The sequence below is a fragment of the Helianthus annuus genome, chromosome 1 (genome assembly GCF_002127325.2).
Source record: "Helianthus annuus cultivar XRQ/B chromosome 1, HanXRQr2.0-SUNRISE, whole genome shotgun sequence".
NCBI classification, from domain to species: Eukaryota; Viridiplantae; Streptophyta; class Magnoliopsida; order Asterales; family Asteraceae; genus Helianthus; species Helianthus annuus.
Window position 1 is genome coordinate 121,336,248 of NC_035433.2, and position 72,089 is coordinate 121,408,336.

General features: G+C 36.8%; 1 protein-coding gene and 2 long non-coding RNA genes across 3 annotated transcripts; 2 read left to right on the forward strand and 1 right to left on the reverse strand.

The window, feature by feature from the left end:
• The first annotated feature begins 1,271 nt into the window (after nt 1–1,271).
• On the forward strand, nt 1,272–6,759 carry LOC118479656. Its single transcript, XR_004859818.1, has 3 exons — nt 1,272–2,290; nt 3,220–3,307; nt 6,667–6,759. It is a non-coding gene; the product is annotated as an uncharacterized LOC118479656 (long non-coding RNA).
• A 20,844-nt stretch (nt 6,760–27,603) lies between these two features.
• Nucleotides 27,604–29,211, forward strand: LOC110938989 (alpha carbonic anhydrase 7). Its single transcript, XM_022180923.2, has 7 exons — nt 27,604–27,716; nt 27,810–28,027; nt 28,146–28,252; nt 28,359–28,461; nt 28,558–28,725; nt 28,829–28,882; nt 28,965–29,211. Exons 1-7 carry the CDS (start codon nt 27,629–27,631, stop codon nt 29,049–29,051), a joined length of 825 nt encoding a protein of 274 aa, XP_022036615.1. The 5' UTR covers nt 27,604–27,628; the 3' UTR covers nt 29,052–29,211.
• Nucleotides 29,212–35,610: 6,399 nt separating this feature from the next.
• Nucleotides 35,611–36,081, reverse strand: LOC110939004. The gene is made up of 3 exons (XR_002591886.2): nt 36,064–36,081; nt 35,907–35,928; nt 35,611–35,806 (listed from the first exon to the last, which is right to left on the reverse strand). It is a non-coding gene; the product is annotated as an uncharacterized LOC110939004 (long non-coding RNA).
• Between the last annotated feature and the right edge of the window lie 36,008 nt (nt 36,082–72,089).

Here is a 72,089-nt window from a genome sequence, read left to right on the forward strand (position 1 = left end):
ATCATTTCATTCACTACGACACCTTATGGCGTCAGTATAAACTTGTAGCTTGTGCTAATCACGATCAGTCGTTCATGCGAAACTATATGTGCTTTTCGTTTGACTCGTCGTTTAAATGGTCTTAATGCAACTATTTATTGAGATGATGATACACCAGGTTCGGTTATATTTCATTTCGGTGTATCCTTGCAACACGTTGATTTTATCTTGTTCATTAAATGGTTCGGTAGTTGACAAATCATTTTGTGATTCTATTCATTTGAGCTTGTTGAATCCGAGTTTCAATGGTACAATAACCAACGCAAGTTTCCGTTGGTAGTGAATTCTACTGTCTCACAAAAAAAAATCGATTTGCACATTGTGAACGTTCATTTGGAATTCTATTGCTCAAAATTCCTCTTTTGTTGGACCCCCGTAAACTTGGTTGCATTGGTGATGGTATCACTACGCCTCGTTCACTTGACTTTGATTCTGGAACAAACTCAGCTGAGCCATTAGATTCTTATTGATACAAAATGTCCTTTCACTCACGTAATCTGGATAAGTCTTGACTTGATTACGCGGTCATTCACTTTGGTATTATTCGGACTTACCTGAGAATAACACAACTCTGAGGAGATAACATAGACTAAATTTCGAGGACGAAATTTCTGCAACAGGGGGAGAATGTGACAACCGGGGATTAACGCCTCTTAATTACGTGATTAACGAACATTTAAGGCGATAATAAGTAGTGTTTAAGGCACGAATTAACTTAATTAGGCGTTTGGTATGCCTAGGAACGCTGATCGGACGTTACAGTGCGCTTATGGGGATTTTCGTGAAATCTACTGAACGATACACGGTAACGAACTGACACCGTACAAAATACTGACAACGCCGTCGACTACGAAGTTTATACATACAACATATACTTACGGAATTCATTTTGCTAAAATATTATGATTTCAAACAACACAAACCGCAAACGCGAACGAAAAACGCGCAAACAACGACAACCGACCGCATCTTATGTGATTTAATACCAAAATTATAATTTATGACGTTTTTTTTAGCTCGGGTTTTATAACGGGTCTCGTAGGCATTACGGGCCACGTAAACACGAGGATTGGGCTTGTGGGCCTTGGGCCCAAGCCTAAAGCCCACTATAAAACCTAAGTATATATGGGTAGTGATACCCTAATTTTATTCATTTTAAACCTCAGCTCACCAAACACGCCTACCATCAGATTTCCTCTGCTTCTTCTCTTTCACTTCTAATTAGAAACCCTAACACACATTACTCTCACCCTCTTAATCTATACATAAACAGACACACAGACAACACCCTAGCCGACACCCCCTTTCTCTTCTCTTGCTCAATCGCCGGCGACCAGGAGCCGGTCACCGGTGCCGGCCGTCGCACACCCCCCCCCGATTGACAACGCGGAGCACCACCACCACTATCCGGTGGTGGTGCGGTGACGAAAACAAGCAGACAGACACAGAGAGATGGAAACGAGAGATAGAGAGGGAGATCAGAGAAGATCGGAGGACGAGAAGAGGGGCCGGCGGAGCCGGTGTCGAGCTCCGGCGGCGGCAGCAGCGGTCACGAGACAGAAACTCCGGTGAGCGATGTCCAGTTATTCATTTTTTTCCCCTCTTCTTTCTCTCTTTATCTGGTCCGACCCATTGTTTCAACAGGTTTCGGTTGTGCTTTTCGGTGAATAATGATGAGGTACATGTTCGGGTGATGGTTTTACTCCCGGGTCAGATTTGGGCTGCGGGTCAGTCATGGTTCGGGTCACGGTTCGGGATTTTGTTCAATTTTGGTTCGGCTTTGTAGTAAATCGGGTCAGATTTGAGGTTCACAGACTTGATTCAAGTCTCGGGTCAACCACGGGTCAACCAGGGGTCACGCAGTTCAGATTTCGGGCTCGGGTTTTGGCTCGGGCGTGGTGCAACTCGGGTCGGTTCGTGTCAAGAAGTCAGCAGCAGTTCGGTTCGTGACTCGGGTTTTGGGACAAATTTGCACCTCGGTCAGTCGGTTCAACTCAGATCTGGGGTTCGAGTAGTCACATCAGCAGGATCGGGTCACGGTTCACGTCAGTTATGTTTCGGGTTCACATCGGGTCCGATTCGGTTTGAGTTTCGGTTCAACAGTCAAACGGGTTTTGGTTCGAGATCGATCAAGCTCAGATCGGGTTCAACACGTTCAGCAACTCAGTCAACACCCGAGTCAACTCGGTCAACAGCGAGTCAACCCAGTCAAAATGGTCAAACTTGGTCAACGGTAGTCAGTCAAGACCCGGTAAAGTTTTAACGATGCGTTAGACTTTATATATGGATTCGTTAGATTTTTTTTAGTCTACGCGAACCGAGCTTGAACCGTCGTACTCTAGTTTACTTATTTTAGTGGTCGTTATATTTTGCGAAAGATATATATAATTGTGATTTGTTTAATGTTGAGTTTTGACAAAATATGACGACTTTTATTGTCGGGTTATTCGAAAAACAGAGGAAACTCTGCCCGATTGTCGTAAAAATCCGACACTTATCGAAGATTAGAGTATTTCTTTTAAGGATAAAAATAAAGCATATTTATTTTGGCGACATTTCACGAGTTATAAAAACGAGATACTAATTAACGAAATTCGATCCTATGACAAAACAAATATAATTGTTTATATTTATTTCAACCGTCGCACATTCGTATACTCATACAAAACAAATATAACCGTTTATATTTATTACAAATGACGTTAGTCCGTAAGCTTTTATAAAGGTAGATATAATTTTCTATATTCATTTTTTTTTAAAACGTCGATAATTCGAAACTTTGAATACTTATATAAAATAAATATGATGTTTATATTTATTTCAAATGTCGGGACTTCGAATATTGTCATAAAAATTATTCGTTACAAACGTCTAAACCGAACACGGCACATATCGCTGTCTCTCTACGTATTTCTATGTACAATGACTAATACGACTTCATTAATATAGCTATGTCTATACATGTATATATAAACATATACATACTACACCCTTCGGGAACTAATTTATTTCGCGACTTAGTTTTATCCTGATCATGAACGGGATCAAATAACCATAGATTGGTTATTCTAAGTCCGAAATAATAACACCCTAGAATCGTTTAGTTAACGATTCGGTAGAGCTCGGACACGTAGTTTAACTATGTCGTTTATTTAGAAACTTATAAATATTCCTTCGTAGGAATGTCGTAATTGCACGCTAGCGAGTTCATGTTCTTGGAACGACATCACGCAATCATACTAAGCTAGCTTTGCACAGGAATGTCAAGGTGAGTTCATAACCCCCACTTTTTACTGTTTTTTTTTTTACATTTTTATAAATGTTTTCGGGGGTGGAAAGACATGCAAGTTTTTGCAAAAGAAAACACTATTTCGATGAACGAAAACACATCTTTATAAACCATGTTGCAAATGAATTTCAACGAACTCGAAAGGTTTACGAAAGGTTTATACTAAACATACCGGTTTTACAAAACAAACGCGTATTTTCGCAAACATGCATGATTTTCATGACTAGTGACGAGAATGTCCTAGTTACAACAACGGAACTGGGTTGGCCTGCGTACGAAAAACGAGACAACTCAGTGAGATCATGTCCCCCTTTTCTTTCAACGTTACGGTTTACAACTTTCAGGGGGAAATACATGTCAAACTTAGGTATGATTAAGTTATGGAATGAACTCTTAGATCATGTGAGCATAGGCTGTAACTGAGGTGCCATTAATCCTTTTGAGGACCAAGGAACAAAGGTTAGATCTAATGGGTACGGGCGAGCCCCACTCACGGTCCATGGGTGACCACTTAGAGTGCTGTTGTGTCCCAGTCGAGGTTATTCGACACTAAAAATTGCCTACGCGGGTTGAGTACCTCCTATGTCGTCGCATATATTAATGTCCTCGCGAAACATTAATGATCAACATGTTCATAGACGCTTTACATACCAACTTACAACACTATAACTTTCAAATGTTTTAATATTCATTTGACGCAAACTCATAATACATGTATTTACAAACTTTGATAATGTTTTCAACTTATGTACAAGTAAGAGGACGAGTTGGTCCTGCTTACAAAGACTCTCGTGGGCTAGACTCACAACTTTCATATATCATGCCGAGAAAATGATTTTTCTATATTTTCTCAACAACTTTTAAACCGGTTATCAAAAAGATTTATTTTAAATCTTTTCAAAACAAACTATGAACTCGCTCAACTTTATGTTGACTTTTTCGCATGTTCTTTCTCAGGTTTTATTTTCAAAGCCATGGAACGGTTGGAATAGGAGAACCCACGCGATTTCGAGTACTTAGCGGGCGTTCATTGTTTAGAAGTCTTAGCTTTTTGCTTCCGCTGTGCAATGAAGATACCAGTCCAGTCACGCCAGTCTCTGATATTTCGGGGTGTGACAGATTGGTATCAGAGCTATAGGTTTCAGCGAATTAGGTTTCTGTAGAGATACCTAGGCTTTAACCTCACTTTTCCTGGGAACTTAGATTGTTAAGTCTTTGAGCACATACAGAACGCCTAGGACTCGAATATGGGTTCCAACCGTTGCCAAAAACAATGAGTCCACAATTTTGGTTTTAAACAAACACAAGAGTTGTGTTGATACACAGTTCACGAAACAGATTCATTCCTTAAGGAAAACTTTGAGAGTTTGGGATAACATGCAATTAGAACCTTTGTAAAGCTTATGTCAAAACTCATTAAAGGTCCTCACTTAGAAACCGTGACTAACAACTCGAGCAAACACCATTATATTATGCCTTCTATGCTATTTCACTTACCCGAGCAGGTAACCTACGTGGAACGAAACGCTAGTGCGCGAATATACGTGAAACTTAAACTATACGTCAGCGGACGTCGAAGTACATCACACATGACTTTCGAGGCAAGGCCTTGGGAAAACATAAACGGACACGACAACAATGATGCTAATCCTGTGAGCGAGAGAAACAACAACCGGAATGCGGTACTTTGCCACGTGATCCTGCAAGTGACACGAATCATGCTGAGGTACGTTAAAACAAGATTTCACAATGATCCATACTTAGTCTGAAGAGACTCATAGTTGTTGGCGCTGCAAAAGAAGTCACACGTCTTCGCATTCCCCCTATTTCATTTATGGCGATTACACTATGTTCGACATTGCATGGTAAGGTCAACTAACAGAGGGTTATCACGCGAAATTCCAGGTAAACGTCCGTAAATTTCTTTTTGTTGAAATTCCGACTTTTGCATAAATTGAGTAGATTTTTGCATTTCTCCTCCCCCTAATGATCATTGCATCACGAAAATTTTCTTTAATAATAGCGAATACTCATTTGCTTCATTCTTGACGAATTCATATGTTACACATGCGTTTGTTACGCATGTGGCTTCACTTGAAATGGTTGCATTATCAAGTTCAAATATTATTTCGTTATACTCGCTCCTTGCATTGTGATCTTGATGAACCGCATTATTGCATGATGTTGACTCTTTGATATCGAGTCAACGAAACTTGTTGAAACTCCTTTCTTTTCAAGCCATATACATGGTTTTCGTTGTAACCATTTCGAAATTTTCTGGTTGATACATGCATCCATTGTTGGACTTTGTTTAAACCAAGTTCAATTGTTTGAACTTGCTCGTATTATACATTCAATTCAGGGTTCCATATGATGGATTGAGGCTATCATATTTGAAATACTCCCAACAAGCACTTCAGTTGCTTTGAACCATAACATGCTTGTTTGGTCTTCGACTTCGTTGAATTGTTTCCTTGATCACGATCACCTTGTGGTGACGTACTCACAAATTTGAAGCTTGCGCTAATCTCGTTTGCACACATCATGCACGGATTTAGTTATTTATTATTTGTTTATTTGTATTAAATCCGTTTCGCTGAATTATCATATTAAAGCAGTCTTAATACAATTGTGTATTAAGATAATGGTACACAAGTTCATGTCATATCTCGGTGTACCTCTTAACGATTCTTTCAACATTGATCGAACATTTTGTGATATTCATTGATTTTCATCTTCGATCGAAAACACTATTTAGTTGTTGTTTCCTTATCAATTGAAAATCTCATGATGTTTGCTTGGAACAAACATTCACATTTACTTCGTTGAACCTTCCATCTGATTTCAAACACGGTGAACTTGCTTGATCACCATTATTATTGAATTGTTTCAATCACAACGACACCTTGTGGTGTCGGAACGAACTTGTAGCTTGGGCTAATCATGATTGAGCGTTTTATGCAAAACACTGTGATGCCTGTTCAGTCACCGCTATTGTTGAATCATTTCATTCACTACGACACCTTATGGCGTCAGTATAAACTTGTAGCTTGTGCTAATCACGATCAGTCGTTCATGCGAAACTATATGTGCTTTTCGTTTGACTCGTCGTTTAAATGGTCTTAATGCAACTATTTATTGAGATGATGATACACCAGGTTCGTTTGACTCGTCGTTTAAATGGTCTTAATGCAACTATTTATCAAATAACCATAGATTGGTTATTCTAAGTCCGAAATAATAACACCCTAGAATCGTTTAGTTAACGATTCGGTAGAGCTCGGACACGTAGTTTAACTATGTCGTTTATTTAGAAACTTATAAATATTCCTTCGTAGGAATGTCGTAATTGCACGCTAGCGAGTTCATGTTCTTGGAACGACATCACGCAATCATACTAAGCTAGCTTTGCACAGGAATGTCAAGGTGAGTTCATAACCCCCACTTTTTACTGTTTTTTTTTTACATTTTTATAAATGTTTTCGGGGGTGGAAAGACATGCAAGTTTTTGCAAAAGAAAACACTATTTCGATGAACGAAAACACATCTTTATAAACCATGTTGCAAATGAATTTCAACGAACTCGAAAGGTTTACGAAAGGTTTATACTAAACATACCGGTTTTACAAAACAAACGCGTATTTTCGCAAACATGCATGATTTTCATGACTAGTGACGAGAATGTCCTAGTTACAACAACGGAACTGGGTTGGCCTGCGTACGAAAAACGAGACAACTCAGTGAGATCATGTCCCCCTTTTCTTTCAACGTTACGGTTTACAACTTTCAGGGGGAAATACATGTCAAACTTAGGTATGATTAAGTTATGGAATGAACTCTTAGATCATGTGAGCATAGGCTGTAACTGAGGTGCCATTAATCCTTTTGAGGACCAAGGAACAAAGGTTAGATCTAATGGGTACGGGCGAGCCCCACTCACGGTCCATGGGTGACCACTTAGAGTGCTGTTGTGTCCCAGTCGAGGTTATTCGACACTAAAAATTGCCTACGCGGGTTGAGTACCTCCTATGTCGTCGCATATATTAATGTCCTCGCGAAACATTAATGATCAACATGTTCATAGACGCTTTACATACCAACTTACAACACTATAACTTTCAAATGTTTTAATATTCATTTGACGCAAACTCATAATACATGTATTTACAAACTTTGATAATGTTTTCAACTTATGTACAAGTAAGAGGACGAGTTGGTCCTGCTTACAAAGACTCTCGTGGGCTAGACTCACAACTTTCATATATCATGCCGAGAAAATGATTTTTCTATATTTTCTCAACAACTTTTAAACCGGTTATCAAAAAGATTTATTTTAAATCTTTTCAAAACAAACTATGAACTCGCTCAACTTTATGTTGACTTTTTCGCATGTTCTTTCTCAGGTTTTATTTTCAAAGCCATGGAACGGTTGGAATAGGAGAACCCACGCGATTTCGAGTACTTAGCGGGCGTTCATTGTTTAGAAGTCTTAGCTTTTTGCTTCCGCTGTGCAATGAAGATACCAGTCCAGTCACGCCAGTCTCTGATATTTCGGGGTGTGACAGAACTGGAGCTCATACACTACGTAGAAGGCTCAGCTGTGGCGCCTGGGTTCCAAGTCCTGCAATAAAAACAATAGGAGCGTTAGTCAGAAGTTTCACCACGGCCCCGTGCTCAGATGAACACGGCCCGTGGTCGGAGTTACAGTGATTGTTTACCGGATCCCTGTTACTGGAGAGCTCGACACGACCCCATGCTGCACCAACACGGCCCCGTGCTAAACTCTCTGTAACTCGGAAAATAAAAACTGCCAGTAACAATGCTGGGCACGGCCTGTGTCCGACCAGGCACGACCCTGTGCTGCAGTCTGCAGAAGCTGAAAATTTAAGAAAAATCCTAAAAAAACAGAAAAATAATTAAAACGATTAGGCCGTTGATTCCTAACTTTCTTAAAATCCTTGTGTCCCCGGCGACGGCGCCAAAAACTTGATGCGTGTCAAGTGTGATATATTTTCTTATGTATATTTTTAGCCCTTTTTAACACTTTAGTCAAGTTTTAAATTTATAAAACTCGATATTCTACTAACACTAAACACACATATGGGCAAGTGCACCCATCGTGAGCGTAGTATAGCGTTGGTAAGATACCGAGTTCGTCCAAGGACACAAGAGTTTTTAGTACCGGTTTATCCTCAACGTCTAATTAAATCAAAAGTTTGGAAAAATGTTTTAAACATGAAAATAAAAACTAAAAATGCTGAAAATAAAAAAATAAAATAAAAATAGATAGACAAGATGAATCACTTGGATCCGACTCGCCTTTAGTGTAACCTTTGATGTTTTCCGCACTTTTGCACTTTTTAAGAGATTATCTTAGTTATAGTAGTAGACCCCTTTTTGAAGGTAACGTTACCCTCAACCCGGTAGTTTGAGTCAGCAAGGATACAATCCTAAAGGATTGGATTATTGAAAGATAATTAATTAAGTTATTAATGCGTAATGTGGTAGGCCCCTCTTTTGAAGGTGGCGTTACCCTCAGCTAAGTGGTTTGAGTCAGCAGGGATACAATCCTAAGTAGCCGGGTTAATGTATTAATAGTAGTTTACATATGACGCATATGACGTGTCAAGTGTGATATATTTTCTTATGTATATTTTTAGCCCTTTTTAACACTTTAGTCAAGTTTTAAATTTATAAAACTCGATATTCTACTAACACTAAACACACATATGGGCAAGTGCACCCATCGTGAGCGTAGTATAGCGTTGGTAAGATACCGAGTTCGTCCAAGGACACAAGAGTTTTTAGTACCGGTTTATCCTCAACGTCTAATTAAATCAAAAGTTTGGAAAAATGTTTTAAACATGAAAATAAAAACTAAAAATGCTGAAAATAAAAAAATAAAATAAAAATAGATAGACAAGATGAATCACTTGGATCCGACTCGCCTTTAGTGTAACCTTTGATGTTTTCCGCACTTTTGCACTTTTTAAGAGATTATCTTAGTTATAGTAGTAGACCCCTTTTTGAAGGTAACGTTACCCTCAACCCGGTAGTTTGAGTCAGCAAGGATACAATCCTAAAGGATTGGATTATTGAAAGATAATTAATTAAGTTATTAATGCGTAATGTGGTAGGCCCCTCTTTTGAAGGTGGCGTTACCCTCAGCTAAGTGGTTTGAGTCAGCAGGGATACAATCCTAAGTAGCCGGGTTAATGTATTAATAGTAGTTTACATATGACGCATATGACGGGATCAAGCCATTCGCACCCCCGCCATCCAATACCAGTGGGTATTGAAGGAGGTCCTAGTAAGCTTGACCCAGGTCCCTGGAGGATCTATACACTGAACAAGGCAAGAACCTTACCGAACCATTCCCTTAACCCCCGACCAGGTAGCCAACATATCTGTATATAGACCGTAGAGATATGAATGGTGTAAATCTTTTATTTTATATAGACAGTAAAATAACGCCAAGACACAACGGACAAATGATAAGGAAATTTCACCTTCAACATAAGAAACTAGTTATTAAAGTCATTAATACAAAACCAAATAAAAAGTGCGAAAAGATTAACAAAACAAAAGTATTACACTAAATGTTTGTCTTCACCAAGTGATGTAAGAGACTTAGGCAAACATGGCCTTTGATTGTCAAGAACTCTTACTATCAATCTTGGATCCCAAGACTACTACACACACTCTATGATGGATGATGGATGATGGTGGTGGATGTGGGTGTTGTGATGGTGGTGGAGTGTGGGTGAAGTGGGAGAGAGGTGGTTTGCCAAGGGATGCATTTGAAGTGAACCAAGCACCTCTATTTATAGCCTGCACAGAAGCCCGGACACGGCCCCGTGTCCATCCACTTTCTCTTTCTTCATTAATTGCAGTTTGTCAGCATTAGTTGACCACGCCCATGTGTCCGCTAGGCACGGCCCCGTGTGCAGAAGCGTATCCGTACTATCAAAATTTGCTTGGATTCTGCGAGTCTTAGCGTTGACCACGGCCGTGTGAAGCTGGGCACGCCCCCGTGTTGGGAAATAGAAGCTTCTACAACTTTGTCTTTTCTGCAGACACTTGGGCATGCCCCCGTGTCCGCTGGGCACGAGGCGTGTTCAACCTTCTGATGTCTTGTTTTCGCTTGGGAAGATGCTGTCGAGGGGTTGGGCATGCCACGTTTATTCCTTTTCTTGTATTTATGTTAGATTTAGCTGTATTTTTGCTTCTTTTGTCCATTTGAGATCATTTAATCCTGAAAATACAAAAGGAAGACAAAAGCACACTTTTTCCAACATTAGTACTAAAAAGGGTTAGTTTTATGGCTCATTTGATGTAATTTATATGTTGCATTTTACACACATCAGTATGATACCTACGATGACTCGAGCTTTGGTCACACTTGACATAAAAAAATGTGTGGCAAAAGACATATTGTCACACTTTTTGTGTGGCTGTATCCTTATTTTGGCGTAGTGCCTTGGAAAACAATTCAAAATGTATAAATATTTTAATAGAATACATTTTTTTATAAAAATTCTAAAAATGTATATTTTAAATAATTTCTTATTTAATTCACATAATAGTCTAGTTTATTTGAAAAAAAAATAACTTTTTATAGATAGAATATTTGTACAATTACTTGAAAATTTTTAGAGTTAGATAGAATATATATATATATATATATATATATATATATATATATATATATGTAAATATAAAATGCTTAAATGGTAAATGATAAAATACTCTCAAACGCTCTTTATTGACTAAAATGGTGTACAAATACAATGAAAAATAAATTAGATGACAAATGCAATGGTAGAATTTCATGGTTGTTACACTTCTCAACTTAGGTGTTCCTAGAAGCTTTGCTTCTCTAATTGGCCCATCAACCCCAATGGTGTAATGTTATTTTTTTTGTTAACCTTAGCAACTTACATTTACTACAAAGATATGATGAACTTAATGAGGCATTCAGATGAGGCATTCAGAATCTCTTGTCTTTCACCATTCAGAACAACATGAATAATTAGTCTAAAATCCCACCAAAAACAATTATCTTACATCCGAATCGGATATCAGAATTGATAGAAGTATCCATATTGAAAATGCCATTCATAGTTCTATCCAAAACTTCAATTGCATGTTTATGGAGCATTGGTGCTTCGTCCCATATAATCAACTTGGTCTCGTGAAATAAATTAGCTACATCACTATCTGATTTTTTATGACAAACTTAATCTTGAATAAAATTCAAAGGAATATGAAACCTGGAGTGTGCCATCCTGCCACAGGTCAATAAAAACGATGCAATTCCACTGGAGGCAACAATTAATAAGATTTGAACTTTTGATCTTATTGTTGCCAACAATGTTTTCCATAAAAGGTTTACCGGTTCCACCATAGACGACGTAAATGAAAAAAACACCTCCTTCGTTACCGTCCACTACTACTTTCATTATTTCCTCGAATACTGACCGATATTCATTTGTTAACAAATTCAAATGATTATCATATTTGTTTCCCATATTTGTTATGTCGTAAGCACGCTCCTTGTGAATCAAACTATTGTCTAAATAGTTAAAGAGTCATCATTTGGGTACGACATAATTGTAAATCTTCGTAGTATTGACTTATTACGAGCTAAAAGATTTTCAAATTTGCACAAAACATAGTTTTTAATTTGCTCGTCTCGAAGTGATAAACCTATACAATGTGCAAAAAAATTATGAAAATAATTTAATGAAAGAAAAGATAAAACAAAGGGTTAACTTTGTACAATAGTAACCAAGTTTCAAGAGTGTTCTAATTAGGTCACTCATAATTTTTTTTGTTCCAATTAGGTCATTCAAGTTTCATTTGATGTTTCAACCCTAGATATTTTACCTAAATAGAAAGTCATCCATCCTACATGGCATTTATTTAGGTTTTTTATTTAAAAAATTTGTTGACATGGCACATAAATGCCAAATGGGTTAGAAAAAAATGCAAAATAGATTTAAAAAATTTAAAAAATTGTAGAAAAGTTAAAAAAAATGGGAAAAAAAATTAAAAAATGTGATTTTTTTTTTCAAAATCTCTAAAAAGTTATCAAAATTTTTATAAAATCGTGACAAATAGTTAGATGTCAATAAATTTTTAATGAAAGAAAGTAATAATTACTCCTACACCAAAAGCATTTAAATTATAGTCATAAAAGAAACATAAACAACTGACCATAAATAAATGCCATGTAAGACTATAACTTGCTATTCAGGTAAAATATCTAGCATTAGAACACCAAAATAAAGTAGAATGATCTAATTGGAACAATAAATTTTATCAGTGACCTAATTGGAACACTCCTAAAACTTCACCAAAAAAAATTACTAAAATTTAATAATAAATTTAATTTCATTTATATTTACATGAATACAAATGTAACAATTTTATTTTTTTCACATAATAAAAAATATACATTGAGCATCACGTATTTTTCGGTATCTGTAGATAACGTAATCTGACATGCATTTTTTTCATTCTCTATTGTATGATTTTATATACAAGTTGTTACTTATTGTATATGATAAATAAATAAATATAGAAATCAAATGATGATGTTTATTCTTAAATAAGTTTTTATTTTTTTTCAACACAATTTAATTGTGTAAGGCTCAACACCATCCTTCTAAACCGAAAAAAAAAAACATGTCTGATTTATAACCTTGTTTAAGAAAAAGAGGCCTAATTCAGCCGATTAATTTACTTCATCTTAATTTATCGTTTCTTTAATTGTAACTAGTAGTTCGTTTGAATTTTTTATCAAAACCAGCCGCTGGAAGAGTGACTTGTATAAACAAGTGATCAAATATAACAAATATATCACAATTTTGAAAGAAAAAAAACGAAGCAAAAATATGTTGAAAAACTAGCCTAGTAGCAAAACAATACGAGAAGAGAAAAGGACTCATATATCACTAATAGGTATTTTACAATATAATTATAACAGTTCGGTAACAAGTAAAGAAAAACACTCTAATCTACTATAATTTATACCTTATTTAACATAATATATTAAAGAGTAAATTGCCAAAATCCTCCCTGAGGTTTGGCCATCTTTGTGTGTTCATCCAAAACGACTTTTTGTGCAATGCAGTACTTCAGTTTTGAGAATTTTTGCCAATTCATCCAAACGTCTGACGAGGTCAAAAAGCACCGTTAACGAGGTTAAAAACTAGCCTCGTTGGCAAAGTCTTTAAAGACCTGAGTTGAGAAGGGGGAGGTCTTGGTTTTAAGTCTCATAGATAATGGGGATTAAAAGAAATTAGTCGTTCAAAAAAAATCAAACCTCGAACCATTTATTACCCACGTAATTCTCCAACTCATCATCTTCTACATCTAATCTTAACGTCTCAAACAATATTTAAACAACATTTCAACTATGAACCCTCGAGATCCAAACAACTTGCTTTTCCAAACCCTTCAATCCAACGAAAACAACTTGTTCTACCGAAACCAAACGCCGAAAAAAGATCCACAACACAAACCCAAACAACCTCTTTATTAACAACTTCTTCAACAAAAATGATGTTTATCGTCCTACGCTTGAAATAGACATATTCAACAAAAACCAATACATGCAAGAAATAATTCTGGAAACCCAACCGACAGCCGAAATGGTTCGACAAACACAACCAACCACCTCAAAAAGAAAACACAAAGAAACTGGATGCCAAACCCGTCAAAAAACAACTGAAAGGTGCTCGGTAGAAGAGCTTGCATTGCAAGGTGATTGGCTTGATGTGTCCGAGCATCCGAAGATGAGTAAAATTATTTTTAGTAATGTTTATATTTTACTTATATTCATTTTTTGTAATGTTTATATTTTTTAGATTTTATTTCATACTTATATTTTTTTTACCAATTTTTATTATTTTTTTGTATTAGGAGATAGTTAAAAGGGAAAAAATTGGAAGCCCGTTTGTGATAGATTTATACCGCAACGGGACGAGAAAACTGTAATACTGACAACATATTGGACAAATTGAGAGACATACGTGGAAAGGTTGGACACTTTAACCCTTTTTTTAATCGCCTTTCTAATAGAAGTGCAAGAGGAAGTTGTACAAGTATTGTAAACAGTTGGATAAAATGTTAATATTTTAATGAAAACAATACATTTAAATAAAAAGATTTATAATTAGCTAATAGTTAAAAATAAATATGGTTACATACTTTAGAGGAAAAAGTAAATGGGTCTTTCTACTTATGTGGCAATGAAGTATCAGTCATTTTTTTCACTTTTTGGTGAACCTATAACACATGCTCTCATGTATGAATCAGCCCTATGGTGAGACTAGTCGGGAACACTTCATTGAATGACGAGTTCTTGCGTGTTAACTTTTATGCAGGTAGTGTGATGCTCCCTCTCCTTACAAGACGTTTTGGGGCGGTGTGCATAGTCTATATAGTTTTGATGCATGTGATAGTTCATACTATCGTGACAAAGTTATGGTAAAGAGTTGTGTTGTATGTATAGCGTACAACAATGTGAGTCTTTATTTGTTACCTAGTTGCTATTTATGATTTAAACTATAACTCACTTAGCATAACTGGCTTTTAATATGTACATCAGGTTAGGTTAGTTGGACAAAGCAGAAACTAGCGCATCGCGAAGATTCGTGAAACACAATTGGCATCCACGTCTCTATTTGGTTTTTATGCTAAAGACAATGTTTTAGTCCAAATTTAGATTGTAAAGACATTATTGTTACTTTCCACTATGTATGGACTGAAATTGTTATTATCTTGAACTAACTGTTAAAGAGTAAATCTAACAGCCGAAACCCTAAGGATTGGGGCGTTTCAAACTGATTTAAAGATACTTTAACTATAGTCTAAATTATGTAGTTATATTTGAAGTAGAAGTTAAATAGGATTACATTTCGTAGTTCAATGTTTTCTTGTTTTCCAAGTTGTTTACCTATATAAAAGGGTTGTTAGGGTTACTGATTATTGCATTATAATTTCTTCTATTACAATAACAAATAGAGTCAAACAGGTTTGCTCAAGTTGTGTGTTTGACAATCGCTTGGTAATTCAACACAAACTAGTACGTGTTTATTCGGTTCACTTACATGCCAAGTTTAAATTCTAGTAGAAACAAATTGTGTCTATGTTGTAAAAAGTGTTTCAAATATTTTGAAGAAAACTAGTTTTTCAACAACATCTGATACAATTTAAGAAGTTAACTAAAATTTATATAACTAACTACACATTTTATGTTTGATATGGTCGTGATTTGAAAAGTTTCTTGGTGTTTCCACACTTCAAACATTGGCTACGAAGGCAATAAGAATTTTCTCGTCACTCGTAAACAAAGAAGTTTTTAGCCTTTATATGTTAAATAAAACATAGTTTATGGGCAGAATGGAACTTCGATTTCTCCCATTCAAAAAGCTTTTTTTGAACCAAAAACCCATTCCACCCCGACCACCTCCTCTGTATTTATTTGTGTTAAGAAATATGATATGAAGATCGAACAAACAAACACAAGAAATAGCGACAAAACCAGGTGACAAAATCTTATTAAACTAACCCAAAATAGTTACCCCCCAAGAACCTTTGTAAGATCTGTAAAAATACAAAAATACAGAAATCTCTTGATGATCGTGAATACAACCACAAGATCAGTCTCTCTGAAATACAGATGAGAGATGATCACAATCTTCAACAGAACAACAAACCCTAACGACTAATACAGAGAGAGAGAGAGTGAAAGTGATAATGAAAAGGGGAGAATGACTGAAATCTCAGTCAACAACCCTTTTATACAAGCATCTTCATAAGTTACATCCAGGTCCAAAAGTATGAAGCAAGATGATCGTGAACCTTGAGAAGTATAACATTCCCCCTTCATTCATATGGTTTAAAAAAATCAACCAATCCAAACTTTTCACAAAAATGTTCATGCTGAGTGACACTAAAACCTTTTGTAAATACATCAGGTAGTTGACTTTCAGAGTCAACTTTTTCTGTACTTATAAAACCAATAGACACTTTTGGGGCGGTGTGCATAGTCTATATAGTTTTGATGCATGTGATAGTTCATACTATCGTGATAAAGTTATGGTAAAGAGTTGTGTTGTATGTATAGCGTACAACAACGTGAGTCTTTATTTGTGACCTAGTTGGTATTTATGATTTAAACTATAACTCACTTAGCATAACTGGCTTTTAATATGTACATCAGGTTAGGTTAGTTGGACAAAGGAGAAACTAGCGCATGGCGAAGATTCCGAAAGCACAATTGGCGTCCACGTCTCTTTTTGGTTTTTATGCTAAAGACAATGTTTTAGTCTAAATTTGGATTGCAAAGACATTATTGTTACTTTCCACTATGTAAGGACTAAAATTGTTATTATCTTGAACTAACTGTCAAACAGTAAATCTAACAGCCGAAACCCTAAGGATTGGGGCGTTTCAAACTGATCTAAAGATACTTTAACTATAGTCTTAATTATGGAGTTATATTTGATGTAGAAGTTGAATAGGATTATATTGCGTAGTTCAATGTTTTCTTGTTTTCCAAGTTGTTTACCTATATAAAAGGGTTGTTAGAGTTACTGATTATTGCATTATAATTTCTTCTATTACAATAACAAATAGAGTCAAACAAGTTTGCTCAAGTTTTGTGTTTGACAATCGCTTGGTAATTCAACACAAACTTGTACGTGTTTATTCGGTTCACTTACATGCCAAGTTTAAATTCTAGTAGAAACAAATTGTATCTATGTTGTAAAAAGTGTATCAAATATTTTGAAGAAAACTAGTTTTCAACAACATCTGATACAATTTAAGAAGTTAACTAAAATTTATATAACTAATTACACATTTTATGTTTGATATGGTCGTGATTTGAAAAGTTTCTTGGTGTTTCCACACTTCAAACATTGGCTACGAAGGCAATAAGAATTTTCTCGTCACTCGTAAACAAACAAGTTTTTAACCTTTATATGTTAAATAAAACATAGTTTATGGGCAGAATGGAACTTCTTTGTCTTCCATTCAAAAAAACTTTTTTGAACCAAAAAACCATTCCATCCCGACCACCTCCTCTGTATTTATTTGTGTTAAGAAACATGATATGAAGATCGAACAAACAAACACAAGAAATAGCGACAAAACCAGGAGACAAAATCTTATTAAACTAACCCAAAATAGTTACCCCCCAAGAACCTTTGTAAGATCTGTAAAAATACAGAAATCTCTTGATGTTCGTGAATACAACCACAAGATCAGTCTATCTGAAATACAGATGAGAGATGATCACAATCTTCAACAAAACAACAAACCCTAACGACTAATACAAAGAGAGAGTGAAAGTGATAATGAAAAGGGGAGAATGACTGAAATCTCAGTCAACAACCCTTTTATACAAGTATCTTCATAAGTTACATCCAGGTCCAAAAGTATGAAGCAAGATGATCACGAACCTTGAGAAGTTTAACATTCCCCCTTCATTCATATGGTTTAAACAAATCAACCAATCCAAACTTTTCACAAAAGATGTTCATGCTGAGTGACACTAAAACCTTTTGTAAATACAACAGCTAGTTGACTTTCAGAGTCAACTTTTTCTATACTTATAAAACCAATAGACACTTTTGGGGCGGTGTGCATAGTCTATATAGTTTTGATGCATGTGATAGTTCATACCATCGTGATAAAGTTATGGTAAAGAGTTGTGTTGTATGTATAGCGTACAACAATGTGAGTCTTTATTTGTGACCTAGTTTCTATTTGTGATTTGAACTATAACTCACTTAGCATAACTGGCTTTTAATATGTACATCAGGTTAGGTTAGTTGGACAAAGTAGAAACTAGCGCATGGCGATGATTCCGAAAGCACAATTGGCATCCACGTCTCTATTTGGTTTTTATGCTAAAGACAATGTTTTAGTCTAAATTTGGATTGTAAAGACATTATTGTTACTTTCCACTATATATGGACTGAAATTGTTATTATCTTGAACTAACTGTCAAAGAGTAAATCTTACAGCCGAAACCCTAAGGATTGGGGAGTTTCAAACTGATCTAAAGATACATTAACTATAGTCTTAATTATGTAGTTATATTTGATGTAGAAGTTGAATAGGATTATATTGCGTAGTTCAATGTTTTCTTGTGTTCCAAGTTGTTTACCTATATAAAAGGTTGTTAGAGTTACTGATTATTGCATTATAATTTCTTCTATTACAATAACAAATAGAGTCAAACAAGTTTGCTCAAGTTGTGTGTTTGATAATCGCTTGGTAATTCAACACAAACTAGTACGTGTTTATTCGGTTCACTTACATGCCAAGTTTAAATTCTAGTAGAAACAAATTGTATCTATGTTGTAAAAAGTGTTTCAAATATTTTGAAGAAAACTAGTTTTTCAACAACATCTGATATAATTCAAGAAGTTAACTAAAATTATATATAACTAATTACGCATTTTATGTTTGATATGGTCGTGATTTGAAAAGTTTCTTGGTGTTTCCACACTTCAAACATTGGCTACAAAGGCAATAAGAATTTTCTCGTCACTCGTAAACAAAGAAGTTTTTAACCTTTATATGTTAAATAAAACATAATTTATGGGCATAATGGAACTTCAATTTCTCCCATTCAAAAAACTTTTTTGAACCAAAAAGCCATTCCATCCCGACCACCTCCTCTGTATTTATTTGTGTAAGAAACATGATATGAAGATCGAACAAACAAACACAAGAAATAGCGACAAAGCCAGGTGACAAAATCTTATTAAACCAACCCAAAATAGTTACCCCCCAAGAACCTTTGTAAGATCTGTAAAAATACAAAAAATACAGAAATCTCTTGATGATCGTGAATACAACCACAAGATCAATCTCTCTGAAATACAGATGAGAGATTATCACAATCTTCATCAGAACAACAAACCCTAACGACTAATACAGAGAGAGAATGAAAGTGATAATGAAAAGGGGAGAATGACTGAAATATCAGTCAACAACCCTTTTATACAAGCATCTTCATAAGTTACATCCAGGTCCAAAAGTATGAAGCAAGATGATCGCGAACCTTGAGAAGTTTAACATTCCCCCTTCACTCATATGGTTTAAACAAATCAACCAATCCTAACTTTTCACAAAAATGTTCATGCTGAGTGACACTAAAACCTTTTATAAATACATCAGCTAGTTAACTTTCAGAGTCAACTTTTTCTGTACTTATAAAACCAATAGACACTTTTTCCCTCAAAAAATACAAATCAATTTCAAAGTGTTTAATCCTTTCGTGAAAACAGGATTGGCTGCTATGGAAATAGCAGCATTATTATCACAAAAAAGTTTTATTGGCAACTTATAATCGACTTTTAACTCTTTTGGAACATTTACAATCCACATAAAAGTTCACAAGCAGCTGAACACGTAGCACGGTATTCAGCCTCCCCAGTTGACCTAGAAACAGTACTCTGTTTCTTACATTTCCATGACACTAAATTTTCACCAAACAAGACACAGAAGCCAGTAACTGATTTTCTGGTTATTAAATACTTTGCCCAATTTGAATCAACATAAGACAATTCATAATTAACACTCTTTTTGAACAAAAGACCTCTACATGGGCTTGATTTTAAATATCTTAACAACCTTAAAGCAACTATAAGATAAACCTCTAAGGGACTATGCATGAACTGACTCATATACTGAACAACATAATATCAGGCCGTATTAAGGACAAATATATCAATTTGCCTATCAGTTTCTGATAACTAGTAACATTATTCAACTTTTCTATACAAACCTCAGTTTTTGAGTTACTAACATGACTCAGTTCGATAGGAGTATTGACAGGTTTACACCCTAGGTATCCAAACTCATTCAATACTTCCAAACAGTATTTTATCTGACTCAAACACACCCCAGTTGTATTATACAACACTTCCAGACCCAGAAAATATTTAAGTGTTCCTATATCTTTAATTTGAAATGTATCACTTAGCAAAGCTTTTACCTTAGCAATTTCTTTGTTATCATTGCCAGTAATCACAATATCATCTACATAAACTAACAGAATAATAAACACAGATTCCTTAAAAAATGTAAACCGGGAGTGATCACAAACACTTTGCACAAAACCAACACTTTGTAATACATTTGTAAGTTTCTCATTCCTCTTCCTAGGAGCCTGTTTTAATCCATATAAAGATTTAACAAGTTTACACACTTTATTCTCATGTTTAGAATAATATCCACCAGGAAGTGTCATGTACACATCTTCATAAATAGATCATACAAGAAAGCATTATTGACATCAAGTGAAATAAAGGCTAACCATTTTGAACAACAATACGCAACACACATCTAACAGTAACCCTCACAACTGGAGAAAAGGTTTCTCCAAAATCTATCCCTTCACGTTAATTATACCCTTTTGCTACTAAACGAGCTTTATATCTCTCAACCTCATCATTAGCTTTATATTTTATTTTATATATCCACTTACATCCTATGGGTTTTCTATCTTTAGGTAAATCAACAACCTCCCAAGTTCTATTCCTATGTAAAGCTTTCATTTCAAGATTCATGGCCTCAACCAACTTGGAGTCTTTGGAAGCTTCACTATAAGAACTTGGTTCAATAGACTTATTTAAACTACCGGTAAAACAAAAATTTTCAGCCAATAAACATGCATAACTAACAACTTTCTCTATACCATATTTAACACTACTGTTTAACACAAAAACCAACAAACTGTTTTGGCAATGAAGTATTCCTAGAAGATCTCCTAAGACTAGCTTGGGTCCCCTCAGATGGGTTGATCTCATCAGCTAATAGTTCAGTGTCCTCTGCCCTGCCAGACTCCACTCTATCACTAATTTCTACACTAGAACCTCTGTTATGACTGGACTCAGTTGGTCTAGGAGTGGCAGATGTAGAGGGAACTTGTTGCTGATGAGATACAACAGTACCCTCTTCATCATTGGGAATGTGAAAAACTTCAGGTGTAAACATTTCATACAAGTCAAAAAAAAAAAATTAATATGATTTAAATCTTTATCAACAAACACTTAATCATTAATGAGTTTAGGCTTGAAAGTGTAAACATATTCATAAAATTTCATATCTCTAGAAAAAAAAGAGTTTTTTCTCATCCAAAATCTACAATTTATAACCCTTTTTAACATTGGAATAACCAATCAAAACATACTTATCTACATGATAACATATCAGATTCATTTAACACTGTACTAAAGTATAAACACCCAAAGTTTCTCAAATGCGACAAGGAGGGTTTAAAACCAAACATAAGTTCATACAGACTCTTTCCTACTAACACAGAAGATAGAAGCCTGTTAATTAAATAAACTGCAGTTAGCACACAATCACTCCAAAATCTCAAAAGTAGAACACCCTGAAACATCAAAGCTCTGGCTATATTTAAAATAAGCCTATGTTTGAGTTCAACAACACCATTTTGTTGTGGTGTATATGAACAGGAAGTCTAATGTATTATACCTCTGTTATTAAAAAAAACACTCATTTGATTATTTATGAATTCAGTTCTATTATCACTACGAAACACTTTAATCTTCTTCTTAAACTAAGTTAATATAAGTTCATAAAAAAGCTTTTAGATTTTCAAAAACTTCCATCGTATTCTTAAGAAGATAACACCAAACAGATCTAGAGTAATCATTAACTACAGTTAAAAAATACTTATACCCTTCATAACTAGTTACTCTATAAGGACCCCATAAGTCTAAGTGAATCAGATCTCCAACACTTATAGACTTATCATCACTTAATGGAAAAGGTACCCTAACTTGTTTAGACTTATGACATATTTCACAAAGACCACGTTCAAACAGAATTATACTCAAACTACCTTTTAAAACAACCAAAACTTGATCAGATGGGTGACCTAACCTATTGTGCCACATATTAGACTTCAAAATACTATTAAAACACATGTTCATAGCATTACCATTTTTACCAACAAAGTATAGACCATTATCCTGACTACCAATCACCAGCATTTTCTTTGATCTCAAATCCTGTAGCATACAATTATTTTCATTAAACAACACTGTAATACCATTATCCTTAGCAAGTTTATGAACATACAACAAATTAACACTATAGTCAGGAACATAAAACACATCTTTCAATATCACATCATTTATTAATTTTAATTCTCCAATTTTTAGCACTCTTACACTAGGTTCATTAGGGTGACTAACAGTTAAACCACATTCGATAAACATCTACACAATTAATCATATCTTTGTCAGGCTTAATCATATGTTGATTAGGACCAGAATCAACTATCCTATTATACTCATGTTCAAAACTCACACTACTAGAGCAGCAAACAAAATTATTAACATAGTTAGACATACAGGACAACTCACCTCTCATATTAGACTTTAACTGCTTTCCCCCAGCTTTTTCACCAACTAAACTTAACAACTTAGTTATTTACTCAGAAGTAAATGTTAAAGCAGATACCACAGAACTCGAAGAAGCAGCAAATAAACAAGATTTACTATTATTATTATTATTATTATTATTATTATTATTATTATTATTATTATTATTATTATTATTATTATTATTATTATTATTATACAGGCCTTTTCTTCATTCCAGGAGGATACGAGATTATTTCAAAACAACGATCAACTGTATGTCATAACATATTGCGATGAGTTTGGATTAGGACTTTAAAGTTTCTTCTTCTAGGATCAAAAGTTTTAATAGTCTTAGACACAAATGACACATTTTGCCCTTTAGACCCACCACTAGCAATCATATGAGACTCTTTTCTAAAAACAATAGAGAAAGCAACTTTGACAGATGGAAATAGCTCTCTTGTTAACAAGTTTGTTCTTACAGTTTAATAAACATCATCAAGACCCATAAGAAAATGCATTAATTTGATTAAGGTTGAAAGATCATTATAGTCTTTAGCTGCCTGACAAGAACATGAATGCAGATGAATCATAGCATCAAACTGCTTCTACATTTTTGTAAGTTTATTATAATACTCTGCAACACTACTGCCATTTTGAGAAATACAGTTTATTTTTTTTATAAAAGTCATGTACAACTGAGCCATCCACCTTATCAAAAGATTCTTTCAAAACTGTCCAAACCTCAGAGGCAAGTTTTTACTCCTCAGATATAGAATTTAACAACCAAGTAATAACCACAGAATTGCACCTATCACACTGACTAGCTAACACATCATCATCTTTAGATTTCTCACATTTACCATCAATGAAACCATATTTATTTTTAGCCTCTAAAGCAAGCCTCATAGCATTAGACCAAACATAATAGTTTTCAGTACCTTTTAACTTGATATTCACTATAGTTAATGCACTAGAATCACTAGGGTGCAAGTATAAAGGATAACCTATGTCTAGTTTACTAATAAGAGTTGTAGAATTACTAGGACCACCCATAATAACACAAACAATCAACACATAAACACCAATAAAGAAACAACACCAGATCAAACAACACAAAAGAACAAGTACCCTAAGGCGAAACTGTGTTAAGAGCCAGATCCAGGGTCGTCACTCAATGGTGTCTGGACAAGTCATAAAACAAGAGCAAAAAAATCTAAACAACAACCAACATGACAGACATAATGCAACAAGTAACAAACAAGACTCGATTGCGGTCGGTCTGACTAGCCCGGTAACAAGAATGCCTAGACTCAATGCAGATGTAATAGAACAAAAAAGAAAAGGTTAGAAAGATCTCACAAAGAGCATATAACTCCAAGCTAATCAGACTAGTTAGTTTGCCCTTTAATCTTCTAGGATTACAGAGACTAATGCAGATCTGACCAGAAGATCCTCAAGAAATATCCAACCCTAAGTTAGGGTTTCGTCTCCAACTATGACCAACACACCTTCAAGACAACAGATCTATGTAGATCTGACACACATCACCAACAACAGTTTCCAAGATCATAAACCCTAAATACACACAACAAACAACAATCAGAAATAATATCACAGCGGAAACAAGAGATTAATCAACAACAAGAGCCACATGGCTCTAATACCATGTTAAGAAACATGATATGAAGATCGAACAAACAAACAAACACAAGAAATAGCGACAAAACAAGGTGACAGAATCTTTTTAAACCAACCCAAAATAGTTACCCCATAAGAACCCTAGGAGCTTACAAATTGTAAGATCTGTAACAATACAAAAATACAGAAATCTCTAGATGATCATCAATACAACCACAAGATCAATCTCTCAGAAATACAGATGAGAGATGATCACAATCTTCAACAGAACAACAAACCCTAACGACTAATACAGAGAGAGAGAGAGAGAGAGAGAGAGAGAGAGAGAATGAAAGTGATAATGAAAAGGCGAGAATGACTAAAATTTCAGTCAACAACCATTTTATACAAGCATCTTCATAAGTTACATCCAGGTCCAAAAGTATGAAGCAAGATGATCATGACCCTTGAGAAGATTCACATAAGCCCCTCAACAATACAACCTGAATACAATAAACCCAACAGTTCCAACAATACATCACATATTATCACCACTAAGCCCACAAGATATAAGCCCATAAGCCCATATCATAATTACTTACTAGTAGCCCATACAACAACCATAATTAGCCCATGACCATATGAATCACAACATATTTTAACAATTTGTATGTCCCATATATAAATAGACAAAATCAGTAACTTGTGCCTAAAAACATTTAGTATATGCACAAAGTAATGGATAACAAAAGCTTAGTGTTCCTTACTCTTTTCATAATCTTTTGTGTACCTTTAGCTATAACTCAAGAAGTTGGAAAGTTCCTAAACAATTTAACTTCCACATTGTAATTGTATATTCTATTATTTGATATGTGTGTATATTCTATTGTTTGATATGTGTTTGTGTATGTCTCTCTCTGTGTGTTGGTGTATAAAGAGGCAACTCAACAAGGAGTGGAATAAAATAAGGGATTTATGACCCCATTTCCATCTCAAAATTCTAAAAAAAAAAACAAAAGCAATACGTTGGCAACTTGGGGTTTGAGATTGTTGATAGTAGGGTTGTACTCTATGGTTAGTTGTAAATACATAGATGATATAGGAATAATAGTACTAGAGCAAGTTTTTCTTTTTACATAAAAAGCCTCATTTGTATTATCTCATATCACATGAACATTAAAGGCCCTAACCATCAGGGATAAATTCATCTTGATCGGAGTATGTGTAATCATAGTGACATGTAGTCACTAATTGATCTCACAGTTATTAATTGGGGCTATTATGGTAGGCAAGCATGGACCATATAAACTTTCATCGTCTTAAGATAATATTTTTGATCTTTAAAATCGAATTAACTGATAGAACTGATCCACATCCCTAGCAAATCGTTCCCACAAGAAATGACCAGATCTAGACTTACCCAAGTTGGTGTCAACCGGTGAGAAGTTTTCCCCAGGTTATGATATCTGTAGGTAATTTTGTCGGTGTCCGGCGATGGATATAGACGTTTTCTTAATATTCCTTTTTGTTTTTTTATTTTTTGGGGGAGGGGGGAGGTTATTGTATTTTGTGACCGATTGGTCGGTGATAACCACCGGAATAGGTCCATTGATTACATCATTTAGGTTTTGATACTTATTTGTGTAGCATTGTTGTTTCACTCTAATAGGCCACTGTGATGAATTTCATTGAATAAAGCCTTTTCTTTTGTTCTCAAATAATGAAATTAAATTTCACACAAAGTTGGGTCCTCCCAGTGGCGAAGCTTGACGTTTTCGACGGGGGGTCGAAAACGTATATACCCAAAAATTTCTATAGGTCGAAAACGTATATACCCAAAAATTTCTATAGAACCGGGGGTCGAAAACGTATATACCCACAAATTTATATACGAAAACTACATATATAACACTACTGGGCGAAAAGTTCGGAGGGTCACCGTTCGATCAGTCGCCCTTCGATCACATCTTGTCAAGAAAAGGTGAATCCGACTAGGTTATGTTTATAGAGCATGTGCGTTGAAAGTTTCTATTTGGATTCTTAAATGTTACCCAAATACTAAATTTGCTTACAGAACAACGAAAGTTCAAAAGAAAATTTTCAATCAGTAAATAGTTCCAAAAGAATAAAATAATGGATTTGTACGGTAGCACATTCAATCAATTCAAAAGGTTGGTAAATGCTTTGAATTTTATCCACGATTTTACCATTCCACTTTCACATTAATTTCTGTTGTGTTATGATGTGGTATTGAAAACTACGAACTTTTTGAGTAGTAATAGTAATAATAATAATAATAATAATAATAATAATAATAATAATAATAATAATAATAATAATAATAATAATAATAATAATAATAATAATAATAATAATAATAATAATAATAATAATAATAATAATAATAATAATAATAATAATAAAGTTAGTAATTCTAAAGCTTGAAAGATTAGAATGATATTAGTTTCTTTTTGGGTATATACGTTTTTGACCCCCCCGGTTTTATAGAAATTTTTGGTGTATACGTTCTCGACCCCTCGGTCGGAAATCTCAAACTTCGCAACTGCTCAATGTATGTGGATGCGGGGATGGAAGTTGATTTGGAGGTAGTGGAAAACACCATGTCACCGCTGAAACATGATGCGAGAAGCGGGAAACCCCATGAGTATAACGCTAGGCCTTAAAATGACCGGTTAATAAAGTTTATAAGTTATTAATCATCCTACTACAACAGATATCTTATTCCAAATAAGCCGTTTCACAAACAAAATGTTTCCTTCCTTTTTTAATATAAAGCTCGAGAAGAAGAAACATGTAAAATATGTTTCAATATTCTCGTATTCCTTCATCACAAACGTAGAACATGAGTGTTATGTTTGAAAACCCGAATACTTATATGTTCCAAGTTCTTTTCAGTTGACTAAATAATATATAATTTATAATTTATAAATAGTTACAAGTATTATAATTAAGGTGGTCGAATCCAAAAGTCATTTGTTTTATCCAGACTTCAAACCTTGGCTACCAAAACAAGAAGAAGTTTCTCGCCACTCGTTGGAAACGAAGAATTTATTTACCTTTATATGTTATTTAAAACATAGTCTATGGTCAAAATGAAACTTCCATTTTTCCATTCACATAACCAGCTTTTTTAACATGACCCCCAACCCCATGCCCCTCTCTCTCTATATATATGCATGCCCCCTATACAAAACATCAATAACTTATACAAAATCCTATAAAGATTTGATATATGCACAGAATAATGGATAACAAAAGCCTTTTGTTCTTTGCTCTTTTCATCGTCTTTTGTCTACCTTTCGCTCTATCTCAAGAAGTTGGTTAGTCGCTAAAACTATTTAATTCAATATTACAATTGTCTTTTCGTATGTTTGGTTGTTTATGTTTTATTGTTCTTGAAAAATGTTGTGCAGATGATGAACATGAATTCTCATATGACATTAACAGTCCAAATGGCCCGAACCATTGGGGAGAGATCCATCCAGAGTGGAGTATGTGTAATAACGGAGACATGCAGTCGCCAATTGATCTAACTCATAAAAGAGTTCACACGACATCCAAACTCGGAAGACTTGATAGAGATTATAACCCTGCTAATGCAACACTTATTAATCGGGGCCATGATATGATGGTAGGAAAGCATGCACCACAACTAATTGAACTTATATAATCTTTTAATATAATTGTTATGATTTGGCTGGTATAAATATTTACTCTAGTAATTACTAACTTATTATGATAATACACAGTTGAGATGGATTGGAGGAGCCGGACATATTCATATAAATGGAACTGAGTTTCAGCTAAATCAAGCCCATTGGCACACCCCTACCGAACACACCATAAACGGCCGAAGGTGTCAAATTTTCTTTTGATTCTTACCATGGCAAAACTGAATACTCGTTTTTATTACCAATAAATTAGTCTTTCATCTAATATCTTTATCTGTTTTATATGCATAGATTTAATCTCGAGCTACACTTGGTTCATCAAAGTATAGACGAAAAGGTTGCAGTGATTGGAATTCTATACAAAATTGGTCGCCCTGATTCTTTTTTAGAGAAGGTATGTTCATAAACAATATCTTTAACAAATACTACAATTTAACTTACAGTTTTCTCTGGATATAAATTTATAAATTTCCATGTAATATGTGATCAGATGGAGCCATATTTAAAAGCAGTGTCGTCTACAAGAGAAGTTGAAAAAAGCGTGGGGATAATAGACCCACGACAAATAAAAATAGGGAGTAGAAAATATTATCGATATATTGGCTCACTTACTACTCCACCATGCGACCAAAATGTTACTTGGACTATTGTTCGAAAGGTAAAAAACATATTTATGTATTTTTATAATATTTCATACTACTTTTACTAGGTTTAAGGTATGTGATCACTAAAAGACATTTTTCCGCTACCTCATTTATCAGGTGAGAACGGTTTCGCGAGAACAGTTGCGTATAATCCGTGAAGCAGTCCATGATGTGAGCTTTATACATATGTTCTATCATAATTTGTTTGCACTTTTATAAAGTTGTTTCTTAATCTTAGCTTGTGTTGTAACAGGAAGCTGATGCTAACGCAAGACCGCTTCAAGCCTTGAATAATCGTTGGTTGAAGCTTTACCGACCAGACGACAAGGAAACGAATTAGGGTCCCGACCGGATTGATTTGCGACTCATCATCGACACATAGTTTATATTTTTAATATTGATCATGAATTTTTTACTTTTATATTTTTCCATTCTTGATTGTATGGTATACCAGTTGTCACTTGTTATTATTTTGTATAAAAAATACATAAAATATAATGATGCTTATTCTTAAATAAGGTTTAATTTTTTGCAACACGTTATAATTTATTACAATGTTAGAGTCAACACCATCCTTCAAAAAAAAAAAAAAACATGTCCATTTCACAACCTTTACAATGTAAGAGTCAACACCATCCTTCAAAAGCAATAAAAAAAACATGTCCGTTTCACAACCATGTTTAAAACATAGTGGCATAACTCCGTCGGTTTGGTTCGATTCAGTTTATATCTTATCGTTCCTTCAAACTGTAGCTAGTAGTTCGTTTTAGACCTTTTATCAAGACCGGCTAAACAAGGCGATAAAAACCTCTAGGAAGAGTGTTTTGTATGAACAAGTGATCTATATATTTCTTTTAAAGAAAAAGTGTATCGTACAATTGGCCTTAACATACATTACATACGCGATTAGAAATCGCATGTTATACACAAACTTGGACATGTCATAATCGCATGGTATACAAACCCGGACATGTATAAATTCGCATGGCTGATAAACTCGGACTCCCCATAATCGCATGTTATACAAACCCGGACATGTATAAATTTGCATGGCTGATAAACTCGGACTCCCCAAAATTACAAAACCGCATGTTATACACAAATCGCGTACGTAAAGGGATATTGTACAATAACCGGGCTGTTCTTTTAAATAGCGATTTACGGAGTAAAGTCAAAGTCCTAAGGATATTGGAAACATCCAACTTGGAAATGCATTCAAGAATCATCCATCCTATTTATAAGAGAAAATTGCACTTTTCGTCCTTTATGTTTCAACGTTTCATCAGGCGGTTTCCTTTAACTTAAAAAATTACTTTGGTTATCCTTTACGTTTGCACATGATAACAGGCGGTGTCCTTTTGCAATAACCCAATTAGTTATCTTTGTTAAGTTCAGACAGACATATGGCGATTTGGGCAGGAGGACAGTTTGTCTCCAACCCCATATGACGGAGTTAGGTGGTGGATCAACGACATAAATCTTCAATCACATTTTGGACCAACACGCATGTTCTTTCTAGAGCTTTGGTCTCCATAACTAATTAGAGTAGAGGGGGATGGGGTTCTTGGTCGACGGATGTGAGAGTTGGTGATGGTGGCCGGAGATTAGAGTTTTAAGAGAGAGTGTGTGAGAGTTTGTTTTGTAATATATGTGTATATATATTTTATGTTATTTTTAAATGGGATGTTAAAAGACCATCATGCCCTCACGTGAGTGGCACATGGGTGGACTTGACTTCAACAACTAAATGGGTTTCCTCTAAAGGACACCGCCTGTCATTATGTGCAAATGTAAAGGAGAGCTAGTGTAATTTTTGAAGTTAAAGGACAGTGCCTGATAAACATTGAAACATATAGGATAAAAAGTGCAATTTCCTAAATTTATTAGTTTGGAGGGGTTATGGTCTAGGTTGGTTACCAGAGAAATCCTGATTTCCACTTATGCAATGTCTGGACATAACTTAAGCTTTCATAAAATTTCATCCAACTTTATGATACATTCTATACAAATTTAAGTCACTTTTAGGTTCCATTTCAAACAAAAAACTTGCAAGTCTAAATGTTTCATTCACTTTAGCTTATTTTGGACATAACTTAATTCGTCAGGTTGCTCTCATGCACCAAGAAGAACGCAAAACACTAAATTACTAATTATATATCTCACATATAAAATAGATATTTGTGTTCAATGTTAGTGAGCGTTAGCTTATTTCTAAATCTATGTACGACACTATAAAACATATGACTTTCATTGGTGAATGAGTCCCTCGTTATTCTGACAGTGTAGGCGGCTTCTGTTGATAATTCTTCGGTGATACTCCATCGGCAAACATGGTGTGCGTAATACATTTTTTTGACGGATTACCAATAAAATCTACAAAAGGATTATTGAGGGAGGGTCTAATGTTTGGGTTTACCTCTGTCAGTAGTCGTCAATGATTCGTCGATAATAATCCCAATACTGTGAGTTAATTATGGTATACGTCGTTGCTTACTAACGTTGGTTTAAATTTTAATATTTCTTTTTTTGTGATTTCTGGCAGGACCAATCGGTAATCATTCCATCCATCGGTGAATCATCATTCGCGATACTCATTCTTCTATAAGGAACGATGCAAATCATAATGTATGTATGGTGATAAAAAGGAAACCAAAAAATCAATGAAGCGAATTCAGAACATCTTCTTCTTCTATCATCACTCGTCTTTCTTTCGAAGGCAATCTCGGATGTTTTTATAGAGTATATGCGTTGAAATTTTGTTTTTTAGTTTTTAAAATGTTGGCCAAATAACTTTGCTTACGATATAGAAAACTAATATAAGTGTAATTTATCATCTGTAAATAGTTCCACAGCTATTAAGTAATTGATTTGTGTAATAAATTCAACAAGTTGGTGGATGCTTTGAATTTTATCTATCATTTTACCATTTCAATTTCAAATGTTCCCATTGTCGTAGTAATATCTGGAATGTTAATGATCTGATATTGAAACAAAGAACTTCTCAACTTATAATAATTAAAAAAACTAACCATAATTGTTTACCAACTAATTGTATGGTCCGGTCTAGTTCTCTCAAATCCGACTCTTTTTTAGAATTTTTTATATAATTCGAAAAACAAATATGGCAATTGTTTAGTTAAAAAGAGTAAAATGATATCAGTTGAATACTTTTGTATTACTTAAATATTAGTTAAAGTTTATAACATGTATATTTATCATCACACTACAACAAATGTGCAAGTTATACGGCTCCTGCAAACATGCATAGAGTATACATAAAATGTTACAGTTAAATATATACAAAGTGTATAGAGTTAACAAGAAGATTATTTACATTTATTTTAAGTATCATGATTTTTATTTATTTTTGTATTTTTTTATAAAAGAGGTGTTATGTAGTTTAGCTTCTTGTTGTGGTTCCAACATGTGATCAACGGGCCAAAGAAAATAAATAGAAGCTTGATAGAATACTAGAGAGAATTTAGAAACTTAACATTTCATTCATATATCCTAAAAGATCAAATGGCTTGCCTTATGAATAGAGTGAATTGCAAATTTTATCCTTAATCTTCATACACATCTTCAGATGATGTCATTCGTCTTTAAAATTGACGAATTTTGTACTCATTGTTTTAAAATCTTGTGTGATGTGTCCTTTAAGACTAACCCAATTAATTTTAACTATTAAGTAAAGGGTAAAGTAGTCTTTTTACTTATTTAGTTAAAAAACCATTTTAATAATTTTATATTATATATATAATATATAATACTATCAATCCAAAACACACTCTCTCTTTCATCGCGGGCGCTCCCCACCCCCCTCTAAAACCATCCATCAATTACCCTTCACACAATGTCACAATCTCATCTTCACATTATACAAATAGTGTGTCACAACCCAAATATTTTCACGAAATCATAAAGCAACACGCGTCCAGGAACTCTCCAGATAATCCAGATATGTTGGAGGAGAGGGACAAAATTTATAAAATGGGGATTGAAAACAAGTTGAGGGATTAAATATGCAAAAAATGCCAAAATTCATATTATGGAGATCCCTTACGGTACCAAGGGGTTTGAATTTCCAGCGCGCCTGGAGTCCTTATGGACCGTAAGGCTATACCCATGCAGTCCACAAGAGTGTCATTGGCAGCCTGTTTGCAGCTGGCAACTGCAGCTGTAGTTTTTGCCCCCTCTCCTGCGATTTTTGCCACACTGCTTCTTAAAACACCTGGGATGCCACTAATCCCTTCCTTAACACCTCTGAGGACAATTGGCTTGATTATAGAGCTCCAAGATCACTATAAATAAAGCTATAATTGCACTCAATTCCCAGTTGAAAGTCAAACAGTTTGACTTCTCCTTTGACTTTTGATTCTGACCCATTTACTCAACCTTAAAACCCAATCAAACCCGACTACATGATCATTATAATGTAGGGAATAATCTCCTATGAATATACCTTCTGATCATCATGTTTGATCGAGTCAAATGATGAGTCAGAGATATATTTATTAAAAAGTCTAAAATGCCATTTTGGGGTAAAATCAAATAAAATGGCTTTAAGCCTATGTGTTAAACATTCTAACTTCAAGACTGATGTCATAACATCATAATATATATATATATATATATATATATATATATATATATATATATATATATATATATAGGATAATGTTACACAAGAAACCTTTTATTTTTAGAAAACTTTGAAAACTCATTGCATGGTCCATATTACGCCACGTGTCAGCCATTAACATACTCCTACTTTTTCTTTAAGGGTATATGTGTAATTTTGCATATATTCCCAAAGATATTTTCCTCCATTTGTCCTGTCATGTCCCATCATGTTTTCAACCCATCATATACCTTTACTTTTTACATTTAAATAAAGATTTTATTTTTCATAAAGTCATTCTTCTTCATTGAGATCTAGTTCCACCATTGTTGAACCATGGAGCATCCTCCAACATCTGATCTGAAATAACATTAGTGAGATTGAGATTGAGATCGAAGATGAAGGAAATGTTCCAGGTTTGTACAAGCATGTGTTCTTTTTGTACCAGAAAGAGTCTTGTTGTGTTGTTTCTCTTCGTTTTGTACAAGCATGGAGATACATTTAGAGTCAGTAATGGTCATGTAGGCGATTTATTAAAGTGATTCAAGTAAATGTTCCAGATTGTATCACCAGATAAATGTTCTAGATTGTATGATTAATGGATTCTTTCGACGAAGTAATGTTCCTGAGGTTGCTTTATTAATGTTCATGAAGTATCTTCGACCCAGATTTTGTCATGATATTGTGCGCGTTTATGTCTTTCTCTTCACTTTGTCGCTAGTTCATGTTGTTTTCGATGTAGTTCAGCGATACACATGTTGCTTCCCTAAACGTCGGGTATTCTAAAATGCCTCGTTATGGTTCTGGATTTAATCAACTGCCCTTTGATTCTTCTGGGTTTAGGGAAATTCCTGATGGTTGTCTTTTTGTCTTTTTTCTATTTTCTTTTTAAAGCTTGTACCAAAATACATGTTACACTTTATACTGCTAGACATAGCAATTCCGAAGAAAATATTTCCACTTATCATGTGTCTTAACACATGATCGGTTTTTTTTTTTTTTTTGAAGTCTAATCATTGGCACATCGTTTTTTAGAAACCAACTAGTTGTACACCCTCTACGTTTTAAACGATACCATCCTCTACGTTTAGAAACCCTCTACGTTTTAAACGATACCATCGTTTTTTAGAAACCAACAAATTACGGGAGTAACATGCATGTGATTAAATGTGACATGTTAGTACATATACAGCCTAACACATGTTGTACACCCTCTACGTTTTAAACGATACCATCCACTTGATATAAAAGTGCACAACTTGATGGTTTCAATTTATTTATTCCCAATATGGTTCGCAATATTTGACACTTGCTGACATGTTAAAAAACGTTATATATCATATGTTCCGGATGTTAACGACAACAAATGTGAAAACAAACGCTGACAAAAACGTAACACATGTTAATGAAAACAAATGTGACTGACCTTACATGTACACTAACACATGTTAGTATCTGACCAAGGGCAGTCATTTTTCGGTCTTAGAGAAACAAACCTGATATTTTTTGGATTCAACAACACACTTGTAAAACATGTAACAAAAAACAAGTGATTAGGAAACCCCAACAATAATAACGAATCCAAAAAACCGTTTAACAATTATACACACCCGTTTACAACATAGTGTCACCATCGAATTATACACGCAAGGGTTTTAAAAATTTATTCCCAACCTACCTATAAATGTGTTACCATGCGTGATCCGCTAATCATAATGCACGTTTACATGCCATCATCTTGCTGGATGCACATGTTAACACACGTTATATTTCGTGTTATAGTCTGAACATCTGGCTATGAATGTGTTAATATTTATGAGTTAACGACTTAACGGTTATCTTATCTTTTTGTTTATTAGGACGGTGATGGATTCAAGGGAAATAAGATCCAATTGCCGAGACCGTTGGTTTTAACACATGTTATATATTCCAAAATCTGCACAACAAATGACCCGTTTCATATTATGTTAAGGTCCTAAAGTTAAAGTTATACAAAGATTATAACAGAGTCTTAACACATGTTATATATTCCAAAATCTGTATATTCCAAAAATTACCGGTACATGTGATACCATAAATGGCTCGTTTAATATTACACGATACTAACTTGTACATGTAATACTTGTACAAGTATTACGCTCGGTATCCACATTATCAGATATTTTAAACATCAATAAAAATAAAATAGTTATTACTTGTTTTTTTTAATTAACAAGGATAACACACGTTATATATTATTCTATCAGGGGCTTAACACATGTTATATATGACACACGTCTGGTTACATCATGCTGTTCTGTTACAGCATGAACGAAAACTTGTTACAGCATGAAAACTTCTTTATGGATCTGTTACAGCATGAACCACTAACACATGTTATAAACGAATGAAAACTTCTTTCCCAAAAGATTTGACTTGTTCAATATCCCCGCATCCATCCAGCTTGTCAATTGAATATCTTTATGGATATGTTTCTGTAAATCAACACGCGTTATATATTATTCTAACAGGTGCTTAACACATGTTATGGGTCTGTTTCTGTAAATCAAACAACCCAACAAAAAAAACACTTACTGTTCAGATCAAAAGGCTAAACCTGCAACCAAACCAACAAAAAAAACAATTATTGTTAAGATCAAAATCCCCAAACAAGCAACCAAACCAACAAAAAATCCCGTTCAAAAATCTCATCCTAAAGTTTTCGATTTATTTAAAATACATGAACATTAACCATTACTAGATCTTGATTGAAAAAGTCTAGATTTAGTTATGTTAGTGCACTTTGTCTGTCGATTTCGTCTTGTATCGAGTCGTGTAACAAGATAGGATAAACCAGTGCTCGGGATGCTAGAAACTGAGTTTGTGTGTGTGATAGCTATTTCGCACGAATAGCCAAAGGCTATTTCGCATGAAATAACCAGTGGGTATTTCGCACGAAAAGATCTTTGGCTATTCCGTGCGAAATCAGATGTCTATATATAGTAGGTGCTGGTTTGTCATTTGTAACTTTCGGATTTGAGTAGCGAAGCTCTGCCGAATTGTCTCCAGGTGCTGTAAGACGATTATATCAATACAAGAGACATTATAATTGAATCAAACTGTAAACAAGCCCGTTTCTCTGAATTCCGCCTTTGAATCGAATTCAAACTCTTCTAAACGACTCATTCAGTTCGTACAACGATCCTACAAGTGGTGTCAGAGCTCAGGAGGAAGAGTTCATACAGATTCAGCTTGATTTCATCATAAAATCTGGCTTCTACACCTTCTTTTCAAATTTAATAACTTTTCACGGTCAAAATGAATTGAATTTCAAATATATCACATAAAACATAGTTTTAACAAATCCTTGAAAGAATTGGACCAAAATTCAAAGTAAAACAGGATCAATTTGACAAAATAATGGCCGATATGCTGACGTCATCGTTATTCCGCACGAAACAGGCATTATCGTTTCACACGAAATCAACAGTTTGAACGTCATTTCGTACGAAATCACTTTAAATGGACTTCATTTCGTACGAAATCAATCTTGTGGACTTCATTTCGCACGAAATCAAATTTGGAACTTCATTTCGTACGAAAACAACTTGTATTTCGTACCAAAGACTATTTCGTTTGAAAAAGTACATCTATTTCGCGCGAAATCAACATCATTAGGTCATTTCGCTTGAAGACTGCTATTTCGTTTGGAAGTGTTCATTCCGCACCAAAATTGATTTCGCATCAAGAAGTCATTTCGTTTGAAAGAATTATTTCGTGTCAAAGTTCATTTCGTTTGAAGACTGATTCCGCACCAAAACTTATTTCGTGACAAGATCATTTCGCATCAACCGTGTGTCAATTTGTTTCAAGTTATTTGATATTGTTCAAACTGATTGTGTTTGTTTGTTTATCTCCAGGAAATTTTAGAAGATCAAATCATGGCTTAAGAATTTTACAACACGTTTTACAACGCATTTACATCTGAGTCTTCCGAAACCTCAACTGTTACACCAAAAGCTATAACAAAAGCGATCAATGAAAACATCAAACATGATAATTTCTATGGAACATATTCAAAACCACCAACGCTCAAAAGCATTGAAGACTACACTTGGAGGAAAGAACGGTTCATCAACTGGGCAAAAGCTTACGCTCATGAAAGTTGGTTTTGTTTGGAATTTGGTTATAGTAGACTAGTTGATGATAAAGGAGAAGAAACCCCACTCAAAAGCTTATCAGTAGAAGACAAAAGGGAATTCTCAGCTAAATAGAGAATGATTGCTTTAATTCAATCATCAATTAGAAATGACCTGTTTGCCTTACTTCAACATGATGGGTCATCAAAATCTGTCTGGGAAGCTTTACGGGTGAAAGCTGAGGGGGGTAAACAAATCAAGAAAAATAAAATTGCATTATTAAAGAAAGAATTTGATTTGTTTGATAGCTTGAAAGGTGAATCAGTTAGACAGATGATAGAAAGATTTGGTCATTTAAAAATTGAACTTGATCGTTTTGGAATTGTGAAAACTAGAGAAGAAATAATTGATAAGATCATAGAAGCGTTACCACGAGCCGATCAGTGGCAAACGTTTGTATTCATACTGAAAAATGATGCTTTATATGATACAATTTCTCTTGATGTCTTGATAGAAAAGATAGAAAGTCATGAATTGGAGTTGCAAAGCAGAACAAGATGAGCAATTCTTTACATCAACAGAATGTTGGTCTTTATTACAAAGGTAACATACCTTCGGCGAAAGCAAGTGAATCACCAAAGACCGGATTCAGCGCTGAAAAGACAAAAGAATCACAGACAAATTCATCAAGCTACAATCCGGGATATCATTCATCTTCTTCAAAAACAAATCCTGATGAATCAGAGGAGATACTGTGCAACATTGCTCTTAAGCTAAAGAATTCTCCAGCTATGAGTATCAACTCTGCTAAGCAGCAAATGAGTTTCCTTGCACCCGTTCTGGAATCGTATGAAGGTTTAGTAGCTGGCGAAATTGGAAATTCTGAATTGACCAAAGAAGACTATGACCAGATTGATCCGGAAGAAATGGAACTCATAGATATTCGCTGTGTTTGGCTGGTTGCATCAGAAGAGCTCAGAGATATATGGAGATTACAGGGAAGCAGTCTATCGGTGGTCCATCAACTAAACTAGGATTTCATAAATCCAAAGTGACCTGTTTCAAATGCAAGCAAAGAGGTCATTTCAAGAGAGAATGTCATAATTCTGCAGTCGATGGAAATGAAAATCCTTTCAATGATGATTATTACCGAAAAGCAATTTACCACCGTAGCAAAGAAGAGCCGAAAATGATTGAAAGTAATCCCAAGAAGAAAACTTTACTTATACATCAAGATGATGAAAAAGTAGCAGAAGGTTTCAGTTGGGACAAATATGTTCCATCCGATTCAGCATTGGCTGCTGAAATGAAAAAGGGAAATCAAGAAGAAATTCTGAGTGATCGAGATAATAATCAAAAGTCACAGCTCATGGCAGAAAAATATCATAAGGCAAACATTATGTTTTTGTTGCTGAAATTAAAGAGAAAACCAGAGAAGAGATTCTGTAGGAGAAAACATACAGAGAAAGAAACATTGCGTGAACAGAATTAATGAAATGCAAGAAGAATATGAAAATGTTGTAAGCAATAAAAGATGGGACAAGAAGAGAGAATGCTACGTGAACAGACATGGTGAACCTGTTGTTCCCAAGAAAGACACAATTTTTGATGATGTTCTTTTAGAAATCCCTCGATCTGTCGAATACTATACAAATGTTGGAAAAGATAAAACATATGTGAAAAGGTTTGAAAAACTCCTTAGAGATGTTATGACTTCAAGTTTGAGAGAGAGGGATGAAGAGAGAATGAAGAAGAATATTGATGAGATGGTGAATGATTTGAAGATGATAGCTGAAGAAGTTAAAGTCAAAAATGTGAAGATTGATGAGGAAGAGAAGGTAGAAGAAAAAGTTGTTGAAAAGAAGCTGTTACTGAAAAACAGCAGGTTAAAGAAACTGAGAAGAAGCTTGAAAGTTCGGTTGAAGTGAAGGATGAGATTTTGGAGGTTACTGGTGATGTTGGTGTTGATGCTGGTGATGAGAAGAAGAGTGAGGCTGATCAGAATCAGACAGAAATTGCAGCAAACACCGAGGTGCCAATCACTGAGGTAAATTCTGATTCTGAAATCTTAAATGAAACTGTTGAACAGTGCAGGAGATGCATGGAAACGTGCAGAGCTTGTATTGAAAAAGACGAAAAGTTCAGAACAAGAGATCTTGAATTCACCAAATTCGAAGATGTTTTCAAAAATAAATACAAAGAAATGTTAGAAAATGAAAAAGTTTTAAAAGAAAATGATGAAAACCTTTTAGAAAAATGTAAAAAATTAGAAAAAGAAAATGAAGTTTTGAAAGAAAATGTTTTGAAAAAGACCGAAGAATGTGATAAAAAAGAAAATGCTTTTCAAGAAATGAAAAAAGAATATGATTCAATAAAGTTGGCTTATCACATTACTAAAAAGTCATATGAAGATGTGAAAGGTCAAATGAAACTTGTTCAATCGAGATTGAGATACTGTTCTGAAACAACTGATATGTTTAAGCGATAGTGTGAAATAAAGCAACAAGTTGTAAACTCTTACATTGATGATGTTGCTAAGCTAAAACGTCAGATTGCTGATTTAGAACAGGATAACAACAAATTGAAAAGTTATCATGCGTCATCATATGTGCTTGAAAGAATTTTCAACATAAAACCGGATGGTAAAGATTCTGAGCAAAACAAAAAGGGCATTGTGTAACACCTCGAAAAATTTCGTCCAATAATGTCTTGACACATGTCTTAAGGTTCCGTTATGTGAAAACATACTTTAGAGGGACTAAAAGTGACAAACAGCGAAAACTATGGAACGTAAGGGTCCAAAGTGTCAACAATGGATAAATAGACTCTATGATAACCCCACATAATGTTTATAACCTTTAACGGATGGTTCATGGATCATACGACGCGGAAATTGCACAAAAGTGAAGTACTGTAAACTATAGGGGCCAGAAGTGTCAACATGTTTAATTTATACCTCTGAGTGAACTTTTGGCAGACCCGAAGCTTAATATAGCTAAAATATACTCACTAGAATATGTGGTAAAAATTTCGTGAAGTTTCGTCAATATATGAGAAAGTTATGGCCAAAACCGTACTTAAGGGACTAAAAGCGTCAACGTCGAATTTCAGGGCTTTTCGGTTGAGCGCAAAGTTATCCGAGGATATTACCATGTTGGTAAAAGTCCTAAGGTTCTTAAAAACCAAGTTTGGGGGTTTACGGGTCGAGAAAAGTAGCCGAAACATCGCGTACAAGTCCAGGGGCCAAAGCTGTCAAGTTTAAAACTTGTTTTGGCTGAACCAGGGTCAGGCGACCCGCCTGGTAAAGCCCAAGCGGGCCGCGTGGGGCTGCCAGCGACCAGAAATCGTATTTGGGTGAAATTGGGTCCGAATTTGAGTTGATTATAGTTGTTTTCGCCTCCAAATGCACCAATAAGAAGCCTTGCATGCCTACATCAACAGTAAACCTCAAATATCTGCTTTAAATCCGAATTTGCATCCATTTCTTGAGCATTTTCATAGTAACCAAGTGCTCTCAACATTCAAGAACTTCAAGGCAAGCTTTCTGGAGGTAATCTGATCAACAAGGCCGACTTCTAGTGTTCATTAAACACCTATAGGACCTTTGTAAGCTTTCAATTCGTTCTTTAATCTGTTCTTGTTGTGTTTATTGCTAAAAGTCAAACTGGGTGTTCATAACCTTTGACTTTCCGATTAAACGGATTTCTTTCAGTCATTTCTCGAATTGAAACTTGCTATAGATTGGTATTTATGTGGGAAACAAACCCTCTAAAGGGTACTCTCTGAATCCCACTACATGCATGCTAAATGTCGAGTCAAACCATATTCTAAAAAGTCAACAGAAGCGATTTTTGTGAAAAACGACATGATTAATGATATAGATGACATGCAACCTGATTGATCATTAAAAATAACTTGTAATACATGTAAGAATGTGTTTTAATCATCATCAACTCGACAATCCACAGTATAGCCACGAATCGGAACCGAAAGTCTTGTAAAACGATTATTTCATAGACTATCGATTCGGATTCGTACATGCATGTTCGAGATCTGTATTGGAAAGTATTTTTGACTATTTTATTTTAGTTAAAATTTCTGGAATTTTCTTTGATTGAGTCTATGCTTAGCCGATTCGAATGCATGTTTCCTATTTATGCATAAAGTTGACTATTTTGCCCTTTTTGATTTAGAACGTGATTTTTGGAAAAGTGAAAGGATAGAAATCTTTATTTCTAATATATGAACTTGCACCGAAAGTTTCGGATCAGTTGGTTGTCCAGATTGTGAGTTATGGCCATTAGCGTAAAACTATATTATAAATTTACATAAACGGTCCTTTTCGCGTAGAACCCGTTTCTGGCCACGTTTTGGTACAAAACTTTTTACCAACAGAAGTAATATAATATTCTGGGAATTTTGATGATTTTTAATTAATTTTTGGCTGAACGGATCCTAGATCGCCTAGTCATTTCGGCTTATGTCGGTTTTGACCGTTTTAGCCATAAAATGAGTTTTACACATTCTTTTGACCCGAAACCTTTTGCTACTGATTTTGTATGATGATTAAATTATTTTAAGTATTCTGGAAATATAAAAATCTCAGATTTAATTTGAAAACCCGAAAACGCCCTTAAATCGCATATTTAGCGTTTTAAGCGCATAGTAAGCGTTATACTTGTTTAAACATATAAGACCTATACCTACTGATGTGTTTAGCATATTTTCATATAAAAACAGTAAGTATAAGTATATAAACTCAGATTTCCAGTTTTGGCACTTTTAGCCCTTGTGAAATTACTAAAATACCCCTACGGTGCATAGCTTGGTTTTAAATGATAAATTTGACATATGGGTCATACCCTACTGATATAATATGTTATATTAAGTATATTTACTGTATGAACCAGACCCGAAACTCAGATTTCTAATTTTACCCTTTTATTATCTTTTAAATGACCAAAATGCCCTTCTAAGGCATAAATTGAGTTTAAAATTATCCCGGGCAATATAGAACATAATTTACTGATATAATATCATATTTTAAGCATATTATCTCAGGGAACTTGCATTTGAATCATTTGACTACCCGTATCGTCCTTTTCGCGTTCGGTTCGGTTTACGTAACTAGTTTGCGTAAATTGACCGAAACGGGCCAAACGATATCATTTTTATTTCAAAATCCAGAATGTATTTAGTATACCCATATTATACAAGTATCCAAACTTGTCGGGTCTAAATCACACTCTACCCGGTCTTTCGCTTAATCGTGCGTAAACCGTATCATTCCTAAAACTAACCGGTCAAAGCTTAGGCTTAAATAAAAGGCCGTTAGGAATCTAATAGGTTAATTATAAACCTTTGTTCTAGATTAGGAGGCCCGGTAAAAGCTACCAACGCTTATCATTTGTGACTTATACTTGCTCAGGTAAATACATTTTGACTTATTTTCCCTATACGGGCTTGGGGTACGGTATTTAAAATACCGCTTGATCGGGCGCACAAGTCCTGCGCCTTATAGGTGTACAGTCTTGAATAGCTTGTGCGACTTCGTTTAAACAGTTTTGTCTTACTTAAAGGCTTTGGGGGGTTATTGACCATGTCCCGGATATCCTTGGCATTATCTTACGAGATGGCCACGACCAGAGCACGGGGTGTAGGCGTACAGCCGACGTGTATAACTCTTTAATGTGGTGTGTCATTTAATCTCTAGCCCGGACAGTAGATCCCGGGCCACCAGAGATATGAGTGCATGTAAATCGTTCACAAGTTTATATTATCCCAAGTTAATAAAAATATTTATGCCTTGTGCATTTAAATCAATTTTCAATCATTTTCAAAATGAGTCAGTCGATTTGTATTTACCAGTGTAAACTGACGTATTTTTCCCAAAAGGTTAAGTGCAGGTACTATACGGAATAGGCTGGTTGTTTCCTAAGAGCGTCCACTATAGTCTCGCAAACTCGGACGACAATTATCTGTTGAACTATTTATTTCTACTTTTATTTGATCCGCCTGTGGATCCATTTCAACTACTGTGATATTTATTATTACACTTTATTTAAAGTTGAAATGTTTCTATTCTGCTTCCGCTGTGCATTATTATATTGTGTTGATTGTCTATGACGATGCCAACTACGTCACTGTACCCCACACCGGGCCCACCGGTGACACGTGGAAATGGGGGTGTGACACATTGGCTCAGAGTGTCATCAAGTTCCACCACCGGAAAAGTTTGCTTTTTATGATGATGAAAAGGTCGAAAAAGCTTTCAACTTGGTAGATCAATTGCCAGATAATATTGACGTAACATATTCCAAATCTGATGATTCTAGTGATTCAGAGGTGGTAGGTAAGGTCGTTGAAAGTGTGTTGAAAGAAGAATCGGTTGAAACAGGTAAATCTGAATCACAAGATGGAAATGAACGTAGTTTTCATGAAGAATATCAGAAAAACTCAAAATCTGAGAAAAATTTGAATGATGATTCAAGAGGATTGGTTTATTCCATGATTGGACCGGACAAATTATTCTTAGATATTGTATTCCCGATTCAGAATGTGATTTCAGAAAAGATTGACAAAGTTTTCAAGATGATTGAAATTGAAAAGTCTGAAATTTCAAAGTTTGCTGGAAAAGGTCACAAAACTTCTTATAATAAACCTGGTTTCAAGGAGAAAAACATGAAGGCTGGGTTGGGTTATAAGAAGAAACAAAGTTGGAATAAAAATGAAACACCAAATTATCAGACAAAGATGAATTTTGTTCATGGAACAAGTTCAGAAGAAGAGAAAGAACTCCAATTTAGACGACAGTCTAATGAAGAGTTCTATGCTTAAAAGAAAAAGCAACAACCACACGTCAAAGATGTGTCCAAAAGAACATGTTTTAAATGTGATCAAACAGGACATCTTGCACGCAAGTGTCCAAATCTTAAACCTGTTGATGTTGAGATGAAAAAGAAGTCTGATGTTGTTGAAAAACCGAAATCTGAGGATGTGAAACAAAGGTCAACCAAATTTGATTCAAAACAAACTTAGAGGTACAATACAAACAAGTTTGCTTCGAATCAAAATTGGAAATCAAATCCGAATTGGTTCGATTCAAGACAGACCTGGAATTCTCACACACTCATATTAAGAACAACACAAAGTTGGAGAACAAATGTCGATATGACAAAACCCCAACAGTTTTGGAAACAAAATGTTGTTCAAAATCAAAATGTTCGAAAAGAATCACATTTTTACAAACGAGGTACTCCAAAAGGTCAAACATGGTCTGCTAAGAAACAAACGACTTCGGCAAATGATAAAAAAAATTGAAGTGGAAATTGACAAAATCTTTGTACAAAATGACAAAGATTTTCCGAAGTTGAATGAAGCATATTGTGTTGAAATGCCTAAGGTTCAACAGACCTGGGCTAATTTGTTCAAGTAATTGATTAAGTTGAATGTGCAGGTGCTTCCGAAGAAATCTGTATGTCAAGAGGAGTGTTGGAGCAGCCTGGCACAAGAAGAGGAAGCTGCTGGACCATGTGTTGGTTGAAACAGGGAGTTTGTTTGTTTTCTGTATATAAATAAACAATATTTCAAAAACCCTAAAAATTGAAAAATTTAAAAACCAAAAATATGTTTTATTTTGTCAAGAATTTGAAAAATCAAAAATATGTTTGTTTTTAAATTTGTCAAAAAATTTAAAAATTCAAAAATACGTTGATTGAATATGTTGAAACCCTCATGGCGGAACAAACATGATTAATTTCACAAGATTGAAAAACGGTTTTCAAACTGTAAAAAATCAATGTGTTGTAAATCATGGGGGTACATTTGCAGAAAATATAATGTGTTGCAAAACAGAGCACGAGAAGCAGAAAATGGATAGCGAGACAAAGCTATCAGTGTCGGTTTGTCAATTTTTTTTAAATGATTTTGCATTTTAGGGGGAGTAAGGAAATTTCAGAAAATACAAAAACATTAGAAAATTTGAAAAATCCAAAAACATGATAAAATTCAAAAATTGAGTTTTTGTGTAAAAAGAGGAAATGATAGTACATCAGTAGACAATCACAATACGCTAAAGAAATGGAAAGTTTTAATGTGATAAACGGTCTCACTGATGATATGCCAGTAGGTTTTTACACGCTTAGTAAATTGTTTTCGATATATAAACCTAAATATCAATACTTTACTTATCTCGTGGGGAACATCTCTCGGATATATGGGTAACCCCCGAAATCTTGTTTGAGAGATTGCCTGATTCTGAGATACTAGGTCTTTATACTATTTGATATCTGGGGTATTATACCTGGTCTTCTGATTTTGCGGAAGCAATGGCCTAGACCTCGTATAATACTTTATGCTCTTTAAAAGCTTACCCTCTGCACAAAAATTGAAAAATATCAAAAGATATGAATCAATTGCAGTTGAAGAAAAGATTCCCTAAAGGGAACACACCTAAAGTCGAGCCTTCATCTCTTTGACTGAACGGAAGTTCATACCTGAGCTCTCAAGGTCTCGCACTAACCCAGAGAACAGATATTAGATTGATATACTCACCTATAAGACTGAATCTATGGAATTTTGATACGGGAGTATATTCTGAGGCGGGACACGCGAATAAGTTTAAGTTCTTAAAACACTAATCTCATATCTCAAATCAATTGAAGTTTGTGTGAAAATTTAAGTGGATCAGTATACTGACAATCTAAGTGAATCGGTTAGAACTTAAAGTGTTTATAGCTCAACGGTGCTAGTGATTTGTCATAAACTAATATGATCCTCTGATGCGAACTCAAACAAAAATATTGTCTGTAAATATGTTTGTAAACATTTCTTTACTGCTTTATGTTTTAGAAAAATACAAAAAGATTTTTGATTCCGCTTTATTTTCGACAACCGATGTCTGGGATGCTGAGTTTCAAAATCTTAGTATGTTGATTGTGTTTCTGAAAATAAATCAAGTTCATTAATTTGAAACTTGTAGTTTTAAAATCAAAAATCAAAAACAGTTTGTGATATCTCCAAGGTCATTAAATTGGACTTGGATGATTAACTATGAGGGATTTGGATGTTCATATTGTTAAAATCTGTAAAAGAGCCAATTTCGGATCTTGTTTTCTTATACTGCCAAATTCATGAAGTTTGTTGATAGAGGGAGTGAATCAAGTATTTCTGGATATATTCATGTTATTATATCTTAAAGCCAGAATCTTGATTTAGAAAGTTTAATAGAGCCAGGGTTACAATTCCTGGACAATTGAATGTTCAAAATGTTTGTACTTATAAATGTATGAGAATTGCAGATGTTGTACCAGACTAAGATCCCGATAGCCGAGTCTTAGGGGGAGTCTGAAGACGAGCTCAACGCAAGAGGAAGTGTGGATTCAAGGTGCCAGGAAACTATCCTGAAGGAGCTTGTATCTGGAAAGCCAGGTGTCGAACCCAAAGCACGGAAGCTTGACGAAAGGGGGAGCCTGAAGAAAGAGATTTTGATTAAGAGAAGAAGATAAAGATTGATGGATGCTTACAGTGATAAACAATTTGGTAAGATTGTGAAGACTGATCAAGACTGAAAATGTGTCATGATAAAGACTCGACACTGAAGACTTCGTCAACATCCAAGGGGGAGTCTGTTAGTGCACTATGTCTGTCGACTTCGTCTTGTATCGAGTCGTGTAACAAGATAGGATAAACCAGTGCTCGGGATGCTAGAAACTGAGTTTGTGTGTGTGATAGCTATTTCGCACCAAATAGCCAAAGGCTATTTCGCACGAAATGACCAGTGGGTATTTCGCACGAAATCATCTTTGGCTATTCCGTGCGAAATCAGATGTCTATATATAGAAGGTGCTGGTTTGTCATTTGTAACTTTCGGATTTGAGTTGTGAAGCTCTGCCAAATTGTCTCCAGGTGTTGTAAGACTATTATATCAATACAAGAGACATTATAATTGAATCAAGCTGTAAACAAGTCCGTTTCTCTGAATTCCGCCTTTGAATCGGATTCAAACTCTTCTAAACGACTCATTCAGTTCGTACAACGATCCTACAAGTTAAGATTCAATGTAAAACACATGAAATTCCTTAGATCTGAGTTAGATCTTGGCAGGAATGACATCACACCATAGTTTGTACAAACCACCATGATGACGTCTGATGTGCGTTAGGTGTAATATAATTTAGATGTATATTTTAAGCCCCTTTTACACTTTTTAGCCAAGTTTTAAATTTATAAACACGGTATTCATTAACACTAAACACACATACGGGCAAGTGCACCCATCGTGGACGTAGTATAGTGTTGGTAAGATACCGAGGTCGTCCAAGGACACAAGAGCTTTTAGTACCGGTTTATCCTCAATGTCTAATCAACTCAAAATGTTAGAAAAAGATTTTTAAACTAGAAAAACAAAACTAACTAAAATGCTGAAAAAGAAAATAAAAGTAAAAACAGATAAACAAGATGAATCACTTGGATCCGACTCGTGTGTAGTGTAACCTTTGATTATTTTCGCACTTTTGCACTTGTTTAAGAGATTATCTTAGTTATTGTAGTAGGCCCCTCTTTTAAAGGTGACGTTACCCTCAACCCAGTAGTTTGAGTCAGCAAGGATACAATCTAAAGGGTCGGATTATTGAAAGATAATTAATTAAGTTATTAATGCATAATGTGGTAGGCCCCTCTTTTGAAGGCGACGTTACCCTCGACTAAGTAGTCTGAGTCAGTAGGGATACAGTCCTAAGTAGTCGGGTTAAAGTTTTAATAGTAGTTTAACTTATGAGGGGATCAAAAAGTTTGGACCTCGCCATCCAATACCGTTGGGTATTGAAGGAGGTCCTACTAAATTTGACCCAGGTCCTTTGCAGGATCTATACACTGAATAATGCCAAGACTCTTACCAAACCGTTCCCTTAACCCCCGACCAGGTAGCCAACATACCTCCATATAGACCGTGGAGATATGAATGGTGAAAATCTTTTATTTTATATAGACAGTAAAATAATGCCAAGACACCACGGACAAACGATAAGGAAGAATCACCTTCAACATAAGAAACTAGTAATTAAAGTCATTAATACAAAACCAATTAAAAAGTGCAAAAGATTAAAATAAAAAGTATTACACTAAACACTTGTCTTCACCAAGTGATGTAAGAGACTTAGGCAAAATGGCCTTTGATTGTCAAGAACTCTTACGATCAATCTCGGATCCAGAGACGACTCACACACTCTATGATGGACAATGGATGATGGTGTTGTGATGGTGGTGGGTGGTGGGTGAAGTGTGAAAGAGGTGGTGTGCCAAGGGATGAGTTGCAAGAGCTCCAAGCACCCCTACTTATAGGCTGAACAGAAGCCTGGGCACGGCCCCGTGTCTACTGGGCATGGCCCTGTGTCCATCCGACTATCTCTCTTCATTAATTGCAATTCGCAATTTCATTAAATGCGTCTGCAACAGTTGACCACGCCCCTGTGTCCGCCGAGCACGGCCAGTAGAAGCTTCCATCACTTTGTCTTTTCTGCTGACACTTGGGCACGCCCCCGTGCTCACTGAGCACGGGGCGTGTTCAGTCTTCTGTCTTCTTGTTTTGCTTTGGGAAGATGCTGTCGGGAGGTCGGGCATGCCACATTTGTTCCTTTTCTTGTATTTATGTTAGATTTAGCTGTCTTTTGTTCGTTTGAGCTCATTTAATCCTGAAAATACAAAAGGAAGACAAAAGCACGATTTTTCCAACATTAGTACTAAAAAGGGGTTAGTTTTATGCCACAATTGATGTAATTTATATGTTGCATTTTGTGCACATCATATACCCCCGCACTTAAATCTTTGCTTGTCCTCAAGCAAAAATCTTTATAATGTGGCTTTTTCACTCCCAAATGAAATGGCTAGAAGAGAAGGTTTTTGGACTTGTCATAGAGTGTCGGGATTTCCAAGATTCTTTATTTAAGTTTTATTTTTATTTATTTACAATCCTATTCGTCATGATTTATTAAAAACGTTTCATAAGATAAATTACTTATTAGGGCATAACATGCCTTTTTAAAATTCCATTTATATACAAGTTCACATACCTCACGGGGGATCACTCAACACTCGGCCGAAGGTGTATTTTTAGTGAATCATTCGAGAGCGGCATGGAACTTACTCCTACCATAGGCTTGCCAAGCAATCAATCCTTCTCCTTTTTAACTATATACCTTTGTAAATATCAAGAGGACTTTTTGGGTGAAGGGTTAGGCTTGGGCTAAAGGTGGGTGGTTGGTTTAGTGGTTAGTAAAAGGGCGAAAAGCGTAAAAAGCATCGGTTTTTTCTTAAAGACTTTTTATTTTTCACAATTTTATTTTTTTATTTTGATGAACCATTTCTTTCAAACAAGGTTAGTTTTGATGAACTTGTTTGTTTATTTGGTTTCATCAACTAAAAAAATTTATTTATTTATTTTTTTTTTTGAAAAGTCATAAGAAAAACCGACCTTTGTTATTAAAAGAAAGGGTTAAAATAAAAGGTTTAGGTGGGTAAAAAGGGTGATTGTTTTGGGTTAAGAAATGAAAAAGTTTAGGATTAAAGGGGTTAACTAGGGGGATTTCGGGTAGATGGTGAAAAAAAATGAAAAATAATGGTGTACAAAGAAAAAAAGGGTTAGTCCTAATGCCTCCATCATTTACTTACTCGGGTTTAAGTTGGTAAGGACCGGGAATGCATTGTCGAGGCAAGTTCTAGAGTCGTACGAACCAAGCGGCTATTCACACAAGAAACGAAAAATCAGCATTTAGTGTAAAGATATGTATTTGTATGCTCAATAAAGGGTCAAAATTCACTTTTGTGGGAATGGGTTTTTATGTGATCAAGTATATATAATCAAATTTTAACTAAGCTTGTCATGACGTTTCATAATTTTCTTATGTTGGTTCTTTTTATCATGACGCTATCGGTTGTAAACTTGTAAAAATATAACCTTGTTAGAACTTGAAATTCCCGACTTAAACTTAGACATATAAATTTTTTTTTTTTTGAAAAAAAATTGGGGTGATTAGCGGTTCCCAATAGATTTTTTGTGTAAGGCTTGTTAATTAGGACTTGCAAGATTCAAAGTTTTAGCATCCCCCCCCCCACACACACATAAATTACACATTGTCCTCAATGTGTCCCAAAAATAAGTTTTTAGGTTGATTGAATGTGTAAAAGGGTGTTAGAAGCAAAATTTTATGTTACTGGCACTCTGGACATGGCCCCGTGTCGGATGGGCACGACCCCGTGTTCAGGTGCCAGTAATGAAAACTTACAGAAGGTGGACACGAGGGCGTGTTGGCTGGACACGACCCCGTGTCTGGCAAAAATCTGCAGAAAGTAAACAAACAGCAGGTCTGGGAGGTGGCCACGGGGGCGTGTCGGCCGGACACGACCCCATGTAGACAGTCTGCAAGGTTGAAAAACAGGTTTCTAGCTCCGGTTTTCCTATTCCGGCTTTAGTAGTACTAGTGTTTAGTACTCTAAGCCTCGTATGTACCTGTTTTATCAATAAATACCACACCAAATAATACCAAACATCCTAGATTACCAAGTTCAACATCCAAACCATCAAATTAAAAACAAAAGCAAAAATAAAAAGAAGTTAGGGAAAGTAAATTGTTCAACACTCGGCACGTAGGACGGAAATTGTTCGATAGAAAAGGGAATTTAACCTGTGGGATCACCAACCACCTGATCCTGCTCCTGCTCCTACTCCACCCGCCTAGTCCATGTCTTCATCACTGTCCTCATCATCACCTCCTCCTCCATGCCCCGCCATGTACTCCCGGATGCTTCCGATGTCATCTTGGATATCGGAGATGTTTCTTTCAATTGCTCCGACCCAGTTGTACGTGTTGTTGGCGAGGTTGTAGGTGTTCCTGGTGCACATAAGGTTTTCCTGTAAAAGATCATGCAAACTCTGAAAGTTAGGAAAACCACCTCCTTGTGAGGAGGATGGGCCCGGTTCACCGTGAGGGTGGTACTGGTAGTGGGGAGGTGGAGCGTGAAGGACTAACGCCTCTTGTGGGTTCCATGCATGGCCTTGCATCCTCTGAAAGCTTACCGACCCGTCTGCCTTATAGATTAGGTTCATGGATCGGAAGATGTGTACATCGACTCTTCCCGACCATGGGCTTCTATCGAAAGACCTAAGTATGTTCACGAAGTGCCTGTAGAGACGGTACACCCATCCCCTGATGAAAATAGGGGTTGGTGCATGAGCTAGCCGGTTCAGATGCATGTTTCGGAGTAGGAGAAATGGAACATCGAGGTGTCTTCGGTTGTGAATGCAGTGAAGGACTATCAGATCTCTCAACCCAACAACACCACCACTATCATGCCTTTGGCTTAAAGAGTAACCGAGGACCCTATGGATGTATCGGTAGAGTGGGTCCCTCAACTTGGTACTCTTTGTGCTGCTTGGGTTGTAGTGCCCTTCACCAATCTGAGCCCACGTGGCTTGGCGCTCGTTCTCATCCAAATCTCGCACTCCTCTGGTGTTCTCTTCACTACCTGAATCTTCCTCCGTAGACAGCCCTACTATTGCCCCGAATTGTGCCATTGAGATCGAGTACTTCGTTCCACCACATCGGAATGCCACCCCATCATTGTCGAAAGGGTCGCACCTTGAATTGAAAGTGAAGGTGCTATAGAACTCCATATTGCACTCATGGACGGAACGAAGTCTAATGGTTAGGGCAATCCTTAGTGGACCGGTAACGAGGTTGTTAAATCGGTCAAGTTGGTTCACCATGGCTAAGAGATCCGTGCACACTTGTCTTGGATATTCTTCCGGTCTTGTTTGAATTGTGTCATATCTGGCCATAGCATCGAGCTCGTTTGCGTTGAATCTTGTGAACTTCTTCGACATCTGAAAGAATATACCAAAAGTTAGCACGAAATAGTGAAATTTTTAGGAGAAAACTGAAAGAAGTTGGCTGGACACGGCCCCGTGTTCAGCGGGCACGACCCCGTGTCCAGGCGTCTGTTACTCAAAAATTCCATTTTTCGACCCGGTCCCGAAAATCTGAAAATTTTTGGCCAAGTAGGTACAGTTTCCCCCGAAAATGAAACCCCAAGTGCCGTTTTTCCCAAAACAAACCGTTTACCCTTTTGATTTTATCTTTTTCGGTTCAAAAACAAGGGTTTGGGGTTTTTTTGTGAGAAATCGGGAAAATCTATCAACAATACAAGTGGGTTTACTTCCCATAACACTAATCTAAAATAATGCTAACAGATTTATGCAAAAATTTGAGGTTTGATCCGGATGAACTTCAAGAACCCTAGATTTTTCCCCAAATTTTTGATGTGTTAACTACATGCAAGTAACTAATCTAACTACTAATGAGGATAGAATCATACCTTGATGTTGTTAGAATGAGAGGAGACGTCGAAATTCTGCGGAAAATCGCCTGGACCAGAGCGTTTTTCGGGGAAACGGGGCGTGTAGAATGGTGTAACTGTTATGAAAAAGGGGTTTTATCCCGACAGTTGCGCGGACACGGCCCCGTGCCGAGCAAAGTTTTTGAATTTTTGTTTTATATTGTGCTCGTGTGAGTGCCCTGTTTTCCTAAAACTCGGTTAGAAGACTTACCTGTTTCGATGTTCATCCGCTTGTTCGTAACTTACCAGGTATGATGTTGATGCCTTTATTCGTTGACCGTTTGAAGCGAGATTTCTTCCTCCTCATCCTCAATGAATCCTTGATAGAGTTTCAGCCGTTGGCCATTGACTTTGAATGGAATACCATTCCGAGATTTAATTTCTACTGCACCGTGAGGAAAAATATGGGTGATGGAAAAAGGTCCTGACCACCTAGATTTTAGTTTACCCGGAAATAATCGAAGTCGTCAATTAAACAATAGAACTTGATCTCCCACTCGAAATTCATTAGGTTTAATGTGTTTGTCGTGTAAATTTTTCATTCTTTCCTTATAAATTTCAGAGTTAGAGTATGCATAATTCCTTAATTCCTCTAATTCATTTATTTGACAAAATCGATTTTTGCCTGCAAATTCTAAATCCAAGTTTACATTTTTTATTGCCCAGTAGGCTTTGTGAGCTATTTCTACCAGCAAATGACAGCTTTTTCCAAAGACGAGCTTATATGGGGTTGTGCCTATGGTTGTTTTATATGCAGTTCGAAAAGCCCATAAAGCATCATCTAATTTATCGGCCCATTCCTTTTTATTTAATCCTACGGTTTTTTCAAGTATTCGTTTTAAACCTCTATTAGTCACTTCGGCTTGTCTGTTTGTTTGAGGGTGATATGCTGTTGAGACCCGGTGATAGACCCCATATCTTGTTAAGATTTTTTCGAGTGGATGATTACAAAAATGGGTACCTCTATCACTTATTAATGCTTTAGGTGTTCCAAAACGAGAGAATATTTTTTTCAGAAATCTTACCACGACTCTTCCATCATTTGCTGGAAGTGCCTCGGCCTCACCCCATTTAGACACGTAATCTACTGCCACAAGTATATATTTGTTTCCTTTTGATGACGGGAAAGGTCCCATAAAGTCGAGTCCCCACACATCAAAAATTTCACAAACGAGAATGCCATTTTGTGGCATTTCGTTTTTGGAAGAAATATTACCTGATCTTTGGCAAGCATCACATGTCTTAACTAGACTTTGCGCGTCTTCGTAAATGGTAGGCCAATAAAATCCTGAATCAAATACCTTTCGTGCGGTACTAGCGGCACCATGATGTCCTCCGTATGGACCTTCATGACAATGGCGGAGAATTCTTCTCGCTTCACTACAATGTACGCACCTTCGGATGAGTTGGTCGGCACACATTTTGAAAAGATATGGATCTTCCCAAAAGTAATGCTTCACATTAGCAAAGAATTTTTTTCTTTGGTAATGTGGCCATCCTTTGGCGACTATACCGCTAGCTAAGTAGTTAGCATAGTCGGCATACCATGGTTCTTCCTTGTATTCCACCATTTCTAGGGACTTCGTTGGGAATTTTTCGTTGATTTGCTCGTCCCTAGTTGCCTCTAAAGCCAGGTCTTCTAAGCGCGAAAGATGATCTGCAGTGGTGTTTTCTGCTCCTCTTTTGTCTTTGATTTCAATATCAAATTCTTGGAGGAGCAAAATCCACCTGATCAAACGGGGTTTTGCGTCTTGTTTCTTGAAAAGGTATCGAATGGCTGCATGATCTGTATAGACTATTGTTTTAGAAAGAACAAGATAAGAACGAAATTTATCAAAAGCAAATACCACAGCTAGTAATTCTTTTTCAGTTGTTGTGTAATCTTCTTATGCATCGTTAAGTGTTTTACTAGTATAATAAATTGGGTGAAAATGCTTGTCTTTTCTTTGTCCCAAGACTGCTCCAACTGCAAAGTCGTTTGCATCACATATGATTTCGAAAGGAAATTTCCAATCAGGCGTTATCATGATAGGTGCATTGACTAGCATTTCCTTGAGTGTTAGAAATGCTTGATTGCAATCCTTGTCAAAGATGAAAGGCGCATCTTTTTCAAGTAATTTTGTTAGAGGTCTTAAAATTTTAGAAAAGTCCTTGATAAACCGCCTATAAAATCCGGCATGCCCTAAGAAACATCTGATTGCTCTAACGGAGGATGGTGGAGGCAATCCAGAAATAGTGTCTATTTTTGCTCGATCAACTTCCATTCCTTCGCTAGAGATCTTGTGACCGAGCACTATTCCCTCTGTTACCATGAAATGGCATTTTTCCCAGTCAAGGGCGAGGTTAGTTTCCTCACATCGGGATAGCATTCGTTCAAGGTTATCGAGGCATTGGTCATATGAATCTCCAAAGATAGAAAAGTCGTCCATGAAGACTTCCATTGTCTTTTCTATCATGTCATGGAAGATGGCCACCATGCAATGTTGGAATGTTGCGGGGGCATTACATAGACCAAATGGCATGCGTCGATAAGCAAAAGTTCCATAGGGACATGTGAAAGTTGTCTTTTCTTGGTCTTCGGGTGCTATCGGGATTTGAAAGTAACCTGAAAAACCATCCAAGAAACAATAAAATTTATGACCGGATAATGTTCCTAATATTTGATCAATGAAGGGCAAAGGAAAGTGATCTTTCCTTGTTGCTTCATTTAATCATCTATAGTCTATACATACTCTCCATCCTGTGACGGTTCTCGTTAGTATTAATTCATTCTTTTCATTTGTTACTACCGTCATACCTCCTTTCTTTGGAACTACTTGGACGGGACTTACCCAGGGACTATCTGAGATAGGGTAGATAAGTTCGGCGTCAAGTAATTTGATGACTTCATTTTTAACCACTTCTTGCACATTTGGATTTACTCTACGTTGTGGCTGTATTACCGATTTGTAGTCATCATTCATTAAAATTTTGTGCGTGCACATGGAAGGACTTATTCCTTTAATATCTACAAGCTTCCAAGCGATCGTTTTTTTATGTTTTTTCAAAAGTTTAATTAATTTTTCTTTTTCTAAACTACTTAATTTAGACGAAATAATTACAGGTGATTTACCATCTTTGTCTAGAAAAGCATATTCCAAACCTTTCAGAAGTTCTTTGAGCTCAGGGGGTGGGTCTTTAAGAGACTCCTTATTTTGTTGCTCATTTTGATCAAGAACTTTAAAAGTTTGTTCTATGGCGACCTCTTCTTCAACAAAGTGGTCAATCTATTCACTTGTATCGGGTGGCTCATCTTCATCTTCAATTAGGGGGTCATTGTTGCCAAAAGGATATTTCATTGAGTGCTCAAGATCTATGCTCCTTTTGAATGCCCCTAGTTGAAGAGGTAGATTGTTGAACTTCTGGTTTTTCAAAGCTTCATGAGTTTTTACAAAAGGTCGTCACAACACTAGAGGAGCGTTATCGAGGAGGACAAAGTCGGTTGGGATTACCATTTGATTTGTTTGAACCAAGATATCCTCAAGTACACCGATTGATTTTATTACTTTCCGATCGGATAGAAAAATGGGTATTTGAAGTGGAGAAAAATCACTAATACTTAATTTTTCGAAAATGTAGTTAGGCATTATGTTAACACAAAGATCTTTATCAATGGTGATATTACTAATAAAGGAATTTTGAAAGAAACATGGAACCGGTGTAATGTTAATTTCAAAAGGGTCTTCTTTTATTAGCGAAGTTTGATCATTAGTTAACTTAACACTTACCATTTCTTCAATTTTAGTGTTAGTGTTTAACTCTTTTAAAAACTTAGCATGAGTGGGTACTAAACAATGATTTTCAAAAGAAGGTGACAAGAGATTAATTTCTTCAAAATTAGACTCTTCTTGAATTTTAACGTTATTGTCCTCACCCCTTTCGTTGTTTAACTCATGCCTTGGTTTTTCACTTATTTGTTCTTTCATTTTTAACTCTTTAACTATCGTTTTTTTATTTAATTCTTCTCTTGTGCGGGACTCCTCTTTCCTTGCGCGAGATTCTTTTATGTATCGCTCGATAGTTTAAAGTTTTTCTATTATCCTATCGGCTACTTCGGTGATAGAGAAAGGATCGGGATCCTCAAAGCTTGAATCGGGTTGTTCGATCCTTGGTTCCTCATAATACTCATATGAAGTAGATGGTTCATACCATTGTTCCTCATTGTAAGTATATGATGGATAAGGGTCGTAATTTTGTTCTTCATAGTACTCATATGAGGTGGGTTGTTCACGCCATGGTTCCTCATAATAAGAGTATGAAGGTGGTGGCTCATATCTTGATTCCTCAAAGTATGAGTATGAAGGTTCATACCTTGGTTCATCAAAATATGAGTATGAGGGAGAAGGTTCATACCTTTGGTCTTCATAGGATGTGTATGAAGTCGATGGCTCGTACCTGGGCTCCTCATAATAGTTGTATGAATTGGATGGTTGAAATAAGTTACAATATTGTACCAAGTGTGGGTTTCCACAATTAGTGCAATAGTCTCCCCTATTATCATCCTCCTCATAGGTGTAGTTGTAGCCTCCTGAGTATTGATCCATAAGAATCACTCAACAGACCACAACAGAGTCTCGGGACCAGAAAATAAAAATAAAGACGGAAACAGAAGCTGGACACGACCCCGTGTTCAGTGGACACGGCCCCGTGTTCAGGGTCTATATCTGGGCGTTTTATTAAAGGTTACTGGTCTTGTTGAGCATGGGGGCGTGTTCAGTGAGCACGACCCCGTGTTCAAACTCTGTATCTGGGTGTTTTAAAAAAATATGCAGCACGGCCCCGTTTTCAGTGAACACGGCCCCGTGTTCAGGCTACTGTAAATGCAAACTAAACTAAAATGCAGAAAAATGTGCGCGCGTTTGGAAAAAGTTTTGTAAAACTGATTAGACCGTCGATTTTAAGCTTTCTTAAAATCCTTGTGTCCCCGGCAACGGCGCCAAAAACTTGATGTGCGTTAGGTGTAATATAATTTAGATGTATATTTTGAGCCCTTTTTACACTTTTTAGCCAAGTTTTAAATTTATAAACACGATATTCATTAACACTAAACACACATACGGGCAAGTGCACCCATCGTGGACGTAGTATAGTGTTGGTAAGATACCGAGGTCGTCCAAGGACACAAGAGCTTTTAGTACCGGTTTATCCTCAATGTCTAATCAACTCAAAATGTTAGAAAAAGATTTTTAAACTAGAAAAACAAAACTAACTAAAATGCTGAAAAAGAAAATAAAAGTAAAAACAGATAGACAAGATGAATCACTTGGATCCGACTCGTGTGTAGTGTAACCTTTGATTATTTTCGCACTTTTGCACTTGTTTAAGAGATTATCTTAGTTATTGTAGTAGGCCCCTCTTTTAAAGGTGACGTTACCCTCAACCCAGTAGTTTGAGTCAGCAAGGATACAATCTAAAGGGTCGGATTATTGAAAGATAATTAATTAAGTTATTAATGCATAATGTGGTAGGCCCCTCTTTTGAAGGCGACGTTACCCTCGACTAAGTAGTCTGAGTCAGTAGGGATACAGTCCTAAGTAGTCGGGTTAAAGTTTTAATAGTAGTTTAACTTATGAGGGGATCAAAAAGTTTGGACCTCGCCATCCAATACCGTTGGGTATTGAAGGAGGTCCTACTAAATTTGACCCAGGTCCTTTGCAGGATCTATACACTGAACAATGGCAAGACTCTTACCAAACCGTTCCCTTAACCCCCGACCAGGTAGCCAACATACCTCCATATAGACCGTGGAGATATGCATGGTGAAAATCTTTTATTTTATATAGATAGTAAAATAATGCCAAGACACCACGGACAAACGATAAGGAAGGATCACCTTCAACATAAGAAACTAGTAATTAAAGTCATTAATACAAAACCAATTAAAAAGTGCAAAAGATTAAAAATAAAAAGTATAAAACTAAACACATGTCTTCACCAAGTGATGTAAGAGACTTAGGCAAACATGGCCTTTGATTGTCAAGAACTCTTACGATCAATCTTGGATCCTGAGACGACTCACACACTCTATGATGGACAATGGATGATGGTGTTCTGATGGTGGTGGGTGGTGGGTGAAGTGTGAGAGAGGTGGTGTGCCAAGGGATGAGTTGCAAGAGCTTCAAGCACCCCTATTTATAGGCTGAACAGAAGCCTGGGCACGGCCCCGTGTCCACTGGGCACAACCCCGTGTCCATCCGACTATCTCTCTTCATTAATTGCAATTCGTAATTTCATTAAATGCGTCTGAAACAGTTAACTACGCCCCCGTGTCTGCTGAGCACGGCCCCGTGGTGGCCAGTAGAAGCTTCCATCACATTGTCTTTTCTGCTGACACCTGGGCACGCCCCCGTGCTCACTGAGCACGGGGCGTGTTCAGTCTTCTGTCTTCTTGTTTTGCTTTGGGAAGATGCTGTCGGGAGGTCGGGCATGCCACATTTGTTCCTTTTCTTGTATTTATGTTAGATTTAGCTGTCTTTTTTGCTTCTTTTGTTCATTTGAGCTCATTTAATCCTGAAAATACAAAAGGAAGACAAAAGCACACTTTTTCCAACATTAGTACTAAAAAAAGGGTTAGTTTTATGCCACAATTGACGTAATTTATATGTTGCATTTTGTGCACATCAACGTCACCCTCAAGAGCTCAAATCTTAGAGATTTCACGGTGAAAAGTGAGATTTCAAAGGAGAATCATGTAGAGAATAACGTGTAGATCAAAGATGTACAAGAATCTAGTGTAAAACGTACCGAAATCACCGAGAAAAGGAAGAAAAGTAGGAGTGCGTGCGTCTTGGTCGAGTGAGGCTGTCACATCAGTGAGGATGATGTGACATGCCTATTTATAGTGTGAGGGGGAGGGAGTGAGGCGATGTGCACGGATCGGATGACACTTCGGTCGAATGGCCATCCGATCGGATTGCCATTCGGTCAATCCCATCCTTTCCGTGTTCACGTCTTTGATTCATTTTGCGAGTTAGATTTAGCGTTGCGTTGCGTATTGTTGGGTAATAGTATCACATAACTAGATTATATCATTAACACAAAAGTTTCCATAGTTTCCATAGTTTCCGCCAGTGACAAGACTCCAGTCCCTCGTTCAACCAAGTCTCAAGTTTCACGAGCCTCAAGAGTCAAGCACCAAAGTATCAAGAGTCAAGAATCTAGATTCCAAGCATCAAGAATCATAGCTTCCAAGTATCAAGTATCAAGAATCATAGCATTAAGAATCAAGTATCATAGCATAAGATTCACCAAGTATCAAAAGTATCAAGTATCAAATAGTATAGGGGCTAAAAGTGACAATTAGCTAAAAGTCTAGGGACACAGGCGTTACAGTCTCCCATCCTTTAGGAGATTTCGTCCCCGAAATCTAAGAAGAAGACTGCTTGAAGAGCTGCGGATACTTGGCCTTCATCTCACTTTTCAGCTCCCAAGTGAACTCGGCGCCACGCTTTCCTTCCCATCGAACCTTGACTATGGGAATTTTGCTGCGCCTCAATCGCTTGATACCTTGATCCATTATTTCGACCGGTTTCTCCACAAAGTGTACAGCTTCATTTATTTGCAAGTCTTCAAGGGGAACCTGCAGTTCCTCCTCAGCTAGGAATTTACGTAGATTAGATATGTGGAAGACTGGATTTATGTTGTTTAGTTCTTGAGGCAGGTCGAGTCTGTACGCCACCTTGCCAATCCTTTCGAGTACCGTGAAAGGACCCACATAGCGAGGAGCAAGCTTTCCTTTCTTACCAAAACAAACTACTCCCTTCCAGGGAGATACCTTGAGAAGAACTCGATCACCAACATCAAATTCCAGAGGCTTACGCCTATTATCAGCATAGCTCTTTTGTCTCCTCCTAGCCTTGATCAAGTTATCACGGATCTGAAGAATCTTATCCGTTGTCTCTTGAATGATTTCAGCGCCAGTAAATTTTTTGTCACCAACCTCATGCCTGCCGAGAGGAGGTCGACACTTGCGACCATACAGAGCTTAGAAAGGAGCCATCTGAATACTGGAATGATATATGTTGTTGTACGAGAACTCAATCAGTGGTAAATGTACATCCCAGTTACCACCAAGTCGATGACACAAGAACGGAGCATATCCTATAGGGTTTGAATGGTACGCTCGGTCTTCCCATCCGTTTGAGGATGAAAGGGTGTGCTAAGATTCAAATGAGAACCCATAGCGGATTGAAAAGTTTGCCAAATACGCGAAGTAAAACGACCATCACGGTCTGAGAATATGTCAAGAGGTATGCCATGACGACATATGATCTCATCGGTATAGATTCGGGCAAGTTTCTCCACTTTATAATCTTCACGAATAGGAAGCAAGTGGGTTGATTTGGTCAAACGATCAACAATCACCCAGATACTATCGTGACTAGTAGGCGTACGGGGTAGTTTAGTAATAAAGTCCATAGCGATGCTATCCCATTTCCAAACAGGGATTTCGGGTTATTCTAAGAGTCCAGAAGGACGCTGATGTTCAGCCTTTACCTTTGTGCAAGTAAGGCATTTTGAAACATATATAGCAATGTCCTTCTTCATATCAGGCCACCAATAAGTCGTACGCAAATCATGGTACATCTTATCAGCGCTAGGATGAATTAACGAGACTTGTGAGTTTCGTTCATAATGAGCTCACGGAGGTTATCGCGATCTGGCACCCAGATGCAATTGAGATAGTATTGAAGACCATCAGACTTAGCTTCGAGTTGATCCACATTAACACCATGAATTTCCAAAAATAGATTCCCCTCATTAGCTGACGAATACTGAGCTTCACGAATACACGCATGGAGATCACTAGAGATACGAATAGCCTTAACATGAGTTTTACGACTAAGAGTGTCGACCACTACATTCGCCTTGCCAGGATGATAGCGAATTTCGCAGTCGTAGTCGTTAAGCAATTCCATCCAACGTCTCTATCGCATGTTCAGTTCTTTTTGGTCAAAGATGCGTTGAAGGCTCTTATGGTCAGTGAAAACCACACACTTAGTACCATACAGGTAGTGTCGCCAGATCTTTAATGCAAACACAACTGCACAAGCTCCAAATCATGTAGTTTTTCTCGTGTACCTTGAGATGGCGAGAGGCATAAGCAATAACCTTGTCCCGCTGCATGAGCACACAGCCCAAGCCACGGTTCGAGGCATCACAATATACCACGAAGTCGTCATTCCCATCGGGTAGAGTAAGAACATGAGCGTTACACAAAAGGGTCTTAAGAGTCTGAAAAGATTCCTCTTGCTCGGGACCCCAAGCAAAAGGTTTCTCTTTTTTAGTCAACGAAGTGAGAGGAACAACAATCTTAGAAAAGTTCGAGATGAATCGGTTGTAATAACCCGCCAATCCTAGAAAGGAACGAATCTCAGATGCAGATTTTGGCGTACTCCAATTCTTCACAACTTCGATTTTAGATGGGTCAACATGAATACCATGCTTACTAACGACATGACCAAGAAATTGCACATCATCAATCTAAAACTCACACTTAGAAAATTCTGCATACAAACGTTCACCACGTAAAAGTTCAAGCATCAAGCGTAAATGACGAGCATGATCAGCTTTAGACTTAGATTAAATGAGAATATCATCAATAAAGACTATCACAAAACGATACAAATAGGGTTTACAAACACGATTCATGAGATCCATGAACACAGCGGGTGCGTTGGTCAATCCAAAAGGCATGACCACGAACTCGTAGTGTCCATAACGAGTATGAAAAGCACTTTTGGGCACATCCTCCTCGAGAACACGAAGCTGATGATAACCAGAACGAAGGTCAATCTTTGAGAAACAGGAGGCGCCTTGCAGTTGGTCAAATAGATCGTCGATACGAGGTAGAGGGTAACGATTTTTAACGGTAAGCTTATTAAGTTCACGGTAATCGATACACATACGAAACGAACCATATTTCTTCTTGACGAATAGTACGGGAGTACCCCACGGAGAGATACATGGACGAATGAATCCCTTGTCGAGCAGTTCTTGTAGTTGGCTGGATAATTCTTGCATCTCTGAAGGTGTAAGTCGATAAGGAGCCTTAGCGACAGGAGTCGCACCAGGTATGAGGTCAATACGAAAGTCAACGGATCTAGGAGGAGGATGATCAGGAAGATCTTCAGGAAAGACATCAGGGAAATCACACACCACTGGAGCGTCACTTATATTCTTCCCCTTGCCCTTTTGTTCCACCACGTGGGCCAAGAAGGCAAAGTTCTTTTACGTAAGCATCTGTTCGCCTGAGTGCATGACATTCATCTTAGTCCTTTTGAAGGTCGGTCTCCATAGACATGCAAAATATCACCAGACGGTAGAGGTAGACGAATAAACTTCTCGTGATAAGCAATATCGGCATGATTCTTATGCAACCAATCCATGTCGATTATGACATCAAAACTACCCAATTGCATGGGTATTAGATCAATAGTGAACACGTGGTCGTTAAGAATCAAGGAACAACCACAGAGAATAGAATCAACTAGAATAGACTTCCCATCGGTAATCTCCACCGAAAACGACTTAGGTAACTTAGAGCGTGCACAGTTTAACAAAGATTCAAATTCCACAGACACAAAACTTCTATCGGCACCAGTATCAAATAGAATCGAAGCGTAAAGGTTAATTACGAGAAACGTACCATTAACGACGTCATTGTCGTTACGTGCCTGATTAGCATTAAGATTGAACGCTCGTCCACGAGCGACTGGCTGTTGGTCCTGGTTCAGCTGAGGACACTGGTTACGAAGATGAGTGGTATCTCCACATCTGTAGCATGCACGAACAGCATTGACTGGCCTAGGATTCTGCTGAGGAGCTAGAAGAGCTGGTAGGGCTTGCTGAGCTGGGGCTTGCTGAGCTGGTTGAGCATGTTTAGCTTAACGACAGTAAGGAGTTGTGTGACCATAGCGATTGCAGTTGGTGCACAAACGACATGCAGAGTTAGCAGGATGATGAAAGCTGCAAGTTGTACACTTGGGGTAAGGCCCAGAGTACTGCTTCTTGACTTCTGGTGCAGTAGTGATTGGAACAGTAGCAGCAGGAGCAGGTTTAGTAACAGGGTTTGCAGCAGGAACAATAGCATTGCATCCTGAACCCTGAGACTTTCGCCTCTTGTTCTTGCTGCCACTTGGCTGTTGGGTAACTTGATGTGCAGACTTAGAGGGAGCAGGGTTAGCAAACTGCTTATCACGAACATGGTTGTTGTTGAGACTAGCTGCAAGATGGTAGACTTCCTCAATAGTTTCAAGTTGAGCTACTTCAATAGAATCACGCATAGCATGAGGTAGACCATTGATGTACTTGGTTATCATGCGTTTAGGGGTAGAAACCAAGTGAAGAACGATCAAGCTGAGCTGCTTTAAATGGGTAGTATAAGCCAGATTATCATTACCAATCTGCTTCAAGTGCCAGAACTCTTCTTCGAGCTTCAATTGTTCATGGGGAGGGCAGAACTCAAGCATCATCAGTTCACGCACCTCGGCCCATGGAAGAGCATAGGCTTCTTCGTTCGAACGGATGTTTCTCTCATTTGACCACCACTCCAACGCTCTGCCTTGAAACATTCCCGTTGCACTCCTAGTCTTTAGATGATCTGGGCACTCGCTGTTGATGAAGGTAACCTCGATGCTGTCAAACCACTCGAGCATTGCGGTCACCCCATCACTGCCCGTGAAAGGCTTAGGGTTGCAAGAGATGAAATGTTTGTAGTTGAACTTTGTAGGCTTTAGCTTCTCGGCCTTCGAGTCCACAGAGGATGGAGGAGTGTTTGATCCTTGGATCTCAGAGACGATCTTTGGCACGACTCGAGCAATCTGGTCGGCCATGAAGGACATCATCTTTTTCTGAGACTTTTCCCTGGATCTCTTGAGAGTGCCGGACAGTTTACGAGAAGACATCTAAAGATCCAACAAGAGGATCATATAAGTCTAGATTCACAAAGTCTCATAGTATAGATTCACACACGATGGATTAAGACTCGAGATTCAATAAGATTCACATAGATCAAAGATTCAAGTTTCACATAGATTCTAATAGACTCAACACCGCAACCCACGACCTTCGCATGGCACGTTGTACGAAGTTTGGCAACGTGTCAGAAACGCTTATATATAGGAAGTACCAGCGACTTATCCACCACGCTTTGGGCACATCGCTTACACCTCGTACTCGATGTCATGTTACGTGTCGCAATACACTCATCATCATCATCATACACACGTAGATTAACTCGATAGATTCTCATAGATTAACCCAATAGATTCGTATAGTTTCCAATAGATTCCAGTAGATTCAAAAGATTCACATAGATTCCAATAGATTCCAATAGTTTCCAATAGATTCACATAGATTAGTGTTAACAATCCACAACCAACGAAATCCCGCATGGCACGTGCTACGAAAGTTCGGCAACATGACGGAAGCACTTATATATAGGAAGTACCAGCGGCGTATCCACCATGCTTCAATCATGCCACATCCGTCTCGTCATCGGTGTCATGCTTCGTTAACCGCAACATTAGATTTCCCACTTCTCACAACATAGATTAACCAAATAGACTCAACCACATAGATTAACCAAATAGATTCCACAACTTTAACCCGAGCCTACAAAACTACGAACTTCGCTTAGCGCGTGGTACGAAGGTTTGGTAACATGCCAGAAATACTTATATATAGGAAGTACCAGCTGCGTATCCACCATGTTTCGGACATGCCACGTCCGCCTCGTCTTCAGCGCTAGGCTACATTTCTTATTTTGTTTCTCAAACGACACATACTTAGATTACACGTAGATTATGCTAGAGTACACATAGATTACACATACATCACGCTTAGATTTCACTTAGATTACACAAGTAGTTTCCCATAGTTTTAGAATTCCCAACCTCATCACCGGTCTGCAAAACACTAAGTTTCGCATGGCACTTGGTACGCAAGTTGGTAACATGCCTGAAACACTTATATATAGGAAGTACCAGCGGCATATCCACCACGTTTCGGACACGTCACTTTCCCCTCGTATTCTATACCATGTTACATTTAGTGCCTTACAAACACAAAAATACACATAGATTCATCGGATAGATTCACATAGAGTCATAGTCGATTAAGATTCCCACATAGATTAACATCATGAATAAAGCTTCATAAATTTAGTTGATCCTGAGATTAGAGTTAATGTTTTAGATTGCGGACATACGTGTGTTTCGTGTAAGAGTCTCAAAATAAACGAAGAATCAAAATAAACGAAGAGTCAAGTTTAAAACCACATGTAAAATTGAGATACATAAAAGATAGGCTCATAAAACATAGGATTGTTCCGGGTAGAGGAATAATGACTAACCAAAGTGATTCGACCCCCTTTCGAATTGAGGTAACGTGTCTTGACTTACTTAGACAAATACGTCATCGATGTTAGGCCTACGATATTCGTCCTTTTGGTCTTTTCACATTCCTAATTGAATGGAAGTTTCGAGACTTTGGCGAGACATAAAACTTCAAAGACTGGGTCGAGTTATCAAGATCTGAGTTTCACCTCTAACTTGACAACATCGTACCCTAATAGCGTCGGTACTAATCCGCAGACAAGACCTACTAGAATAATACGGAGGTTTCCCATCAAGGTTCGGATGTCACCCCTGACTTGAGGGCCAATCTCATGCAAAACACAAACACTGGTTAACAGTGTTTTCAAAGTATCAAGTGTATATTGTGTGTCACACCCCCAATTTCCACGTGTCACCGGTGGGCCCGGTGTGGGGTACAGTGACGTAGTTGGCATCGTCATAGACAATCAACACAATATAATAATGCACAGCGGAAGCAGAATAGAAACATTTCAACTTTTAAACAAGTGTAATAATAAATATCACAGTAGTTGAAATGGATCCACAGGCGGATCAAATAAAAATAGAAATAAATAGTTCAACAGATAAATGTCGTCCGAGTTTGCGAGACTATTGGGGACGCTCTCTAGGAAACAGCCAGCCTATTTCCGTATAGTACCTGCACTTAATCTTTTGGGAAAAATACGTCAGTTTACACTGGTAAATACAAATCGACTGACTCATTTTGAAAATGATTGAAAATTTATTTAAATGCACAAGGCATAAATATTTTTATTAACTTGGGATAATTATATAATATAAACTTGTGAACGAATTACATGCACTTATATCTCTGGTGGCCCGGGATCTACTGTCCGGGCTAGAGATTTAATTGACGCACCACATTAAAGAGTTATACACGACGGGTGTACGCCTACACCCCGTGCTCTGGTCGTGGCCATCTCGTAAGATAATGCCAAGGATATCCGGGACATGGTCAACAACCCCCCAAAGCCTTTAAGTAAGACAAAACTGTTTAAATGAAGTCGCACAAGCTATTCAAGACTGAACACCTATAAGGAGCAGGACTTGTGCGCCCGATCAAGCGGTATTTTAAATACCGTACCCCAAGCCCGTATAGGGAAAATAAGTCAAAATGTATTTACCTGAGCAAGTATAAGTCACAAACGATAAGTGGTGGTAGCTTTTACCGGGCTTCCTAATCTGGAACAAAGGTTTATAATTAACCTATTAGATTCCTAACGGCCTTTTATTTAAGCCTAAGCTTTGACCGGTTAGTTTTAGGAATGATACGGTTTACGCACGATTAAGCGAAAGACCGGATAGAATGTGATTTAGACCCGACAAGTTTGAATACTTGTATAATATGGGTATACTAAATACATTCTGGATTTTGAAGCAAAAACGATATCGTTTGACCCGTTTCGGTCAATTTACGCAAACTAGTTACGTAAACCGAACCGAACGCGAAAAGGGCGATACGGGTAGCCAAAAGATTCAAATGCAAGTTACCTGAATTAATATGCTTAGAATATGATATTATATTAGTAAGTTATGTCCTATATTGCCCGGGATAATTTTAAACTCAATTTATGCCTTAGAAGGGCATTTTGGTCATTTAAAAGATAATAAAAGGGTAAAATTAGAAATCTGAGTTTCGGGTCTGGTTCATACAGTAAATATACTTAATATAACATATTATATCAGTGGGGTATGACCCATATATCAAATATATCATTTAAAACCAAACTATGCACCGTAGGGGCAATTTAGTAATTTCACAAGGGCTAAAAATGCCAAAACTGGAAACCTGAGTTCAAAATATCATACTTACTGTTATTATATGAAAATATGTGATTTACATCAGTAGGTATAAGTTTTATAGGTTTAAAACAAGTACAACGCTTACTATGCGCTTAAAACGCTAAAAATACGATTTAAGGGCGTTTTCGGGTTTTCACAGTAAATCTGAGATTTTTATATTTCCAGAAGTCTCATAATAATTTATTCACCATACAAAATCAGTAGAAAAAGGTTTTGGGTCAAATGGATGTGTAAAACTCATTTTATGGCTAAAACGGTCAAAACCGACATAAGCCGAAATGACTAGGTGATCTAGGATCCGTTCAGCCAAAAATTACTTAAAAATCATCAAAATTCCCAGAATATTATATGTAATCAGTTGGTAAAAAGTTTTGTACCAAAACGCGGCCAGAAACAGGTTCTACGCGAAAAGGACCGTTTATGTAAATTTATAATATAGTTTTACGCTAATGGCCATAGCTCACAATCTGGACCACCAACTGATCCGAAACTTTCGGTGCAAGTTTATATAATAAAAATAAAGATTTCTATCCTTTCACTTTTCCAAAAATCCCGTTTTAAATCAAAAAGGGCAAAATAGTCAACTTTATGCATAAACCGGGAACAAGCATTCGAATAGGCTAAGCATAGACTCAATCAACGAAAATTCCAGAAAGTTTAACTAAAATAAAAATAGTCAAAATACTTTCCAAAACAGATCTTGAACATGCATGTACGAATCCGAATCGATAGTCTACGAAATAATCGTTTTACAAGACTTTTGGTTCCGATTCGTGTCTACACTATAGATTGTCGAGTTGATGATGATTAAAACACATTCTTATATGTGTTACAAGTTATTTTTAATGATAAATCAGGTTGCATGTCATCTATGTCATTAATCATGTTATTTTTCACAAAGATTGCTTCTGTTGATTTTTTAGAATTTGGTTTGACTCGACATTAAGCATGCATGTAGTGGGAATCAGTTAGTACCCTTTAGAGGGTTTGTTTCCCACATAGATACCAATCTATAACAAGTTTCAATTTGAGAAATTACTGAAAGAAATCCGTTTAATCAGAAAGTCAAAGGTTATGAACACCCAGTTTGACTTTTAGCAATAACCATAGCAAGAACGGATTAAAGAACGAATTGAATGCTTACAATGGTCCTAAAGATGTTAAATGATCACTAGGAGTCGGCCTTGATCTTCAGAAATGCTCCAGAAAGCTTGCTTGAAGTTCTTGAATGTTGAGAGTTTATGTTCTTCACTTGCAAATGACCAAAAGTGATCAATAATCTGATTTAAACACAAATTTTCGAGGCCACTGTAGATGTAGGCATGCATGAAAGGTTATTGGTGCAATTGGAGGCGAAAACAACTGGATTCCACTTCAAATTCGGACTCAATTCGACCCAAAACCCATTTTCTGTCGCTGGTAGTCCCACGCGGCCCGCTTGGGCTTTCCCAGGCGGGTCGCCTGACCCCTGTTTCAGCCAAACAACTTTCGCGTATTGACAGCTTTGACCCCTGAACTTGTACGCGATGTTTCGGTTATTTTTCTCGACCCGTAAACCCCCAAACTTGGTTTTTAAGAACCTTAGGACTTTTACCAACATGGTAATGCCCTCGGATAACTTTGCGCTCAACCGAAAAGCCCTGAATTCGACGTTGACGCTTTTAGTCCCTTAAGTACGGTTTTGGCCATAACTTTCTCATACGTTGACGAAACTTCATGAAATTTTTACCACATATTCTAGTGAGTATATTTTAGCTATACAAAGCTTCGGGTCTGCCAAAAGTTCACTCAGAGGTATAAATTAAACATGTTGACACTTTTGGCCCCTATAGTTTGAAATACTTCACTTTTGTGCAATTTCCGCGTCGTATGATCCATGAACCATCCGTTAAAGGTTATAAACATTATGTGGGGTTATCATAGAGCCTATTTATCCATTGTTGACACTTTGGACCCTTACGTTCCATAGTTTTCACTGTTTGTCACTTTTAGTCCCTCTAAAGTATGTTTTCACATAACGGAACCTTATGACACGTGTCAAGACTTTATTGGACGAAATTTTTCGAGGTGTTACATCCTCACCCCCTTAAAAGAAATCTCGACCCCGAGATTTAATCAAACAAATGGGGATATTTTTCTTTCATCGTGGATTCCACTTCCCACGTGTATTCGGGACCTCTACGGGCATCCCACTTGACCTTAACAATAGGCACGTGCTTCCGCCGAAGCTTCTTTACCTGTCGATCCTCAATCGACAAAGGTTTTTCTACAAATTTTAGACTTTCGTCTATGTGTATATCTGTATGCGGTATAACCAGTGAATCGTCAGCGAAACACTTCTTCAAATTACAGATGTGAAACACATTATGAATGGCACTAAGCTCTTCAGGCAAGTTTAACTTGTAAGCGACTGCCCCGACACGTTCGATTATCTCGAAAGGTCCTATGTACCTCGGGCTTAGCTTGCCTTTCTTTCCAAATCTCATCACACCTTTCCAAGGTGATACTTTGAGCAATACTTTTTCACCCACATCAAAGTGAAAATCTTTGCGCTTAGGATCCGCATAACTTTTCTGCCTATCCCTGGCAGCTTTCAAACGATCACGGATCTGAACGATCTTGTCTGTCGTCTCAAAGACGATATCTGGTCCAGACAACTGGACATCTCCAACTTCTGCCCAACAAATGGGCGATCTACACTTCCTACCGTATAGGGCCTCAAAAGGCGCAGCCTTTATGCTGGAATGGTAGCTATTGTTGTAGGAGAATTCAATCAGTGGTAGGTGCTTATCCCAACTACCACCTAAGTCGATCGCACATGCACGAAGCATGTCTTCCAAGGTTTGAATAGTACGCTCACTCTGACCATCGGTCTGAGGATGATAGGCCGTACTAAAATTCAAACGAGTGCCCAACGATTGTTGGAAACTCTTCCAAAAATGTGACGTATATCTAGTATCTCTATCAGAAATAATAGATATAGGTATACCATGTAGCGCTACTATCTTATCGACGTATAATTGAGCTAACATATCTGAGCTATACGTCTCTTTGATGGGTAGAAAATGAGCTGACTTAGTCAGTCTGTCAACTATGACCCATATGGTATCATTTCCCTTTTTCGTCTTTGGTAACTTGGTGATGAAATCCATTGTCACCATTTCCCATTTCCATTTGGGGATCTCAGGTTGTTGAAGCAAACCTGACGGCTTCTGATGCTCAGCCTTGACTTGCGCACAAGTCAAACATTTGGCCACATACTCGGCCACGGACTTTTTCAAACCAATCCACCAGTAGTTTGATTTCAAATCCTGGTACATCTTATCAGCTCCAGGATGAACTGAGTATTTAGAGCTGTGGGCTTCCTGGAGGATAACATCCCGAAGTCCTCCATATACTGGAACCCATATTCGTCCGTTTAGTCGTAGCATCCCATCTTTGTCGTGGGATAACTGCTCCTCAGTTACTCCCAACTTTTCTGCAGGATAGTTAGCTTCCAGCACAGCTTCCTTCTGTGCAGCTAACACCCTTTCATTCAAACTATTTCTTATCTCAATGCGCTTGGCATTGATTCTGATCGGTTTAACCCTTTCCTTTCTACTTAAGGCGTCGGCAACTACATTTGCCTTGCCTGGATGGTATCTTATCTCGCAATCATAATCATTGAGAGTTTCCATCCATCGCCTTTGACGCATGTTCAATTCCTTCTGATTGAACAAGTGTTGAAGACTCTTGTGATCCGAATAAATGATACACTTGGTTCCATACAAGTAATGTCTCCATAACTTCAAAGCAAATACAACCGCACCCAATTCCAAATCGTGGGTGGTGTAGTTCTTCTCGTGCACCTTTAGCTGTCGAGAAGCGTAGGCAATGACTTTGCCTTTCTGCATGAGTACACAGCCCATGCCAGTATGTGATGCATCACAATACACCACAAATTCATCTATACCATCGGGCAACGTCAATACTGGCGCATTGCTCAGCTTCTGCTTCAGAATATCAAAGGATTCCTGCTGCTTAGGGCC

Bases quoted from the DNA above. Each gene is read 5' to 3' on its own strand.
- LOC110938989 (XM_022180923.2), top strand. From the start codon at position 27,629: ATGCACAGAATAATGGATAACAAAAGCCTTTTGTTCTTTGCTCTTTTC. The intron at 28,253-28,358 runs GTGTCAAATTTT...TTATATGCATAG, and splicing joins CACACCATAAACGGCCGAAG to ATTTAATCTCGAGCTACACT. The intron at 28,462-28,557 runs GTATGTTCATAA...ATATGTGATCAG, and splicing joins CTGATTCTTTTTTAGAGAAG to ATGGAGCCATATTTAAAAGC.